Consider the following 72,089-nt stretch of genomic DNA (forward strand, 5'->3'; position numbering starts at 1 on the left):
TCGAACGTGACGTTTTTCAGGTAGAGAATACTGAAATTATTCTCGCCCGGATCACCGTCTATGCCATGTTTTAGGCCTATCGGAGCCCGAGACAACGCATCTGCTATCAGGTTTTTTTCTCCTGGAATGTATTTAATTGTGAAATCGAACTCCTGTAGATACAGCGCCCAGCGAGCTAACCTGCCGTGGGCCAACTTTGCCGCCATCAGAAATTGTAATGCCCGATGGTCGGTGAACACTTTAGTATTTCTCCCATACAGGAAGTACCGAAATTTGCTAAACGCAAAGACGACAGCGAGTCTCTCGAGTTCCGTCACCGAGTAATTTCTCTCTGCCCTCGACAGCACTCTACTCGCGAAAGATACGGGCTTCCATGTCAACATATCCTTCTCGTCTTCCCCTTGGAAGAGAACCGCGCTGAGGCCGTTTAACGAGCTATCCGTCATCAGATAAAATTCCCTACTTAAATCTGGATGCGTGAGAATCGGTGCATTCACCAATGCTTTCTTTAACCTCACGAACTCATTCTGTGCTTGCTCGTCCCAGTACCAGATCGTGTTCTTGCCAGTAAGTGCGCAAAGACCTGGCGTGGACAGCACACTTAGGTTTACAAATTTCTTAAAGAAATTCGCGACTCCTAAGAATCCTCTTAGTTGTCGCTTAGTCGTGGGTCTTGGGAACTCCGCAATTGCCTTGATTTTTTTCGGGTCCGTTTGTATCCCGTCCACCGAAACTATATGTCCCAGGAACTTTATCTTCTGGCGCCCGAACTGCGACTTTTACAGGTTTACGATTACTCCTGCTCTTTCGAAGGCGTCTAATAATCGATTTAATACTTCATTATGTTCCTCCCAGGAACTTTCCGAGATTAATACGTCGTCGACGTAGACCGTAATTCTTTCACGCAGGTCTTCCGGAAGGATGCTGTTCAAGCCTCGTATGAACGCCACCGCCGAAACATTCAACCCGAACGGAAGCCGTTTGAATTGGTAGCAGTTACCGTAGCATAAAAACGCGGTATACTGCCTACACTCTTGATGCAACACGATTTGCCAATAACTAGCTCGCAGGTCTATGGAGGATAACACTTTCACTCCATGAAACCGTTGCAATAATTGCTCCAGGCTTTCCGGTCTGTCTGTTTCTGCCTTTATTACCGTATTTATTTGCCGAGAATCCAGCACCAACCTCACCGATCCGTCCCTTTTCGGTACTACTAAGAGTGGTGAGTTGTATGTACTCACGGCGCGTTCTATAACGTCTTGTTCTAACATCTTCGCAATCTCCTTCTTGACCTTTTCTTTATGCGCTAGTGGAATCGGGTATGGCCTGACGAAGAACCTTTTATGTTCTCGTATTTGGAATTTGTACTCGAAGTTCCTTATCGCACCCGGTGCGTCTGAGAATATTTTCTCATGGTTCCTCAGAACTTCTAATAATCGTACACGGGCATCCTCTGGCATGTCTCCTACATTGCGCATGCTTTCCTCAATTATTCGCTCAAAGATCTCATCCTTTCCATGCGTGGAGGACGGTAAACCTACGCCATTTACACAGTTTATGAGGATCTCCGACTCATGGCGCAATTCCGGTTAAGTGAGAATTCGTAGGCAGCTTGTTTCCGCTCCGTCCCGTAGGACCCAATTATTGAACTTTAATTCTACGGGGTTTCCATCTCTGTTCAGAGACATGATGCCTCCACCCAGGTCTACAATTGCCTGGTGAGCGCTCATAAAATCCATCCCGAGAATCATTTCGGTGTTCATTAGGGGCACAATGAAGAAGTTCGCCTCGAACTCTTCGCCCTGGCATTGGAACGTAATCCTAGTCTGCCACTTGACTTCTACACTTTTCCCGTATATCGCTCCCTTCACCTTTGTACCTCGCAACGGCAAAGTCGGCAAAGTTCCCGTCTCCTCGCATTTCTGGAATGCGGCCTCACTAACGATCGAAACCGAGCTTCCCGTGTCTACTATGCAGTCCAGTGAAAGTCCTTTCACCGAGATTGCAATTACTAGGCTGACGGCCGAAATCCGGTTATCCGTCTGCTCATCCAGTAATGTTTCCCTAATGTCGTCCTGACCAATGTACCTTATCTCGCGGTTATTCGTTATCGGGGGTCGACTAAGGTTGTCTCCCTCGATTGGCACAGGTCATAATGTTTTATTTCCTCCTGGTTCTGGAGCATTCCTCCGTGGATCGACCGATCTGATTTCTACGTCGTCGGTGATATTTTCCCTTCTCTTTCTCCCTGTGGCCTGTTCGCTTCCTTCACCCCTATTTTGTGGTGAATTCGCACGATTCCCGTGGTTGTTCCTACCTTTATCCCGGTTATCGTGCCCGTCGTGTCGGCCATTGTGTCCCTAGGCTTTGTAGTAGTCAAGCTTGCTACCATTTTTCCAATTCGCCTTGTATGGCTGGAAACTGGTATTCGCATGCTCCGCTACATGTGAGCTTGTACGCTTCCGCGTTTTACTGCGGCCGCGACTCACTCTCCTATTTCTTCCTACGTCCTCTCCTCCTGCGGTCTGTACCCTTTCCGGTATACATTGTCCTATATCATACTCCAATTCTTGTAGGAGTAATTTAAACGACTCTAAATCATCCTTACAACGCCCGGCTAATATGATATGGCGAAGCTGCGCTGGAAGCTTCATTATACACAGCCTTATAAATTCGCCAGGACTGTAAGGGTTGTACAAGAATTGGTTATTCTGCAACATGTTTTCAAACAGTCTTGCAGGACTCGCAAAACCGGATTGACTAAGACTCGGCAGCATCATTATCTGACGTTTCACCCGATCTTGCGCAGCTTCGGACCAATATGCTGAGAGAAATTCACGCTGAAATTCCTTCACCGTTTTACAATTTCTCGCTATGGCTCTCATCCGTACTGCGGGTTCAGCCTCAAGATGCCCGCACATGAACTCGATTTTATACTCATCCGGCCAACTGGGCGGAAGACAGAATTGGTACTGTTCCAAGAAAGCCCGTGGGTGGATTCCGTTTACAGAATTTCTAAAGGCTTCGAACTTCCGTACGGAGAGAAAGTGCTTATAGTCGAAGCCTTCCACTTCCCTCCGGTATGGATCTGCGCACGGTTTTAGGTGTCGTTTCCGACACCTCCCTACATTTCTGCGTTCGCTAGCCTCCTCGTAATCATCCTCGTGTCCGGAATCGCGTCCCTCGCTTTCGCACGCGCCCTTGCGCACATGGTCCTCCCTCTCGTCACCGCGAGTGAGGAGATTTTCCACGTGGGCCACGCGTTCACATATGTCGTTGGTAACTATCCGTTGCCGCCTATTGACTTCGCATTGGCCTTCTTGAAATTTCCGCAATGCCTGTATCTCCTCGTTATCCCTCGAGTTCAGAATTGCAGCACTCTCGCTTCCCTCTGATATTGTTAAGTCCGCAACCTTCTCCGCGATTTTTACTAACTCCTCCTTTACTTTCTTTGTCTCCTCGCTATTTAATGTCTTAACCGTATCTATCTTTTCCTCAAGATCCACAATTGCCCTACTGTTTTCGTGAACCTTTTATTGCGTTGCTTCTACTGCTTTTACTCGCGCTATTACCTTTTTCTTTTCGGTAATGAATCGTTCCCTCAAAGTTTGGAGCCCCTTTTCTAATTTTTCTCCGCGGGTTTTCATTTCGATCCTAACTTTTTTTTGTTCCTTTTCGAGGGCGTTTAGTTTACTGCCAACCACTTCGAATTTCTTATTGACGTCCTTTCGAACCCCTTCGATATCGGACATCATGCCCTCGAATTTCGCTTCCTGCCTTTCATTATATTCTTCCTGCTTTTTATTATTTTCTTCTAATCTGGAATTTACTCCGCTTAAGATCGTTCTCGCGTTCTTTTCCATCATTTTGACCAATTCGGTCATCCACGTGTTACTATTTGTGTCTCCATTGGTCGGCGCATTTTGGCTACTCGTTGCATTCTCTAATTCATCTGCGCTCGCGCTCGGGTCCGAAGTCCCGCTATTTGGTGTGGAATTGGCCTGCTCATTTTCCAAGTTCAACATTGCCGTAGCGCCGCTGAAATCGTGGTAATTCCCGTTGCCTGCCTCGTCTCTCTCCGCGGCTACCTGATTGAGGATAACTTCCTCCTCACCCGGCCGGTCTTCCCTAGCACCGCCCCTCGAGCGAACACGTGTCTCCATTCTGGACACTAGGCTTACGTTTCGGGCTAAGTGCCCAAATAACGGCTTCGCTCGCGGAAAACAGACTTCCTACTTTCGCTGCACGAATCGCGACAAATTCTCGTAGCTTAACGTGAGTTAATTTCACACGCAACCTAGTACATTTATTTGGTCACACGCAACCTAACACATTTATTTAGCCGGCCGCGGTGGTCTAGCGGTTCTAGGCGCGCAGTCCGGAACCGCGCGACTGCTACGGTCGCAGGTTCGAATCCTGGATGTGTGTGATGTCCTTAGGTTAGTTAGGTTTAAGTAGTTCTAAGTTCTAGGGGACTGATGACCACAGATGTTAAGTCCCATAGTGCTCAGAGCCATTTGACCCATTTGAAAATATATTTAGTCACACGCAGCCTAACACGTTTGAAATTCCCCCAAAATACATGGATAAATACACACAAGAAAATTGTCCCCAAAATCACACAAATAAAATCAGAAGCAACGCAGTATATTCAACGCCGTAATCTCAACGCTGGTTCTATTCACAAATAGGAATTGTGAATCCTGCGGAAATTTAATTTTGTTAGCACATCCTAGCAATCTCCCAGCATCACAAAGGGTTCCTAAATTGAACGAGATCCTAGGCTAAAGGGTCGCCATTATGATACTTGCTTTCCGCACCCTCGGCAGGCCTTCTCAATTTTATAAATGGCACCTGTACTATAGAAGACGCCGGCGGCCACTTGCAGCAACAAGCATCAATACACAAACTAAAGTTTTATTCCGTGGTTTTGATCAAGTTAGAATTATAATATTATTATAATGAAGTTTTAATACCACCTTACAGAGTTTATTAAATGAAATATGCCCATGAGTGGGACATAGACAGGTGATTAACTGAAATACGCATACCAAATATTCTGTGAAATGATAAGGGAATATGGTGTGGCTGGGAGAGGTCACTGTAACATATTTATATAATAACACAATCACATTTATTCAATAAACATTACCATCTCAGATATTCCCTCTCACTTATCACGGAATGCTGGCGTGATACAAATAGTATCATATCTAAGTAAACTTAGTTAAACATCCGGCTAACATGTGCCGTGAATCGACAATGTCTACCGCCTGCACATTTCTATCATCATTTAGCCACACACACACACACACACACACACACACACACACACACACACACACACACACACACACACACAATAACATTCACTCTATTCATTTTATCTAACAGATAAAAGAGGAAGGTTCCCATACACCAAGTGGGACAACATTGGGAGAGAGCACATGGTTCCAACTGTAACTTTAATTCGGGCAAGTCCCGTCTTCACGTTTAACTAGCTCCCCGAGTTTTACTGGATGTTATGAAGGAACAATTAAATCACACGCGTGAATTTACGTAGAAGATCCAGCTAGATCACGAAATGTGATTACGTCGAGCTGAAGCTTATCACCAAGAAATGCACGGGGTCTGCGGACCACGTGTTACCAATCTCTCCACAATCAGGAGTCAATAAACACATTTAAATAAAATACACTTTGCATATATACTTCACACTCACACTGAAATGCAAATTGAGCAATTCTGTGTATTACTCGGCAATGAGCGCCTGTTCACTCCCAAGTGCAGTGAACACAATTCCCATGAAATTACTTGGCAAAAGAAATCATCTCCCTATCTCTCCTAACCGAGATGATTCTAGGAAATACCATAGTGGCTTTCCTCAGCAGGGAAGCTGCTTCCAAGTTCAAAGTGAACATGGAATTCTAAATCTTCGCTAACTATCGGAGCGATAGAGCAGAGCGTGCTTACTCACCCAGGTCTTCCCAGCAACAACCCCGATACGGTCTCCCTCGTCCAGGTCCACACATCGTGGCCGCAGGGACTCAGAGATACCGCACACGGTTATTTGCCAACCTAACGAGCGCTAATGACGCGCGTGGAGCTTATGCCTCTCTGGTCCAGTGCAGTCGCGCTCTACTAGATTCGAGGTTGGCTACACTTCCACTATGCCTATAGCACACTCACAGCCGACATCTCACGCATACCCCATCATACGTTCGCATTCACACCTTGCAGACAATTATCATATCTAATATTAAAATGATCGTCTATATTTAAATAACCCTATCTTACTAATCATCAACGGACTCTTCCCTGAGTGTTGGAAGGGCACTGAGGTGTCTTTAGTTGTGGGGTCGAGCCATGTAGCGGCTTACATGGAGCCGTTACACCTGGCAGCCAGTACTGTGCCACTGCCTCTACGGCACCTCCCGCCATCGAATCTGGCGTAGTAGTCTGCCAGCCATTCGCTGCTGCTCCCTAACCTTTGGTCCAGAGTAGGACTCTGGACAAGGCCGCGACCTGCTGGATGCGCTGTGCCGCAGCTTGGCTTAGTCCAGTGCTTGGCAGCTGCTGTAGTTTCAGCTCCAGGCGTGCCAGCAAGCAGCTACGCCAGCTGAGCGCGCTGCCTTCTCGGCAGTGAATGCGCACAACACACCGCACTGCCTCACGCGCCGTGCAGAGTGGGAATATTATAAACCAGAGTCAGACCACGGCAATAATAAGGGAGCACCTGAACGGCTGCCCAGTTTGAATTAATTAATAAGGAACTGTTTACGTTCACCTTTTGTTTCTCTACAGCTGCCCACAACTTCACTCTCGCCTTCCAACCACTAAAAGAACCCAAAACGCTCCAAGTGGGGGTCGAGTCCATCATGATACACAAGAAAACGGTTTTGACTACCAAGTGGCCCCAAGCCACTAAAGCAAGAAGAGGAAGATTAGAATTTAACGTATTGTCGTTGACAAGGTAATTAAAGACAAAGTAGAAACTTTGATTGGGAGTCGGACGAGGAAGGAACTCACAAGCAGAACATGCCACAAGCAGCTCTCTTACACGGTCGAAACCTGACATGGTGAAATAAAGGTGAAAATAAAGGGACACCTATTTTGACTTAGGTGCCAACACTCATAGTTTCGGACAAAATGGCGATCAAAGTTTCGAAGCCACTTTATCTGTCCGCTGGTGCAGCATGTAACCAAGGTGGTTAGGAGCACAGCTATGAATTTTTGCGCCCCGTGTTCAAGTCAGTCTTAAGTTCTTTTTCTCTCTTTTGATTGCGCGGAAGTATGTGGCATAAACATTTGTGTGACACTGTGAAATACAATGGAATTATTGTCAAAAGGAATCAGCATTTCATATCGTATTAAAAAAGACTTTATCAGACAAATAATTACATGCACTGATTGATGGTAGACATTGATTTAAATCAATAGGGAAAAATTGAAAATTTGTGCAAGCCCTTGATTCGAAACCAGATCTCCTGTTCAACTTATACCTGCACTACTAATGTAGTGCCCCTTGTACATTATCTTCATTGCACGCGGCATTTCGTTAATTCCCGTAAGAGCTAGAGCCAGGTGTGCCTCTGTACTGAAGAGATCACTGGGCGTCCTCCCCTTAATTTATATATATATATATATATATATATATATATATATATATATATATATATATATATATATATGAGGTGTCTGTTCTTCCCGAATTTCCGAAAGAACAGGCATTTCGTACATAAATTTTATCATAAAAAGTCTCATATAATGATAATAATTAGTCCCATACTCAACGAATGAGCATTAAGAGAGTAAATGCAAGAATATTGCACTGCCGCTCATGGTTAGGTCCTATTGGAGGTCGTTCACCGTTAGCTTCCTCCGGCCTGTTATGAAGTGTCAAGTGTGTATCTGTGTCGGGTGGATGACTGAAATGAGTTTTAGTACAGTGCAGTGTTGGGTTTGTGTTGCTGTGGATGAAAGGGCAAGAGAGGGTGAAACCGGTGCCGGCACATAACCCACTCCTCTCGAATAGCACCAACGGGGCCGCCGAGCTTGACGTCCCCATCCGACGAACGGATCAGCAACAGTGTCACATTCCGTCACTTCATGACAGACTGCGTAAAGGTAGGAATTGAAACCAGAATATTAGCGCAAAGACTGGTGACCAGAAACTTTCGCCATCACCTAGCCTCCTCTTGTCTACCAAATACTGGCAGTGGAAATTTTATCCACCAACAGGATTCGTATCGGCTTATCTCCGAGTCGAACGCTACCGCATGCGTACTTTAGCGGCATCGACTAGGGAGGTGGCTATAATCTTATATAATTAACAGTAATTGAAAATTAAAAACATATAGATTATACTATTTCACATGTCGTTTTGCCGGCCGATGTGGCCGAGCGGTTCTAGGCGCTTCAGTCTGGAACCAAGCGACCGCTACGTCGCAGGTTCGAATCCTACCTCGGGCATGGATGTACGTCATGTCCTTGGGTTAGTTAGGTTTAAGTAGTTCTAAGTTCTAGGGGACTGATGACCTCAGATGTTAAGTCCCATAGTGCTCAGAGCCAATTGAACCACCTGTCGTTTTCATTTTTACGTTTCTGCTTCAAGATAACAAGTGCGTTCGCCATAGTGATATCTGCCATGAAGACACTCAAAATATAAAAATTCGGAGCAGCACGAGCAACGTGTGAAGGCACGTATCTCACAGTCACATTTTTTCAGTGTGAATAACATAAGAAATAGTTCACGATCTGACGATAATTTCTCGTCAAACACCGCCCATCGGAACATTTTCTCTAAATCTGGAGTTTGCATTTGATTATTGATCAAGCCGAGTATCTTAACTGCATCTGATTGCATTTCTGTAAGTGACGGCTGTAATTCTTCACCCGTTAATAAAAATATACTTTGCAGGCTTAACAGCACACACTTCGGCGAAATTACTTTTAATGAACATCTCCGATCTCATCGGCAAACAGCCCATCATATAAGGAGTGACTGCTCTGCGCACACTACTAGTGAATAGCGTAGAGAAACTGATCCATTTTTACGTAAGATCACAAAACATTGTCGGAAAAATGATGAGGGATTTCTTTTCTGAACTCACGCGATTCTGTGGCTGTTGTGTACACATTCTGTTGGCGTTTAGTTAGTTAGCTTACGTTTTGCTAGAATCGAGGGCCAATTATGTCACTGGCTTGCCAGAGACAAATAGAAGCTGTTGGTGACAGTTTTATGGAAGGGATTAAGGTTAATCCACGTTACCTGTGACGGTAAAAACTGTTTTTAATAATATTTGAAAGGGTTACTTTTTTTGTCAACAATTCCATTGCATTTCACGATGTCACAAAATATACTAATGTCACATACTTCAGAGACAACAAAAGAGAGGACAAAAAGTATAATAATTCATTTGAACACAGGGTGCGAATTTCGCCACTGCGCTACCCGTTCAGTTAACTACAGGCTGCGCTAGCGGTCTAATGAAGTTGCGTCGAAACGTCGACCGTCATCTCCTTGGCAACTATTTAGTGCTGGCACCTAAGCCAATACAGGAGCCCCTTTCTCCCTTCTTTCACTTTGGGGAGTTTCGACTGTACCTCAGAGCGACCTATACCTGTTTCCCCTCGTCAGTTGTATCCTTTTCAAAGAACCATCTCAACACTAGCCTCAAGCGATGTAAGGAGACCATTTGAATCCTAAATCTGGGTATCAGTATCCCAGTACAAAATCTGACTACATTCAGTTCCCTACAAAACGCCCTATTCATTTTTCCGTAGGACTATTAGTTTGCGCAAAGCGAGCGAGAGAATATCAAAATTCGCACGGGGTTTTCGAAGGCCAGATGCAACATTGCGGGTCGTATAAAACGACTTCGGTGCAGGCATCTGAATCATCCTGTATATCCCTCATCGCAAACAGCACAACACAAAAGAAACTACAAACAGTAACAGAGGAGAGAAATAAGTACATTTCAGCAATATATGAATTATCACGTAGTAGCTGTGCAGCTCGAAATACATTGGGATGACTGCAAGAAATTTTAATAGGAGGTATAAAAGACATAAAAAGCCACTGAGGAGTGAATGTACCCACTCCAAATATGAAAAACATCTAATAAAAGGCCGGCCGGAGTGGCCGAGCGGTTCTAGGCGCTACAGTCTGGAACCGCGCGACCGCCACGGTCGCAGGTTCGAATCCTGCCCCGGGCATGGATGTGTGTGATGTCCTTAGGTTAGTTAGGTTAGTAGTTCTAAGTTCTAGGGGACGGATGACCTCAGAAGTTACGTCCCATAGTGTTGAGAGCCGTTTGAAGCCATCCAATAAAAGAAAATTACCACCACAGTGCGATAAAAACAGATATAAGGCCATAAAGGAAAATGAAAATATGCTTAATGGTCACAAGATCAGTGACAGAAGAACAATATTCAAGCTAACTCACAGTTTACTATAAAAAATTGAGACGAGACTTTTCCTACCTGTGCGATAAAGCAAAATTTGCGAAAATTAACAATCATTATCGTCTTTTTTCAGGGAAGTCATTGCTCTGTATGGGCTGTTTTTATTTTTGAAACAAACACCTCATTTCGTGATTTTACGCTGGTAGCTATTTTCGTCGCTTTGGGCATTTTCAAGCTACACAGTTGTGAATTCTGTCTGTAAAACGATCAGATGGAACTCTTATGTGGGTCTTTATCACTGCCACACTAAATCCGTCTGTTCACGTGAAATAAAGTATTTATTTCAATTATATAAACAGCCAACGCTGGACAATCACTTCCCGAAGAAATCTGCGGCGGCTGTGGACCCATATATACAAAAGAATATTAGTGTTTTTGCCTAATGAAGAGTTTTGAAATACCGCTAAAATGCATACTGTTCCATTTGAAAATAGCCATACATGTTCCGTATCTCAGTTGATGCAAGATTTAAGAGGATTAACATAGAACGAATTACGAGTACATCTGCGTGCTATCAGTTGTTGATATCTTGAACCGTTCATGAATATAAAAGGGTGTTACATTTTACGCCACTCACTGTGTGTATACGGAGCGTATTACAGTTTGTAGCGAAAACTGCGACGGGTGCAAGTATGCGATAGTATAATTAGAAGAGTTCCAATAAACATGGGCTCGCAAGCGAGTAGTTCACGAGATAACCGTGAATATGCGATTAGCAGCCGTCGCTGCCTTTGGTGTAAAATATTGTCCTAGTCAGTACAAAGGTGTTTGAAATGTAGACGTTTTGATTATGTCTTCCATATAATTAGCCTCAAATTTTAGCAGTGGCCTACTTCAACAAGAAATTCAGTAGTGCTTTACGTGCTACAATTTATTCCCTTGCACCTTTACAGGAGGTGTTCTACGTATCGTCATTGCATTAGGAGGCAATATTACACTCCCATGTGCCCATGAGCTATCACGGATGCACCACATTCTCCAACAACGGTCCATGGGTGGAGCTGGAGCCCATTTGCATGGGAACTTAAACGAAAGTTAACATTCAAACACATTTGCATAGCCTAAGATAAATTCGATAATGAAGACAGTGGCGGCTCTTAACATCGCAGTTCTTATGAGCAGGTTGTATTCACATAGAGCCAGATGTTATTGAAAATAAGACTTTACCTGCCTTACCTAACCCCTTGGTTGTTCTAATCAGCGAGTTTTCGAGCTAGCAGTGCAGCTTCCTGAACAGCGAATTTGCCTATGCTTTTAGCTTTAGCTTTGATACTAATGTACGCTGTAATGTTACGCTTAATGGCTCTGAACCCGGCATTATATTAGACAGAACAACAGATGTAGGCACGTGGCGGCTAAAGACGCCGCTTAGCCGTATTACCTTGAGCCTGCCCGTTTAATGAGCTGCAGACGTCGGATGGACGACGCATCGTAACTTATTCCCAAAATATCGCCTTTCTTGCCTTACGACCTTGTCTTATGTATCGAGAAGATAAATAGTGGCCACGAACGTCGCACCCGCCTTGCTCCTCTTCGGTCGTTAGAGCAATAATCAAAGAGGATCCTAAAGGAAGTAGCTGCTTAAACTGCCGGGTGAAACGATTCACCGGGAATATGCTGGACACGTTGTCTCAGAGTGTACCAGCTCGATTCAAAGCACGGTCTGGCTATTCTGATGAAAATATCTTCTTGTTTTTCCGAGTAATTTAGTTCACAGTTTCACCTCAGACAACAGGTTGGTGATTCTTAACCCCCACCGTTTTCTTTCCAGATCGTAACAAGTGAGGGTACTAAATTTATATGAAATCATTCCAGGGGGGGTAAGATGAATTAGCGGAGCGAAGTGCCGTAGTAGTTAGCACACTGGACTTATTCGTGAGGACGACGGTTCAAACCCATGTGCGGCCATCCTGATTAAGCTTTTCCGTGATTTCTCTAAATCGCTTCAGGCACGGCCGACTTCCTTTCCCATCCTTCCCTATTCAGATGGGACCGATGATCTTGCTGTTGGTCCCCTCCCCCAAATCAGATAACCAACCATCCTAAGATGAACTTTTGACGCACGGCTTTGCAAGAGTACGCACATATCATATTTATTTAACATATATTTAACAAACACCAACCTGTAAAAATATTTTACGCGTAAGCCTAACGAGTTTCACCCTGCAATTTCATTTTCACGCAGCTCAGTGTTTATGCTGTCACGTCTCCTAAACTATGTGTCGTACAATAACATAATTTTGCTAGTACATTTAGTGGTATGTAAGAATACTGTCTTCAAAATGTGTCACTAATACCGTTAGCAGTAAAGAAGTCATAAATTAGAACGTCATGCTCCATGCGGCAGTTTTACTGTATGAACTGCGAAAATGTAGAAAGCAATAATGTTTCTCCCTTTCATCATTTTGTGGAGGTCATCGGTGAGAAAAAGTTTCGTAAAGGTTTGAAATTGTGTGTAAGGTTTACTGCAAATCATTAAACGTTCTCATTCTCAAATATTGGATGAATAAAGTATAGCAACTCACCCCTTTTGAGCTACACTGTTATTTCACCCCTCCTTTCCCCCCTCCACCTCACTGATAGGTGGCTCTTAACCTCACAGCTATTCTTTCCACACATTAAGTGATATGTGTGCCAATTTTGGTTGAAATCGGTCGAGGGGTTTAGGGGATGAGGAACCGTACATACACACATAGGGCCTATTAAACGAGGGTTTGAGCTTAAATAGTTGCCACTATTTAGTCCCATAGAGCATGTCTGGGATGCGCTAGGGAGATGGGTTGCATCACGTCAGTATTCACCAACCACTCTCCAAGACTTGTGAGCAGCATTGCAGGAGGAATAGGCGTCATTGCCTCAACATGACGTTGATGACATCGTCCACAGCATGCCTCGTCGTTGTCAGGACTGTATTGGCTCTGAGCACTATTGGACTTAACATCTGAGTTCATCAGTCCACTAGACTTAGAATTACTTAATCCTAACTAACCTAAGGACATCACACACATCCATGCCCGACACAGGATTCGAACCTGGGGCCGTAGCAGCAGTGCGGTTCCGGACTGAAGAGCCTAGAACCGCTCGGCGACAGCGGCTGGCCACTGTATTGGCATCAAAGGTTGTCACACCCCATACTGAGCACATTAACCAGTTGTCAAAATGTGTGCGCAAATCCGTTAAATTGGATAAAAGTGGAGAACATTTTTGTCAACCCTATGCATATTGCAGCTGAATAAGTTCTGTATTCTTTACATCGTTTCTACTTTACTATCACCTGTTTATATTGTTTTGTGGCAAAATAAACCCAACCGTGCAAAATTTCCGTTTGTTACTTTGATTTTTGACAACAGTGTATGTTTACCGACCGGGTGCATGTCCCACTCACCTGAACTGTCCCGTCCTTGTTTACTTTTTCCTCCATAGCACTGCTCTGCAACGTGACTGGATTTCATAGATCTTATTAAAATGAATGTACGTATATACGTGGGTTGAAACTTAACTAATGGCAGCTATTTATCGACAACCAATACAAAAGAGATACATGTTTGCACCTGTTACTGACCTTCAAAGTATTCACCAGCGTTGTGTAGAACCCGTTGCCGGCAATGTGGAAGGCGTAGTATACTGTTAGCAGAGCCTGTTCTGTTGAGGGTGCAAATGGAGCGGTCTACTGCCTGTCAGATCTCTGGAACAGTTCGGAAGCGAATGCCATGAAGTGGTTCCTTCACCTTCCGAATCAAATCAAAGTCACAAGGACTTAAGTGCGGGGAGTATGGTGCGTGGTACAGTACATCCCAGTCCCATCGACCGAGCAGAGCAGCCACAGCTTGCGTTGTATAAAAAAATGGCTCTGAGCACTTTGGGACTTAACTTCTGAGGTCATCAGTCCCCTAGAACTTAGAAATACTTAAACCTAACTAACCTAAGGACATCACACACATCCATGCCCGAGGCAGGATTCAAACCTGCGACCATAGCGGACGCACGGTTCCAGACTGTAGCGCCTAGAACCGCTCATTGCGTTGTATACGCCCGCGCATTGTCGTGCGAAATGATGCGTGGGTCGCGCAGAAAGTGTTGCCACTTCTTTCGCAAAGCTGGTCGCAGGTGATGCTCCAAAAATGAACAGTAATACTGTGAACAGTAATACTGCGCACTGACGGTCTGCCGTGGAGGAACGCAATGCGTTAAGATAACACCATCACAGTCGTACATGAGAATCACCATAACTTTAGACCGCTCCACTCGCATCATCAACAGAACAGGCTCTGCTAACGTTATAATACGCCTTTCACATCGCTGGCAACGGATTCTACACAACGCTGGTGACTACTTTGAAGGACAGTAACAGATGCAAACATGTATCTCTTTTGTATTGGTTGTCGATAAATAGCTGCCATTATTTAAGTTTCAACCCTCGTATATAGGTACATTCATTTTAATAAGATCTATGAAATCCAGTCACGTTGCAGAGCAGTGCTATGGAGGAAAAAGTAAACAAGGACGGGATAGTTCAGGTGAGTGGGACATGCACCCGGTCGGTAAACATACACTGTTGTCAAAAATCAAAGTAACAAACGGAAATTTTGCACGGTTGGGTTTATTTTGCCACAAAACAATATAAACAGGTGATAGTAAAGTAGAAAGCTGCAGTCTGGAACCGCAAGACCGCTACGGTCGCAGGTTCGAATCCTGCCTCGGGCATGGATGTTTGTGATGTCCTTAGGTTAGTTAGGTTTAACTAGTTCTAAGTTCTAGGGGACTAATGACCTCAGCAGTTGAGTCCCATAGTGCTCAGAGCCATTTGAATTTTTTTTAGTAAAGTAGAAACGATGTAAAGAAAACAGAACTTATTCAACTGCAACATGCATAGGGTAGACAAAAATGTTCTCCACTTTTATCCAATTTAACGGATTTGCGCACACATTTTGACAACTGGTTAATGTGCTCAGTATGGGGTGTGACAACCTTTGATGCCAATACAGTGGCCAGCCGCTGTCGCCGAGCGGTTCTAGGCTCTTCAGTCCGGAACCGCACTGCTGCTACGGTCGCAGGTTCGAATCCTGTGTCGGGCATGTGTGATGTCCTTAGGTTAGTTAGGTTTAAGTAATTCTAAGTCTAGGGGACTGATGAACTCAGACGTTAAGTCCAATAGTGCTCAGAGCCAATACAGTCCTGACAACGACGAGACATGCTGTGGACGATGTCATCAACGTCATGTTGAGGCAATGACGCCTATTCCTCCTGCAATGCTGCTCACAAGTCTTGGAGAGTGGTTGGTGAATACTGACGTGATGCAACCCATCTCCCTAGCGCATCCCAGACATGCTCTATGGGATTCAAATTGGGAGAGCGGGGAGGCCACACCATGTGTGCAATATCTTCCGTTTCTGAAAAACATCAACCACAGTGCCCTATGAGGTCGAGCGTTACGTCCATCAGTACTAAGTCTGACCCATAGGGCCTTGCAACAGCCGCGAATGAGATCCGAAGGTCTCCTCACAGTACCTGACAGCAATTACGTCTTGCTGATTCACCCGTACAAATTCATGAAGAGGTGTTCGAGTGGTCAACATAATACCTATCCAAACCATTAGGGATCCTCCTCGATATCGGTCTCTTTCCACAATGTCTGGGTCTCGAAATCGTGTTACACGTGCCATCCAGACGCGAATCCGTTGCGAATCACTTTCCAGATCAAATCGAGATTCATCTGTGAAAAGAATATTAGCCCACCGTTCGACCGTCCTGGTGGAATGCTGGCGGCACCACTGTAGACGTTCCCATCTGTGAAGGCACGCCAGAGGTAAACAGATAGTGGGTTTCTAAACATAAATGCCGCTCTGCTGAAGCCATTTGTACATCGTTTGATTCGATAGAAAACGTCCAGGGGATGCTGCGAGGTTAGACGCCAGTTGTAGTCCAGTACTAAGGCGGTACCCTTACAGTCAAATAACGGTCCACTCTTTGTGATGTCACACGTGGTCGACCCTGTACTGGTCTCCATAATACAGTTTCGGTCTCTGTAAACTGTCACCACGTCCGAGAAACAACAGAACGATTCACATTAAGCCATCGGACCACATCAGTTTGCGATTGTCCTGCTTCCATTCTGCTTATGACCCTTCACAGCAGAGAATCTGTAGGCATCTTCTCTGTGCCATACTGCACCATCTGTGACCGTGTACACAACGACTGCGGATGTGGGACTACTCTGCAAACACTACCCCGTTTGATAGGTGCCCTGACGTCGCTGCTGGCGTGGTTGTCCGTTGATAGGAATGCCATCTTCTGTGCAGAACAGGATCGTAACGACATCTGTTGGCAGTTTGTGTGATTATATCGTGAATTAGACACAGGACGGGGAAATAGCAGTTTGTTGCTTTAGTTTTGGACGCCAATGTACGTATCCTCCCCTAACCCTACCACAAAAATATTAGTTCACTTACATGGTGATTGTGTTTTACGACCTGAAGTGGCAATCGCAGAGATTTAATGCTGCACTTAATTACTGCATTTGATATTCACGTGGCCGTTACGTCACGAGTGCTTTGTGTGCTGATATACAAAGACCTTGAGTGCACAGTGGTAGCGCTACAAACAATAGCAAGACAGTGCTATGCAAAGAAATTGAGGTGAAAGAGGTGGCATTAGGAGAGTACCAACATTTTCTCCATTGCAAATGAAGAAGTGACGATCGGAGCATTTGGCAATGATTCACAGCGGGGCGCCAGAGAAGAAATGACATCAAGACAGACTTGGTACGAATATCATTTACTGTCTGGATACAATCGCTGTGGGCTAAAAAACACGTACATGTCAAAGAGGTGAGGACGAGGGTGCAAAAGTTGTGTGGGTCACGACGCTCGTTTCTCATACTTTTTTCATCCAATACTTGCGTATAGGGAGCCGTATCATCTTCCTATCACCTACGGAAGTCGGAGACAGACACCTGAAGACAGTAGCAGTTCAACTACAGAGCACCCCGTGGCGCAACAGCAGAGCTGTTATCGAGACATCAGAGCGCCGCGAACCGAATCTCTCCACACCCAATCCTCAAGGCACGAAGCTTCAGCAGAGCTGCCAACACGCACCTGGTTCGCAATGGATTAGAAGCCGTAAGTTACGCGATACTTTCACAACAATATAACAGTAGGGCACCCAATAACAGCAGTGAGAGTGAGAAGACAATTAAAAATTACGTTGTATCATCTCACATGACGAAGCTTAAAAGCTTCCAGCTAGCGCATACTGTTATACATAAGTGATCTGAAGGTGTGCTGAGTTTTGGCGCTATCAATATGAATTTCTGTAGAATTGTATTGTTGTGCAAACGTCAAGGACAGGCTCCGCGAATGAAATTAGTGTAACGTTCGATAAATGTGTAGAGCGTAGCAAGGTGATTTAACTGCGAAACTGAAGAGGTAACATTGGGGAGAGAACGGTCAGAAATGGTTGATGGTGACATGTCAAGTGATTCTGACACAGTGATATGGTTTAAATATGAAGCTGAGGAGTTAGAACTCAGAGAGATAAATACGGAAGTAGTAGACGATGAGATACTAAACGATTTCGCTTTTCCAAAATTGTTCAGTTATGAGACTGAGGTGGCTGACCATGGGTTGTCGTATGGCGACAGCGTGGGAGACGCTACTGTGATAGGTGAGGTGAATAATTTGAATGTGAACTTGTTTGCAGACTATAACACTGCCACAACAAAGAAACAGGTTCAGAAAGTAGGCTTGTACATTTTGATTAACAAGGTTTCGAGATCGAATGGACAAACACAGAAAAAAATGAAGACGGTCAGAAAAAATCAGCAAAGAAAACATGACAAAAGTATCTAACAAAATAACAAATGTGAGAAAATTCTTACAAAAGGGGCCCAGAAAGTTCGTGAAGATCTCACAGCAGAACTTCAGAAGCTAGGTGGTTGGCTTCAGAAACGAGATCGGAAGATGCGTCAACTCGCGAAGGAGCTCAAAGGAGAGATCCAGAAGATAGATGAAGCACGCAAGAAGGATACAAATACTGTTCCAGTATATGTTAATCAGTACAGGGAAAACTGTAACCGGCTATGTAAGGAGATCGCAAAAGTCTTAAATACTTGAAGGACAGACGTGAGTGGGCAGACTGCTCCTAATACAAAACTAATAAAGAAGCTAGGCGAAGATATCTTGCGTCTTGACTCAGAACAGAAACCATGCATGGAGCGTGTGTGTTATGTATGTGCTGATGTGGGGACAGTGAAACAAGATGTAGGACAACACATCGAAAGGAGGGTCAAGTATCTGTTGTGGTCTGGTGCCTTAGCCTCGAACAATGTCGTGGGAATACTGAGTTAAGAATTTTTTGTCAGCCTGCAAATTTCTGAAAGTTTAGTTCGAATGGGAAACGGCATCCAATTGACGACCTGAATCAGTTTAAGGAGGCATTACTACTGCTGTGAGAAGACCACAGAAAGATTAAATTTGTAACAACACGTATAGAAGAGGAAGGCACCAGGGGGATGAGGATTGACCAGAAATGTGAAAAATGCAGAATTCTAAAAAGAATTCGTAAGTCAGTACTGGCCCCGAAGAACCAGAAAAGGGTTCGGAACATTCCGTGTCAAAACAGGAAATACAGCTATGAAAGTGACAGACGTCTGAAGAAGTTTTTTCAAGAATTATATGGAAAGAATCAGTATTTGGATGAATCAGCAAGAACAGACACCAACGGTCTTGCCCCAGAGGTAACACCGATTCCCGTCCGATCACCGAAGTTAAGCGCTGTCGGGTTGAGTTAGCACTTGGATGGGTGACTATCCGGCCTGCCGAGCGCTGTTGGTAAGCGGGGTGCACTCAGCCCTTCTGAGGAAAACTGAGGAGATCTTGATTGAGAACTAGAGGCCCCGGTCCCGTAAACTGACATACAACCGGGAGAGCGGTGTGTTGACCACATACCCCTCCATATCCGCATTCAGTGACGCCTGTGGACTGAGGATGACACGGCGGCCGGTCGGTACCATTGCGCCTTCATGGCCTGTTCGGGCGGAGTTTCAGTAAGCACAGAAGTAATGATATCATTGATTATATGTAAGCTGCTAGTGGCATTACACAAGAAACTACTCGTCATACCAAAAGACGATTTAGAGGCTGTCAAATGAGCATTGGGGCAGCTGGACACTCTAGAAGAAAGTCGACACGATGCACAGCGCAGTGAAGAAATTTTGGAAGGATTATCGATGAGAGATTAAATGAAGACAGAAGATACGACAGTCAAAGGTGGAGCAGTAATAACAAAGAACTGCGTGGCCTTGGGAACAGAACAAGTTATAGTGACTACAGAGGTAGTGGCGGTGGTGTCACATGCTATGATGAAGAGCGGGAGACTCCAGGGTTCCGCCGGAGCCAAATGTAAACAATGATTATCGCTTGCCACAAGGTGAGAGACGTGAGGAAAACTGACATCGATTCCTGATGAGGTCTGATTAGGAATTCAGGTAACTTGACTAGAGATACTGACAATTTGGAAAACAGAACAGAGAGATAAATTTGCAGATGATGAGGCAGATAACGTAGTGCGTAATGAAGCCAGATACAAGCAAACAACATTCATAATAATGAATAGCAAGAAGTTCACCAAAAAATAAAGACAATGGTCTAATTGATAATGAATTATACGACATGGGTTCGTGGATGACACAACTCGGTCAGTTATACGACGAGTTTGACGAAAGTAGATTTTTGTTCTTTCAAACAACAGTATAATCTTCTTCAAAGTACACTACTGGCCATTAAAATTGCTACACCAAGAAGAAATGCAGATGATAAACGGGTATTCATTCGACAAATATATTATACTAGAACTGACATGTGATTACATTTTCACGCAATCTGGGTGCATAGATCCTGAGAAATCAGAACCCAGAAAAACCATGTCTGGCCGTAATAACGGCCTTGATACGCCTGGAGAGCTTGGATGGCATGTACAGGTACAGCTGCCCATGCAACTTCAACACGATACCACAGTTCATCAAGAGTAGTGACTGGCGTAGTGTGTCGAGCCAGTTGCTCGGCCACCATTAACAAGACGTTTTCAATATGTGAGAGATCTGGAGCATGTGCTGGCCAGGGCAGCAGTCGAACATTTCCTGTATCCAGAAAGGCCCGTACAGGACCTGCAACATGCGGTCGTGCATTATCCTGCTGAAATGCAGGGTTTCGCAGGGATCGAATGAAGGGTAGAGACACGGGTCGTAACACATCTGAAATGTAACGTCCACTGTTCAAAGTGCCGTCAATGCGAACAAGAGGTGACCGAGACGTGTAACCAATGGCACCCCATACCATCATGCCGGGTGATACGCCAATATGACGTTGACGAATACACGCTTCCAATGTGCGTTCACCGCGATGTCGCCAAACACGGATGCGACAATCATGATGCTGTAAACAGAACCTGGATTCATCCGAAGAAATGACGTTTTGCCATTCGTGTACCCAAGTTCGTCGGTGAGTACACCATCGCAGGCGCTCCTGTCTGTGATGTGGCGTCAAGGGTAACCGCAACCATGGTCTCCGAGATGATAGTCCATGCTGCTGCAAACGTCGTCGAACTGTTGGTGCAAATGGTTGTTGTCTTACAAACGTCCCCATCTGTTGACTCAGGGAGCGAGACGTGGCTGCACGATCCGTTACAGCCATGCGGATAAGATGCCTGTATCTCGACTGCTAGTGATTCGAGGCCGTTGGGATCCAGCACGGCGTTCCGTATTACCCTCCGGAACCCACCGATTCCATATTCTGCTAACAGTCATTGGATCTCGACCAACGCGAGCAGCAATGTCGCGATACGATAAACCGCAGTCGCGATAGGCTACAATCCGACCTTTATCAAAGTCGGAAACGTGATGGTACGCATTTCTCCTCCTTACACGAGGCATCACAACAACGTTTCACCAGGCAACGCCGGTCAACTGGTGTTTGTGTATGAGAAATCGGTTGGAAACTTTCCTCATGTCAGCAAGTTGTAGGTGTCGCCACCGGCACCAACCTTGTGTGAATGATCTGTGAAGTTAATCATTTGCATATCACAGCATCGTCTTCCTGTCGGTTAAATTTCATGTCTGTAGCACGTCATCTTCGTGTGTAATGGCCAGTAGTGTAGTTCCCTTCCGCAGCCATACACCGGCAGAGTCGTTGTTCTCAGTCCTGGTACCGCGCTGAAAGGCGTCAACCGGTACGGCCTTCAACATGTCAAGACTAATTGTTTAAGCAGAATGGAAATCAAATCTAACCACCAAATGATTAATGAGCAAAGCCTACTTAATGTGACACGCCCCTGAACGGGCTGGATTTTTAGCATTATTTCACCCTCATAGTGCAACTGTTCTATAAATGAGAGATAGCTCAAAATTATTACACACAATTAGGGTCATTAGTCAAAGCATTTCCCAAAAAATCATTAAGATATTTATTTTATTTTGGTACTCACAACAATATTTATAATAGTATAAGAAAGGAACACCATTTCACTGTGGTACCATTTCCTTTGTAAACACTGACTTCACAGCTTGGAAAAAAATTCAGAATACAGGCAACATTCACATAAGTGTTTTATGCCTCCAATTTCCTTCCCTGATGCTGATCTGTGAGAAAGACAAGTAATTTATTTTACTACAACAAAAATATTTAAAAATGTAGCTCAAATATCACCGACATCATCATGTTACAAATTTTTCAGGAAATAGTGGGCAAGGTATGTAGAGGAGGTCATTCTAAATATCTGTACCAATTTTTGTGAGTTCAACTTCAGTCATTTAGGAGAAAAGTGTACCTGACTGATGAAAATTCAAGTTTCCGGTAAATCGCAAATAAAGATTAACAGATTTATTAACTTACCACTGTGCTCGTTTGGAACAGTCCAGCTGCATACTCCAGTTGTCCTCCTGTTTCCTTATCCTCCATACTCTTTCTCTTCATTCTTTTCTCTATCCTTGACTCCTTGGTAGCAGCTTCTGCAGCAGTCTCTGCTTCGGTTACCCGCCGCTTATTAATAGCAGTGTCCGTCCCGATAACTGAATGGTCAGCGTGACTGCCGTCCTAAGGGGCCCGGGTTCGTTTCCCAGCTGGGTTGGGGATTTTTTCCGCTTAGGGACTTGGTGTTGTGTTGTCTTCATCATTATTTCATCCCCATCCGGCGCGCTGGTCGCCCAAGGTGGCGTCGAATGTAATAAGACCTGCACCAAGGCAGCCGGACCTGCCCCGTAAGTGGCCTCATGGTCAATGACGCCAAACGATCATTTCCATCAATTTTGATATGACTCATGATACTGTGCATTGTAAAAATGTATACATTCATAGAATAAGGCAATAGGAAAATAATTGTACAGATAGGGATGCCAATTTTACGGATCGAAATGAAATTTGTGCTGTATTAGGCATTCTTCAATTGATTGGCCTCAAATGTGGAAACCACGCCAATATATTGAAATTTTGGTCAATGCCCGAACAGGAATGTTTACTTTGAGATCCGACATTATTTACAAGTGGCTTTTATTGCTTCTGAGGTGTATTAAATTTGAGCATAAGGGAACTAGGGATACGAGACATAAAACAGATAGGGTAGCAGCTATTAGGAGTTTTCTGAATGGCATTTGTGTAAAACTGAATAAATAGATACAATATTGGAGAATTTTTTACTACTGATGAGAAGTCAGTAGCATTCAGAGGTCTTTGCAGCTTCATGTAGCACATTCCCAACAAACCAGCTAGATATGGTATCAAAATATTTGCTCTGTGCCATTCTAAATCATTCCAACAGCCAGAAGGACCATTTTGTGTTTGTAATTAGCTATTTGATAGTGTGTGTAGACTAACCGAGCTGATTAAAGGCACAATAGAAATGTGACGATAGATAACTGGTATACTAACTACCTGCTGGCACGCTCCGTGTAGCAAAATTTTAGTAGGAACCCTAAGAAATGATGAAAAAATCTCATCTGAGATTTCACCCATTCGCCCAACAAAAAAGGGGAAGTAGTTTCTACAGTTTTTGGATACCAGACAGATATTACTATGGTACACTCTGCATCTAATGGTAGCAAATCTACTGTACTTCGATCCACAACTCACAATGAAGGAACAGTAGATGAGTCTACTCAGAAACCTCACATTATACTAGATTATAAGCCATAGTGTAGGGTTGATAGATTGCGCCCAAAATAACGTGTCCTGTTGTTTGGGATTCAGCAAACGAAAAGAACATCCACGTCGAGTTTTTCTAAAATATCTTTCTTTTCAACTCAAGGAACCACATCTTATCGAAAAATCTGCGATGACAAGTTTACCAGCTGATTTGAGCATGTACCTGCGTCGTTACAGAATTCAACAGACGCATATACAAATGCAACCCACGAAGGAGAAACGTTGGTGTGGTATTTGTGGAAGGGCAAAGAATAGATCCAAAACAATAACATATAGCTCTTATAACGATTTGGTTTCATAAAAATCATTCTTAAACAACGATTCTCTGCTGAAAATGCAGAGTGCGTTCACCCAAGGTCCAAGAAAATTAATTTGCAAGGAAATTATTTCAGTGTAACACATTAGCATTTATAATATGTATGAAACTATTTTTAAGCATAGGCTCAAATGTTATTTGTAGTCACCGTATGATTTATGTAAATTAATGCAATGAATTATAGGGCAAGTCCGCAGCTCGTGGTCGTGCGGTAGTGTTCTCGCTTCCCACGCCCGGGTTCGATTCCCGGCGGGGTCAGGGATTTTCTCTGCCTCGTGATGACTGGGTGTTGTGTGATGTCCTTAGGTTAGTTAGGTTTAATTAGTTCTAAGTTCTAGGGCACTGATGACCATAGATGTTAAGTCCCATAGTGCTCAGAGCCATGTGAACCAATTATAGGGCAATAGCAATATATAGCACTTATTACCAATGTGTTCGTAATATTAAGCGGGTCTGGTCCTGTAACATTAAATAGTGTGACCTGTCTAGGGTTAAATGAAACAAACTTTATTACCGTTCTACATCTTTATTCTTCCCTTATGCATATTTATTTCTCAATATAGTCACCCTGACAATGAACACATTTTTCCCAACGAGAGCCCAGTTTGTTGATACCGTCACTGTAATATTTTCGACTTTGTTGACGGTTCCATAACCTTACCTCTGCTTGCTCTGCTACATCACTATCAGGTATTCTGTAATTTTTGGAAACAGATGAAAATCGGACTGGGTGAAGTTGGGGCTGTATGGAAGCTGATCGATAATAGTGAACCCAAGTCGTCGGATTGTTGCAGATGTCGCACTGCTCGTGTGTGGTCTACCATTTTCATTCTGAACGACAGGGTGCCCCATGTGTGGACGAACTCTTTCTGTGGTTAGAAACTCGATTACAACATCCTGTTTCTCAGCACCGACATAGTTGTGTCACACGCCGTTAAATTACTCACTACAATTGTGAGCCATCAAGTGACAGAGGGCTACAACTTGCGTAAGCGGGAAAATCTACCGAGTAATATGCATGACATGCAATACCTCAACCGATACTGAGAACAGAAGGGAACACTCGGAGGCTTTACTTTTCAGCACGAATTCGTATGTACCTATTGCGTCTTTGCTAAACAAACTGCATCTGGTGACACTGTGGTATCTGAGAGTATCATGTGTTTTATTTTGATTTTGATAAACAGACTGAAAGTTCTGTGTCCTTTATTAGATAAATAATGTTATATATATGATCTGCGTCTGGTAGTACTGTACATTCAGACTTAATTGTTCTAAATGCTGTCTGCAGTAGACTGCATTTGATTGTGTTGAGATATCTTTTCATTGTAATTTTATTAAAGTGTTTCTCTTACGCTACTCTGCTCTAATTCTCTCCAACAGTTTCATGTCTGTTTTGGGTTTTGTAATTCTTATTGCATTTTTTTGTAATTCTATGTGTATTTTGGCTGCACTGTAGAGTCCAGTCTAATTACGGAAGTTTCACTGTATAATCACTGTAGATTATTGCTCTGCTAAAAACCAGTCAGGAAATTCAAGCGAATTATTGCTAGCTAAAAGTAGTACAGTACACCAAATGATGTTCGCAGAATTTATTTTTCGTGCCTATCACTATGCACAAATGTTCCTTGTTTTATCTTTCGTGTGGAACCACTCTTGCTTAATTTCAGTCAGAACTTGGAAGCAATTTTTCGTTTGGGAGTCTAAGCATGTAACCTGCTATCACCACTGAGACCGACAGTTACATCAGCGCATCGTGTTTCGCTTTTATTTGGCGCTCATTTGGGTAATTTACAAGAAGCCTTGGGTGTCGAAGTCGCGGCTTTGTAACTGAAGCCGCGCCTTCACTAGAAGCGATATAAATCGAACGCTCCAGTGTTGGGACGTTGACAACATAGACGACATAAGAGATCGTATTTCATACTGAATCTAATTAAAAATCAAAGGATCTCATTACTCATTTCACTTACGGAAGAGTAATCAAGAAAATTTTCACTTACTTTACTGGTCAGTGACATCCTCAGCGTAGACAGTGCCGTGTACAGCATAGGCCACCGGCAGCATTCCCTTTCTTCCGTACCCTGGATAAACTTGTAAAATATGTCTCAGAAATACAGGGAAAGTGCTACGCGGATGAGATTTCCCTGATAAATGGAAATACAAGCATTGGGATATGTAGTTCATCTCTCTCCCCTGGTCGGCCCTCCCACTTAGCCGGCCGGAGTGGCAAGCGGTTCTAGGCGCTTCAGTCTGGAACCGCGCGACTGCTACGGTCGCAGGTTCGAATCCTGCCTCGGGCATGGATGTGTGTGATGTCCTTAGGTTAGCTAGGTTTAAATAGTTCTGAGTTCTAGGGGACTGATGACCTCAGCTGTTAAGTCCCATAGTGCTCAAAGCCATTTTTTAGCCTCCCACTTAAGTGACGATTTCAATGATTTCCACAACCGCCCAACGTTTTGAGAGTGCACCGATGTATCATCGGAAGATACAAACTCTACAGAGTTGTTTACAAATTCGCGATCGGTACCCTCTTCTTAAAAATTTCGATACGCTTTCCAGCCGTATGTTATCACTTTGATATCAGGTACAACGAAATGCTTTATTAAGGGCACTATAGTTCTATCCCATGGAGTGCATTCAGAGTATGAATCACTTACCCGATTCCCAATCGAGCTCTAACATGCTCTACTTCGTTCTTAAGGAGACGTCATCTGCAGCACGAACGAATGGCGACGTGCGTCTCCTCAATTTCTACAATCTTGTTGTCACAACCGATATGGACACTTCCTTTGGTCACAATGGCATAGCCGACAAAACTCATAATAGTCTCACAAGATATTCCGTGAAACTTCACTTTCTGACGGTTCAGTCGCTTGTAATGAGTAATCTTTTACGCAGCACGAAACGATAACTTTCAGTGCTCAGTTTCGCATTATCAAACACTTTATTTACATCCTTTTCTTGCATTTTGTACGATTAAGCTCCACGGTGAAGTGTAGATCAACGGTCATTTTGTACAGTTTTACACAAGTTTTACTGTGACAGTATACGCAACTCTTCTGATCCTGATTTGGCAACAAGCCATATTACCTATACAACTGTATGCATTTCTCAATGCTACATAATCGAGAAATAAACATATGCCACATAAGAGTGTTCGAATTGGATATTTCAACAGATTTACTTATGACTGTTAACAACGTTGTACCACATTCCCTTGACAACGCACAAAACCATATCCAAATTCGTCGCCTCGACAGTAGGGCAAACGATAGATATCGCTTGTAGTGACTGCGCGTCATCGATACCTAAGGGTTCTTGGAATTTACCCACATTTTCTAATGGTTGTTTCTTAGATTGTGGGGGTTGTTTTTGGGGAAGGAGACCAGACAGCGAGGTCATCGGTCTCATCGGATTAGGGAAGGAAGTCGGCCGTGCCCTTTCAGAGGAACCATCCCGGCATTTGCCTGGAGTGATTTAGGGAAGTCACGGAAAACCTAAATCAGGATGGCCGGACGCGGGATTGAACCGTCGTCCTCCCGAATGCGAGTCCAGTGTCTAACCACTGCGCCACCTCGCTCGGTAGGTTGTTTCTTAGAAGAAGAGTGTGTAGTTAGTAGTTGGATGACACATGTGATAGAACTGCGGGAGAATAGAGTCGCAACAAGATGTTACAATTGGGATAAAAATCTACTCAGTGATCTGTATTCGCACGAAAAAATCACATAAGAGTAGCGGAGGTTCTCGAAATGTATTAAGTTGAATAGAATCGCGAGAAATACGAGTTAGTGCCTTGTGCGTCTTCCACGCCGCGTGGATTAATTAAACTGCCACGAGCGTTGAAGATCTAGTACACTAGTGTTACGTGAATCGGCAGTGTAGCACCTCCTCAACCCACTTCGGAGTTATTTGTTTATTATAGCAACTTTTCACCAACGTTACAGTACAGCGCTGCAGCGAAAGAAGTGAACAAGAACTGAGTAGTGGGACAAGGTTCATTTCAGAGCATTTTGTAAGTGGGCATTGTCACATTCAAGGGCAACTATACATTCAGGGGCAAACCTATTGTTCTCTTTTGTTTGACAGGTCCCTAAACTATTGTTCTGTTAAGTGGATTATGACCCTCTGGAGACAATCAGTCCTTCTGAGATACATCCCCCCACCCATACCCTCACCCTCCTCCTCCCAACCCCTCAGCAAACTTTCAGCACTCCACCCTGCCCTCACTAATACAGGTACACATTCAAGCCTGAGTTATTCGAATAGCCCCCTCCCACTCTGTCAATTTGATTGACTACTTAATTAAACTTATCAATTAATTATGCCAAAAAAAGTCGTTTTACACGACTGGCTGGGGGACCCCGAAAGGCATGTTCAGCCGTCTACGTGGAAAGGTCTCTCTTATACTTTTCCCATCCTTCGTGTCCACAAGCAGCTATCCTTCGTGAGGTCGAGAGCCGTGTACCTAAGGGCATCTGTTAAGTGTAGGTGACTGTAATGGGTGTGAGTGTAGTGTAGTGTTATTTTTATGTTGGAGATGATGAGAGAGGGAAGAGGGTGAAACCCAGTGAAGGCACATCTGCATCTTCATCTACATAGATACAACGCAAGCCATCATACAGTGCATGGCAGAGAGTACCCTGTACCACCACGTGTGAATTCCTTTCCTGTTCCACTCACAAATGGAGCGAGGGAAAAACGACTGTCTATATGCCTCCTTATGTATCCTAATTTATCGTATCTTATCTTTGCGGCCCTTGCCCGCAATGTACACTGTGTTATCAAAAGTATCGGGACATTTCCCAAAAGCATACGTTTTTCATATTAGGTGCACCGTGCTGCCACCCAATGCGAGGTACTCCATATCAGCAACCTCAGTAGTCATTAGACATCGCGAGAGAGCAGAATGGGGCGCTCCGCGGTACTCACGGACTTCTAACGTGATCAGGTAAATGGGTGTCACTTGTGTCATACGTCTGTACGTGAGATTTTCCACATTCCTAAACATCCCTAGGTCCACTGTTTCGAATGTGATAGTGAAGTGAAAACGTGAAGGGACACGTACAGCACAGAAGCGAATAGGCCGACCTCGTCTGTTGACTGGCAGAGACCGCCGCCGGTTAAAGAGGGTTGTAATGTGTAATAAGCAGACATCTATCCAGGTCATCATACAGGAATTCCAAACTGCATCAGGATCCACTGCAAGTATTATGACAGCTAGGCGGTAGGTGAGAAAAGATGGATTTCATGGTAGAGCGGCTGCTCAATGCCACACTTCACGCCGGTAAATGCCAAACGATACCTCGCTTGGTGTAAGGAGCATACACATTGGACGACTGAACAGTGGAAAAACCTTGTGTGGAGGGACGAATCACGCTACACAATGTGGCGATCCGATGTCAGAGTGTGGGTATGGCAAGTGCCCAGTGAATATCATCTGCCAACGTGTGTAGTGCCAACAGTAAAATCCGGAGGGGGTGGTGTTATGGTGTGGTAGTGTTATACATGGAGGAGGCTTGCGCCCCTTGTTGTTTTGCGTCCACTATCACAGCACTGGCCTACATTGATGTTTTAAGCACCTTACTGCTTCCCACTGTTGAAGAGCAACTCGGGGATGGCGACTGCATCTTTCAATACGATCGAGCACATGTTCATAATGCACGGCCTGTGGCGGAGTGGTTACACGACAATAACATACCTGAAATGGACTGACCTGCACAGAGTCCTGACCTGAATCCTATAGAAGACTTTTGGGGTGTTTTGGAACGCCGACTTCGTGCCAGGCCTCACCGACCGACATCGATACCTCTCCTTAGTGCATCACTCCGTAAAGAATGGGCTGCCACTCCCCAAGAAACCTTCCAGCGCCTGATTGAACGTATGCCCGAGAGAGTGACAGCTGTCATCAAGGCTAATGGTGGACCAATACGATACTGAATTTGTGCATTACCGATGGAAGGCGTCACAAACCCGTAAGTCATTTTCAGCCAGGTGTACGCATACTTTTGATCACTTAGTGTCTATTAGTGGTAGTAGAACCGTTCAGCAGTCAGGTTCAAATGCCTGTTCTCTAAATTGTCTCAACAGAGTTTCTCGAAAAGAATGTAGCCTTCTTTCCAAGGATTCCCATTTGAGTTCCCGAAGCATCTCCGTAATTCTTACGTGTTGTTCGAACCAACTGGTAACAAATCTAGCAGCCCGTCTATGAATTTCTTCGATGTCTTCCTTCAATCCGACCTGATACAGCTACCATGCACTCGAGCAGTACTCAAGAACAGGTCGACCCAGCGCCATATAAGAGGTCTCCTTTACAAGTGAACCACTCTCTCCTAAAATCCTCCAAATAAAATGAAGTCGACCATTCGCCTTCTCTACCACAGTTCTCACATCCTCGTTCCACGTCATATCGCTTTGCAACGTTATGCCCTCATATTTAAACGCTTCACTATGTCAAGAAGGCAGTAGTAATACTGTATCCGAACATTACAGGTCTGTTCTTCCCACTCATCTGCATTAACTTATATTTTCCACATTTATGGGTAGCTGCCATCTATGACGCCAACTGGAAAATTTGTCTTAGTCGTCTTGTATCTTCCTACAGCCACTCAATTTCTACACCTTACCGTACACCACGGCATCATCAGCAAACAATATCATATTGCTGCGCACCCTGTAGGCCAAATCATTTACATACATAGAGAACAACAGCTGTCCTATCACACTTCCCTGGGGAACTTCTGACGATACCTTTGTCTCTGATGAACACTCGCCGTCGAGGACAACAGACTGGGTTCTATTATTTAAAAAGTCTTCGAGCCACTCACATATCTGTGAACTTATTCCATATACTCGTACCTTCATTAACAGCTTGCAATGGGGCTCCACGTCAAGTGATTTTCGAAAATTTAGAAATATGGAATCTGCCTGTTGCCCTTTATCCGTTGCCCGTAGTATATCATATGAGAAAAGGGTAATCTGAGATTCGCACGAGTGATGCTTCCTAAAACCATGCTGAAACGTGGACGTAAGCTTTTCAGTCTCAAGAAAATTTATTACATTCGAACTGAGAATATGTTCATGAATTCTGCAGAAACCAGAAGTAAGGGAAATTGGTCTGTAATTTTCCGGGTCCGCTCTTTTGTCCTTCTTATACAGGGTGTTACAAAAAGGTACGGCCAAACTTTCAGGAAACATTCCTCACACACAAATAAAGAAAAGATGTTATGTGGACATGTGTCCGAAAACGTGATGCCATTTCACTCACTAAGTGAGATGTTAATAACTGCTTATCTGCTCTGTCTATCAGGAACACTCTCCTAGCCTTCTTGCGTTATTTATTAACTTTCGTAGTCATAGTTGCTATAATGACGTCTATACTGACAATGTCGGTATGATCCGGACTATTTGTAGCTACAAGGTCTAAGGTATTTCCATTGCGTGTGGGCTGCAAATCTAGGAGCTCAAGAGAATTTTCAGGAAATGTGTTCAAAAGTATTTCGCATGACTATCTGTCTGTACCCCTCAGCAATGAATCCATAGACATTTCAGTCTATACTCAGCAGGTTAAAGTCGCCCCCACTTAGTATTGCATGATCTGCGTATTTGCGCACTATTAACCGTAGACTTCATTTGAATGATTGTACAACTGTCACTGCAGAATCAGGTCGCCAGTAAAAACATCCAACAATTACCTTGGATTCATCAACACCTGTTATACGCGACCAGACAACTTCACTGTCACACTCAACTTCGACCTCAATAGAGACAATATTTTTGTCAACTGAAATGCACACTCCTCCTTCTATGACCTCTAATCTGTCTTTCCGATATACGTTCCACCACTCGCGAAATATCTCAGAGCTTTCGACTTCGGCTTTATGCCAGCTCTCGACCCCAAGAATAATTTGAGCGTGAGAACTTTCCTGCAGGGCAGTAAATTCGGGAACTTTATTACGGATGGTCCGCAGCTCGTGGTCGTGCGGTAGCGTTCTCGCTTCCCACGCCCGGGTTCCCGGGTTCGATTCCCGGCGGGGTCAGAGATTTTCTCTGCCTCGTGATGACTGGGTGTTGTGTGCTGTCCTTAGGTTAGTTAGGTTTAAGTAGTTCTAAGTTCTAGGGGACTGATGACCATAGATGTTAAGTCCCATAGTGCTCAGAGACATTTGAACCATTTTATTACGGATGCTTGGACGGTTTACAGATCTCTCCTCTCGAACAGCACCAAGGAAGCTGCTGAGCATAGCCACCCATCCGACGGACAGATCACCATTAACAGTGTAGATACTGTCAATTCATGTAACACTGCAGGAAGGATTAAACTGAATCCAGGATGCTCGCATACAAACAGGTGACCAGGGACTTAACGCCACCATCTCTCCTGTCCTTTCTTCTGGAAAGGCGAAGGGAAAATTAACAGCGCACAGTTTACCTGATCGGTCAACCATGCAAGTGATAGCTGCGTCCGACGGTTGTTCTTAACTTCAGTGATATGATGGGAACCGTTCTACGCAGCTCGGTAAAGCCTTTGAGATTGTAGTAGTGAGCTAAACGACAGGGAAAGGCGGCTAGCGTCGAGCCTAGTGAACGGCAATCGGTTTCACCCCCAACTGGACGTACTGCTGTTAGTGAATGCACCTCCGTCGCAACCAGTTTCTGAGATAACATTACGGAAGAAATTGCAGTATGCTCATCTACATCTACAACTACATCATACTCTGCAAGCCACCTAATGGTGTGTGGCGGAGGGTACTTTCGGCACCACTATCTGATCCCTCCAACCCTGTTCCATTCGGGAATAGTGCGTGGGAAGAATGATTGTCGGTAAGCTTCTGTGTAGGCTCTAATTTCTTGAATTTTCTCCTCGTGGTCAATACGCGAGATGTATGTGGCGGGAAGTAATATGTTGTCCGACTCATCCTGAAAAGTGCTGTCCTGAAATTTCAATAGTAAATCTTCACTGATGCGCAACGCCTCTCTTGTAACGTCTGCCAATGGAGTTTGTTTAGCATCTCCGTAACGCTCTCTCGCCAGCTAAGCGATCCCGTGATGAAACGCGCAGCTCTTCGTTGAATCTTCTTTATCTCCTCTATCAGCCGTACTTGATAGGAATCCCAGACAGATGAACAATACTCAAGAATCGGGAGAACAAGAGCCTTATAAGCCACTTCTTTCGTGGATGAGCTACATTTCCTTAATATTCTTCCGGTAAATCTGAGTCTGGTGTCTGCTTTTCCCACTATCTGTTTTATATGGTCGTTCCACTGAAGGTCGCTCTGGATAGTTACGCCTAGATATATACGGCAGACGCTGTCTCCAGCTGTTTGTTATCAATAGTGTAGCTGTACAATAGTGGATTTCATTTCCTATGTGTGCACAATATGTTACTTTTATTTACGTTCAGGGTCAACTGCCAGTGTCTGTACCATTCATTAATTCTCTGCAGGTCGTTCTGCAAATTCTTACTCTATTCTGGAGTTGCTTCTTTGGTATAAACAACTTCAACATCTTCGAATAGCCTTAAATAGCATCCGACACTTTGTACTAGATCATTTATATATATTATAAACAGCAACGGTCCTATCACGCTTCCCTGTAGTACTCCGAATATTACCTTTACATCTGTCGATTTAGCTCCTTTAAGAGGGACGTGTTGAGTTCTGTATGCAAGAATGTCTTGAATCCATTCGCAGGTCTGCTTCGATACTCGATAACGTCGTATTTTTTTCAGTAAACGACAACGCAGGACGGTGTCAAATGCCTTACTGAAATCAAGGAACACGGCATCAACATGAGCGCCGTTGTCCACTGCGCTGTGGATCTCATGGAGGAACAGAGCGAGTTAAGTATCGCAGAATCTGTGTTTGGGTAATTCATGTTGATTCTTGTAGAGCAGACGTTCATTTTTCAAGAACGTCATAATTCTTGAGCGTAAGACATTTTCCATAATTCTACAACAGACTGACGTCAAAGATATAGGTCTGTGATTCTGTGGATCTGTCTTACGGCCTTTCCTAAAAACGGGAATGACCTGCGCTATTTTCCAGTCGTTAGGTATCTTTCGTCGCTCAAGCGATCTACGATAAATTATTGCTAGAAGGGGAGCAAGTTCTTTCTCATAATCTTTGTAGCATCTTATAGGTATCTCATTTTTTCCTGAAGCCTCTCCAATACTAAGCGAATGTAGCTACTTTTCAATTCCGCGATCGGTTATCTCAAAATCTGCCATTTCGACCTCCGCATGACGATTGAAAGGAGGGACAGTGTTACGATCTTCCGCGGTAAAACAACTCCGGAAGACCGAATTCAGTATTTCGGCCTTCTCTCTGTTATCTTACGTTTCGGTGCCGGTGTGATCAATCCCGGGTCCGGTCATCCTGATTTAGGTTTTCCGTGATTTCCCTAAACCGCTCCAGGCAAATGCCAGGATGGTTCCTTTGAAGGGCACGACCGACTTCCTTCCCCATCCTTCCCTAATCCGACGAGACCGATGAGCTCATTGTCTGGTCTCCTCCCCCCAAACAACCAAACCCGGTGTCGTCGCTGAGAGAATGAATACATGTCTTTGACCCACTTACTGATTTTACATACGACCAAAATCTCTTAGGGTTTTTACTCAGATCAGTTGACAAAGTCTTCCTTTCAAAACCACTGAACGCATCTTTCATTGCTCTCCATGCGCTCATTTTCCCTTCATTCAGCTTTTGTTTGTCATCTAGGTTTGTACTTCTCTTGAATATGGAATGAAGTTCTCTTTGTTTACGTAGCGCTTTTCTAACACGGCTATTAAACCATGGTGGATATTTCCCATCCCTTATAATCTTACTCGGAACATACTTGTCTAGGGCATAATTTTTTCTGTTTGTTCTCCACATCTTCGTCCTCATCACCCAATATTTGATGCTGACTGCTGAGATATTCTGAAATTTGTATCCTGTCACCCTTGCTGAGCAAATACTTCTTCCTACCTTTCTCAACATTCCTTGTAGGACCCGTCGTCATAGATGCTGTTACAGCCTTATGATCACTGATACCATCCTCTACGTTAACTGATTCGATAAGTTCAGATCTCTTTGTTGCCAGTATGTGTAAGACGTTACCCTCACGAGTTGGCTGTCTAACTATCTGCTCAAGGTAATTTTCGGACAAGACATCCAGAACAATGCCACACTATTCCCTGTCTCTGGCACCAGTTTTGATAGCATAACACTCCCAATCTATACATGGCAAGTTGAGGTAACCCCCTATTATAACGGCCAGATCAGGGAAATTAATAATGGTATTCTGCAAGTTCTGTCCGAAGCGCTCTACAACTACAGATCCTGCCCCAGGTGGTCTATAAAAGCATCCGATTACCATTTTTGACCTTTCTTTGATACTCAATTTCACTCAGATTATATTCACATTTGGAATCCGTGATAACCTCACAAGGTTTTATCGAATTTTTTACTGCAATAAACACGCCACCATCATTGGCGACTAGCCTATCCTTACGTAAAACATTCCAATCTGAACTTAGGATTTCGTTGTCATTGACGTCTGGCTTCAACCAGCTTTCTGTTCCCAATACTATCTGTGCATTATAACTTTCAGTCAGCGATAATAATTCTGGGACCTTTACCTGGATGCTCCTGCAGTTTACTAAAATCATATTAATCTTTTCTATCTCTGATCTGCGAGGACCAAAATTCTATTAGGGCTTTGTGGCTGATTTGACAAGGAATTCGTGTTTGCTCCCAAGGGACGGTTCCTGTAACCCAAAAAAGCCCCATGTGCACGCCACACGTACTCCGCTACCCTAGTAGCCACATTCTGCATGTAATGCACGCCTTAGCTTTTAAGGGGAACCCTAAAATTCTGCACCTGATAGCTGAGGTCAAGAAATTCGCATCTGATACCGTCGCAGAGCCGTCTGAGCCTCTGGTTTAGACCTTCCACTCTGCTCCAAACCAATGGACCGCGATCAACACTGGGTACTATGCTACAAATAGACAACTCAGCCTGCTCCCCACGTGCGTTGCTAGTTGCCTTCACCAAATCAGCCAGGCGCCGAAAGGAGCCGAGGATGGCCTCAGAACCCAAGCGGCAGGCGTCATTCGTGCCGACATGTGCCACTACATGCAGCCGGTGGCACCCAGTGCGCTCGATAGCCGCCGGCAGCGCCCCTTCAACATCACGGATGAGACCTCACGGCAGACATACCGAATACACACTGGAATTCTTTCCTACCTTGCCTGCTATCTGCCTGAGGGGCTCCTTCACCCGCCTAACATTGGAGCTCCCAATGACTAGCATACCCACCATCTGTACTTGCCCAGACTGGGCAGGAAAATCGGCCGCTGGTCCAAAAGATGAGGCATCCCGTGCTGGCTCAGAGTTATCATCAACACTGGAAAGCACCTCGTACCTGTTGCTAAGACGTGGGGAGCCAGCCGCAAGGCCTGCCCACTCATTCGCCTTCCGCCTAGTGACACGCGAACCCACCACTGTCTGTCACTCGGAGTGAGGACTGACCGCCAGATGTTGCGTTTAGCCGCAGGGACGCCCGGGTCACCAGGGGATTCCAGTGCCACCAAAAATGTCGCAGGTCTCGCCACTGACGCACCGACGTCACCAAAACTTTGAGCATTAGCTAGAAGCTTGTCGGCGGTAGCCAACGCAGCTTCCAGCTGTTTACGGGCAGCAGCCAACTCTCCTTGCGTCCACTAACAACTAGCACAGTACCTAGTCATATCGCACTGTGTATAAAATAGATATACGGTCTGAAATGGCTCTACTGAGTTTGAAAATATACCAAAGGAGAATAAAGTAACCATAAAAATTGGTGTACAGATATCTCACTGCACTCTGATACCGCAAGCTATTAAACAGAAATAAATTTTTCCACACGGAAAATTTACACTAGGTAGCCGCCCTACACAAGGATATTCACAAGATTTATGCAATAACAAAAACTGCGATTAATTTTCTCGCTACTAGTCTGCACAGTAAAATACACACGTACATTTCACTTATTGTCAGAAGCACGTGAACAAAAAACAAAGACTAATTTAATTTACATTATATCACACAAGTGTTGCTGCTGCTCTGCTGCGTGTTCTCTCGGGTAGGCGGCTGCATTTTTGGGAGGGGGGGGGGGGGGGGGGGGGAGATACCTCGCAAAAGCTCTTCACTCACAGTAGAATGTCTTCAACGGGCCAAACGAAACAAACTGGGCAGTAGCTGACTTTAGATATTTAGTGGAGTCAGACAAGTCGTAATTTTGCCTGTTTAAAATGAGGAAACACGTAGAGTGCACCGTGGGCAGATGAGATGAGACGCTTAAGCCTCAGTGTGTGGAGGGTGTTCCCTACATCAAAATAAACAGTGAGAAGACCAAGCGTAAATGCGAAATCATGTGCCAACAAGCATAAAAACTCGTACCAGTGACAACAGTGTTGAAAATTAATCGTGAAACGAGACGTTTCCCCCAAAATGTCGACATGAATCCCTTTACTATCAAATATTGTAATTTACTCCTACTTATGATCATGAAATCGTTATATGCTTCAGATTTAACTGTCGTAACATACAATAAAAAGGGCAGTGTCGACAATATCGGAGGAATGTACAGAAATCTGACAAACATGAAAGCACTTTTGAGGCTCACAGTTTCATGTTTTGGCTTTCTCATTGCTCACACTGACATATTTACTGCCCATAAATATAGAATTGTCTTCCCAGTTGTAACACGACAGGCTATTACGAAGGGGAGAGAGACTTTATTCAGTCACAAACACGTTACCACGGACACACATGCGGCGGCTAATATCGGGTCATATTTGTGTTGACACCTAAGAGCAGGTTGGCAGGAGAACGTGGAGTTTCACAATATGCTCCCACCGGCAGTTATGGTGACCACGTGGCCAGGAAAACCCGTCCGTTGGACAGCACAATGCCAGTTCACGCCTCATGGCTGCTTTTCGCGTCCTGTGCGAAATTAACCCTTTCTGTCATGGCGTCCTCGTATAAGGACATACTAAATAAATGCTTAGTATATTAAAATTCGTTAATTTTTACCATTTGTGATTGTTGTCTTCATATTGTTACAACCAGAGAGTTTATTTGAGAAGAGTGTCGACATCTCTTGTCAAACTGTGGTACCACAAAACAAAATTGAATGTGCACAGTAACACGGACGCTTCCCAGAAATCTTTGTATTTCCCATCAGCCAGTTAATATCTTTTGTGTTTAGGTAAAAAAAATTATTTCTACGTAGAAAGGGGCATTCTTGAAGGTGAAAACTAGAAGGTGTCTTTCGGAACGAAAGTTAAGTGACTTATATATAACTTTATACATTTCTGTAAATGAGGACATTGTGATTGAAATGTTGTAATATCATAGAAATTTAGGACATTATTTTATTGTCTTTTTAGTCATCTTATGGTGATTTCCCAATGCCCCGATTCCAAGATAGACGAAGGACACTTACAGAAGAAGAAGTTATAGAGCTCCTTCCTTCATCTGAAATTGACTATCTATCCGATGATCCTTGTGATAATTTTGAACAAAAGGACAATGATGGAGATAATGTTGCACGTTTCATATCATTCGGTATATTGTAAGTGGAGTAACCTAGACGCAAAGCTCACTAATTGCATGATATGTGACATTGAGATAATCACGAAACATTCGTCCCATCCAAACGACAATGCATTGGCAGCGAGAATGTTATCCTTAGGTACGAATTTGTTACAGCGCAGCCAACCTAAAGCTGAATAAGAAAAATATCCATTCTAATGGTAACAGACTGAAAGGTACCTCTGAATGTCCAGAATGGTAAGTCTGATATCCGTTCACGTGCTTTGCATCCGGACAAGGCAGGACAACAGCCACGCCTGTTGGACATTTAGCGGGCTTTGCACCCGAAGACAACATGCTGTTAGTTGCTTTTGAAACCGAACACGATTTTCGACAGCCATTTTCGGCGGTTCATAGCCGGTTTTGCAACCTGAAACATATTCCATCATGTAGGCGCTAAAAATAATCTATACGGCCGTGTGCCCACCACAAAACAGACATAAAATTAATTTAGCGACATTTTCATCTGGGCTATTATGATGTACGTTTCTTATGCGTTTTTCTTTTTGTTACAGCATTTTTACTATCGATTGTGCAGATCCCCTTACCATCAGAATTAGGTATCTTAAAAATAGTACCCTTGAATTGCTTCACTTTAGGGCAAGTGTGGCCAAAGTACTGACAAAAATAGACAAGCCAGCTGCCAGGAAAAGGGGGCGTCCCACTAGTGAGAGTCCAATGCCATCTCCAAGTACTTCAAAACGAACCAATGCCGAAGTTTGTCCAGAAGCTGATGTTTGTTTGGACAACGCTGGGCATCTTCCAGTGGTCAGCGACAAAAAATCATTTGACAGGTGCAAGAAACCAGGTTGCAAAGCAAAACTGAATTTTATTGTGTAAAATGTAATATGGTTCAAATGGCTCGGAGCACTATGGGACTTAACATCTTTGGTCATCAGTCCCCTAGAACTTAAACCTAACTAACCTAAGGACATCACACACATCCATGCCCGAGGCAGGATTCGAACCTGCGACCGTAGCGGTCACGCGGTTCCCGACTGAAGCGCCTAGAACCGCACGGCCACACCTGCCGGCAAATGTAATAAATAGAAAAAAAAATGTTTCTCTGATTATCATTCTTCTCAAGTGTAAAACCATAATTTATGTTTGTAATCACTGAGTAAACTTTGCGTAATTTATGTATTTTGGTGAAATAAAATCAAATAAAATACTTCTACTTTTCGACTTGTGAAATAAAATCAAATAAAATACTTCGACTTTTCGACTTATACTGCACCCACTTGAACACAATGTCCTCATTTGGGGACGCGTTGTATCCCATCTTGGGGGGCACCTCGGAATTTTTTATACATCTGAAAAATCATAATTTAAGTCGAAGAACTGGACAGCAAAGCCATGATTTTTTTTTCAAGAAAAAGATAATTCGTGACCGAAAGGGTTAAAGCTTATCCCAGAATTAATAGATATTGAAGATACGTGTCACTGAAGAACTAGAAGGCTCATCTGAAACGGAAAAGATGGGCGATTACGTTAACGTGCGTTAAGACGCGCCTTCGATTGCCGCATTAGTTTATAAATTATTGTAAGTTAAAAGTTATAAAGAATTCTTGAACTGTAAAAGGGGATATCTCGGCAACGTTATATGCAGTTCCAATAGACTACGTGTCTACAAATACATCTTGTTGAACTATGCCGGACTGTGATAGTAGATTTACTGAAACTATTCACGTATTTAAATGAGAGGCAGAAAAATGGACATCGTGCAATTAAAAACAGCCGAAATAAATAGCGAAGCATAAAAAGTAACGGCAGTACTTTAGATATAGAGGAAATTATTTAAAGTGTAATTTAAATTGTTTGTTAATATTTGCACTTACAAATCTGAAAAAGACGAGAAACCATTGAAAATAATTTCCTATTGCAGATAAAAGAAAACTAGTAACAGCACAATGTTTCACAGAAAATTTCCATGTGATTTGATGTATCATACATACATAAAAAGTTAAAATTAAGAGTTTCAGTAATTTTCATATTCAGTGGTTTAAGTGACTTCAGTGGTGCTTGAACGGGGTTTCCCGTGTGAACAGCGATATTTTGGTGGGGGTCTATGTTGGGATGCCATTGCAGGCGGTCAGGCTGTGTTAGTCTGTGTTCCGAGAAAGTTTTATTTGAATGCAGCACGAAATAGCTGCTAGTTTGTGTGTGTGAATTATTCAAAGTTTCTGCTTTCGGACATAGAAATTTTTCAGCATCTTATTGACTAGTTAATTCTCGGGTTGCATGTCACACAAGACGAATTTAGATGGTATCAGTGTGTAGGCATTGTGGAATTTATAGTTTGAGATACTGTGGAACTTTAACGGTTTTCTAAAGGTAACTCACGCAAATAATCGTGGTTTATTCAACTGCCTCCAAGATTTTAAGATACTTGATCGGGCTCTGAAATTAATTTATTGTGAACTGTGACTTCCTGTTTCTCTATGTTCTTACTAAAAATAAAATCGAATTTGTGAAACTTTATAAAATATCTGAGTGTGATTTGATTTTTGCATAGCAAATCCTTCCTGTATTTATATTAAATACTCTTGTGGAACATTGAGTACATAGCGATGAATGTGGTTTGGCGCCCCATAGACGGAACATAGCGAAACTTGTTAAGTCCAGCCACATTTACGGTGGCCCATTGAAGTGTTTGTGCTGTGTAATTTGTGGGTAAATCTTTTTGTGCAGCAGCACAACGGCGTTCTGGGCTGATATAGAGCTTGGTGAACAGTTTAGATCTCTGATTTTCGGTGAGATGATGAGAGAGATTATATTTTGTCATCCACACCACATGCATATTCCCAAACAACCCACACAGTTGCACAGGGCACTGGCAACTCGTTTAGGCCTGTGGTGTGCAGATCCTGTCAGCAGAAGTGGGCATCACGACCAATCGGTGCCCCCGAGTGCCATAGCCAGTGCAGTCCGCACTAGACGATGATGGACAGAAGCTCTGTGAGCTGATTTCCAAAGGTCTCTCATTCACGTCGAAGATGTGCACCCAGGGACTCTTCTCCAGCCCAGTCTGAAGATCTTGTTGCCATGCAGAGTTCGACCCACGGCCTCCAGTTAGGAGAGAGAGGTCAACAACATCAATATCAGCTTTAGAAATGAGACGAGCAGCGACAGTGGTTCTCCCTCATGATGGCGGATGGTAAACAACTTCTTGGCCCCACTGGTTAAGCCTCCAGTAGGCCATCAAGTTGATGTCGGTCTGTGCACACTACCAGTGTTGACCTGGATGTTGGCACTGCAAAGTGAGTTGCAGAGTGTCTCCAGCGAGACTCCCAGCTCGGTAGACGATCGTAGACGATTAGCCATGCGGTGGGTCAACTGGCATAGCCTGCCTCCTCCACAGGACAGCTACAACTGAGGTCATTTATTAAGAAAGGCACAGTATTTACCCTGGCGCTTTCTGTGCGCTCTGCTGCGATTGGAGTCACAGTGACACCATGTGTCCTAGTTCCTCGTTTGGTCAGCTCTCCTGGTGGCTTAACACTATCGTAACTTCGTCTTACTGCCGCTCTTTTCTGCTACGCCAGTGGATGAATACTTACTGTTACGTTTTTTCTGGACTGTCTTGCGACACTCTACTCTGTCACCAGTATGAAACATCTTTTGTTGCCATGGTTTCACTGTCCTTCATTTGCGGACCTGTGTGCTTGGCCAGTCCTGCATGTAACAATCAGTTTCGCATTCACCTCGACCTGCTCAGCATTTCCCCCTAGACATCAGTCTGCCGGTCGTTGACTCAGGTGAGCTGGCTTCTGGCATCGCCAGCAAAGAACTTTAACAAATTTTTAGTGTCCAACTGCGTGCTGTTCTAGGGCGAAATAGAATGACTTTTTATTGATGTACATATCCAGTATCATTTCCTTCGCAAAATGCGGCCAGGTTTTGTGGGGCGACGCTCGTAGGTTGAGTTACAGATGGTTTCTCGGTTTTCCCAACAGCGCCGGAGCTCTTCATTCGTTTTCTTGCACGAAGGGTGAATATTAAGTAAGAGGACAAACTTCAGATGGTGTGCCCTAACAGTAATAGGAACAACAGCTCATGCAAAGTACTTTTGGAATACAGAGAATGCAGTAATGATATTACCACTGGTACATTATATAAGACAGTTCACCATATTAATTAATTATTTAATAAATACATAACACTAGTCTCTGTGTTAATACTCACATTATATGAATATAGCTACGTTGACACACACTCACTCCGTAATCAAGTATGTGGACATAGTCGAGAGGCCGCGTGGACCTACGACACTACTAACCATTTATAGGCAGCACCATACAGCTCAAAATATCCTTACTTCCATTTTTAGGCAGTTGTATTAGCAATGGTCGTTTCACAGAGATGAGCAACCTTGGTGCATATTGGACGCTCATACACAACATCTGGAGCAACAGATTTTACACGGTACTGAAAGTAACCCACTTGTTATAGCTTGTAGGGGCGTCAAAGAATTGTTGCCTGAGCTAGTCTTGGAAAACCCTTTAACAGTGTGTCTCTGTACCCTGTAATTATATTTGGATACTACCTGGGACATTAGAAAAAGTAAGGTAGTCCATGATCTGATTTGAAAATGCTTGCGTGTAATCCCATGGTGACTAGTTTGAACACTTTTTGTGACTTGAAGAAATTGATACCTTGTAATGAACAGTTTGATGTCCCTGTACTAACTGCTTTAGTCCAACTCACCATTCATTTCCAGATATATGATAATTTAAATGTTTTTGGTCCTAATCTTCCAGTGTTTGTCTTTACTTAACATACGTAATGCTTAATACATATGCTTAAAAATAACAAGAAGATGATATCTTCAAAGTCTTGACGACGATGATTGGAAATCACCAGAGGCTCAGGGTCGACAAACGAATTAACGCCAGGAATTTTACCCACCACGTCTGCCCTGAAAAGCTACTAAGTTAGTAGCAGGTGGCGAAGATGACCAATCAGTGTAAGTGAGAAGAGAGCCAAAGTTTTCTCTCATCGGCACTCGAAGTGCAACATACATAGTAGCCTACTGTGCGGCAAAAAACATGTACTTGCGTAAATGTACATTGTTCATAAAGTTAAGAAATTTCCTTAACGAGTGCGCAATCAATGTGAATTTATACTTATATATAATGTCAACTAGGTACCTACATATATTTTCATTCAGAATCAGCCCATGCTTTGGTTGACCTGACATTAACTTATTAATAAAGGCAATAATTTCTTAACAGATTCAGTGATCATTCAATTAAGGAAAATATATTATGCAAACAAGATTATACTACTCGAGGAATCACACTATGTACGGCAGATAAAAGAAACATACAACGAATTGAAATAATCTTATTCACTGTATCGAGCTTTCGTGGATGTTCTGACCTTGTGTGTTGATAAAAGACACAATTGGCAGTTGCTCCTTATTTATGCATCAACGTCCATACACAGTGTGTAGTGTTACCGACATGTTGTCTGCTACTGTGATGGACACCGCGCTTTGATTGTGCACGACTCATTTGTTTATATGACATTTTTATGGTAACATGCAGTTGAACCAAACTTAGCGACCTACCATATTTTTTCTGAACGTACTGTGTTTCAGTCTCACATGTCTGAACACCTAATTTTTTCTCCTTTCGCTCTGTTCACAGAAAAAGCGGAACCTCACGTATATGGGAGGAAGGCGCTTCAAATCTACGTCCACCTTTTCACATTTAGGTTGTCCGAAACATTTTAAGACAAATATTGGTACAGCCCTTTTGGCAACAACACTCCAGTTTCCTTCCCTATCCCTCTCCCACCCCAAACTGTGTTCCGTCGCTAATGACCTCATAGTCGACGGAAATTTAAAACCTAATTTTCCCTTTTTGTGTAGCATTACACTGGAGCTTCATAAGTAATGTTTTCATTTTTAAATAACACAGTGGATAACGCTGTACCCATAAAACTCACAAGGGATGTGGCATAGTTTTAAGACTTCTACAACAACAACAAAAATGGTTCAAATGGCTCTGAGCACTATGGGACTCAACATCTTAGGTCATAAGTCCCCTAGAACTTAGAACTACTTAAACCTAACTAACCTAACGACATCACACACACCCATGCCCGATGCAGGATTCGAACCTGCGACCGTAGCAGTCCCGCGGTTCCGGACTGCAGCGCCAGAACCGCACGGCCACCGCGGCCGGCCTTCTACAACACTTCTTAATACTTGCTTTTCTTATGTTCTACATTCCTTATTTTCTCGTGACTACTTTGTCTTGGAAACCTATCCAGTTCTCAATTTTGTATCTCTATTTAATTCTGTCTTAATTTTCTCGATTATTTATGCCAAATGTTCCAAAATAATCATGCGTTTTCTTAAGTGAAATGAGGTCGCCATTTCAAAACATTGGTAAATATTTCTTGTCAGCGTGCTAGGACTCAATGTTCGCATGTTTCCTCGGTAAAACGGTCTTCTTTTCTTAATTTGATGTGGAATATTTTCCTACACTTAATTTTACTTTTTATTTTATAATGTATTGCTCATAACCTTGCTTTTCCTGTACTCTGTATCCCTTCATTTTCTTTCGTGGTTCCTAAAAGTAGTGTTTCTGATGCTCTTTCTGATAAAACTGACGATGCATTCACTATTAAGAGCAAAATTCTGTACATCAACTGAAATGCATATACAAAACGTTACGATTATCTTGGCTGTGATATTGCCAAACACAAAATCATTTGATTCAAATATAGCAAAATCTCGGAAAATATGGATGGCAACTATTTCCGAAGGCAAATACGACGATAGCAGGCAGCATTAAATGAACCATTGACAATAGTAATGATAACTGTAGGCCGAGGTGTCAGCGGGGACGCAGGTCGAGGTTAATATGAGAACAGATACGCTGAGGAATCTCCTGCAAGGAGCGGCGACAGAAGCACCTCAAGGCGTTCTTCTGTTGTGACTGCTGAAAACAATTCCTTGTCTAATGGTCTCGCAGTCGACGAGATGTTAAACTCTATCCTTTCTTTCTTTGTGGAACACATACCGCCCGGCACGTAGCGCAGCTGGAGGAATTCCAGCGCTGCTACGTTCATGTCTTAATCTCCGCAGTGCCATTATTTAACAAAAGAAGCAAGTTTATATCCGGCGTACACTGTTACATATTTATCCCAAACCTATGTTAGGGAAAGCTATTATCGGGACTGCAAGCTACCGGCCTAAAAAGCTATGGATTACACTCAAATATCGTTGGTTTTCACCTATTTTTATACGTCAACTCCTTCACGTAAACATCCCACCGAAATTATTCTAGAAGTGTGTTCCAATTTATTTTTTTCTCTTTGGGATAGGAAGCCACATGCACAGAAAGTGTTTGCTTCAGATATGTCCTGGTTTTCCAGAGTTACGATTACATGAGCCTATAAGCTTATTACAGCTTCTGCGAATACAGGTAGTTGTAAAGGTGTTATAAAGATACATTAATTGTCTCCAGGTACTAAGTTGATGCCAGCGTTCTACAATTATGCTGGATCAGAAACAAATACACTCCTGGAAATGGAAAAAAGAACACATTGACACCGGTGTGTCAGACCCACCATACTTCCTCCGGACACTGCGAGAGGGCTGTACAAGCAATGATCACACGCACGGCACAGCGGACACACCAGGAACCGCGGTGTTAATGGCGCTAGCTGCGCAGCATTTGTGCACCGCCGCCGTCAGTGTCAGCCAGTTTGCCGTGGCATACGGAGCTCCATCGCAGTCTTTAACACTGGTAGCATGCCGCGACAGCGTGGACGTGAACCGTATCTGCAGTTGACGGACTTTGAGCGAGGGCGTACAGTGGGCATGCGGGAGGCCGGGTGGACGTACCGCCGAATTGCTCAACACGTGGGGCGTGAGGTCTCCATAGTACATCGATGTTGTCGCCAGTGGTCGGCGGAAGGTGCACGTGCCCGTCGACCTGGGACCGGACCGCAGCGACGCACGGATGCACGCCAAGACCGTAGGATCCTACGCAGTGCCGTAGGGGACCGCACCGCCACCTCCCAGCAAATTAGGGACACTGTTGCTCCTAGGGTATCGGCGAGGACCATTCGCAACCGTCTCCATGAAGCTGGGCTACGGTCCCGCACACCGTTAGGCCGTCTTCCGCTCACGCCCCAACATCGTGCAGCCCGCCTCCAGTGGTGTCGCGACAGGCGTGAATGGAGGGACGAATGGAGACATGTCGTCTTCAGCGATGAGAGTCGCTTCTGCCTTGGTGCCAATGATGGTCGTATGCGTGTTTGGCGCCGTGCAGGTGAGCGCCACAATCAGGACTGCATACGACCGAGGCATACAGGGCGAACACCCGGCATCATGGTGTGGGGAGCGATCTCCTACACTGGCCGTACACCACTGGTGATCGTCGAGGGGACACTGAATAGTGCACGGTACATCCAAACCGTCATCGAACCCATCGTTCTACCATTCCTAGACCGGCAAGGGAACTTGCTGTTCCAACAGGACAATGCACGTCCGCATGTATCCCGTGCCACCCAACGTGCTCTAGAAGGTGTAAGTCAACTACCCTGGCCAGCAAGATCTCCGGATCTGTCCCCCATTGAGCATGTTTGGGACTGGATGAAGCGTCGTCCCACGCGGTCAGCACGTCCAGCACGAACGCTGGTCCAACTGAGGCGCCAGGTGGAAATGGCATGGCAAGCCGTTCCACAGGACTACATCCAGCATCTCTACGGTCGTCTCCATGGGAGAATAGCAGCCTGCATTGCTGCGAAAGGTGGATATACACTGTACTAGTGCCGACATTGTGCATGCTCTGTTGCCTGTGTCTATGTGCCTGTGGTTCTGTCAGTGTGATCATGTGATGTATCTGACCCCAGGAATGTGTCAATAAAGTTTCCCCTTCCTGGGACAATGAATTCACGATGTTCTTATTTCAATTTCCAGGAGTGTATTTGCTGAGATGTGGGCCATCTATCCTATGATATCCATCTCTCTAGCGACACGGGAGGAGGTGTTCATTCTTGCACATTCTTCAGCCCTCCTCCTCAGAGATTCACGGCTTTGTGCGAATACACCGGCTGACCTGGGATTCAGTCACACGGATGAGCCACATGCTCCTGTAACGTTTGCATGTTGCCGATGGGTGTGGAATACACCTCTCTTTCCCAGTGTATCTCCTGTAGCGCGAGATCAGTTACTGATGATTTATTTGCCCAATTACTTGAAACTGGACAGACTGTTGACAGTATTGAAATCGAGCTGCACATACTTCTTGTACATAACATCCTTGAACATTAAAATATTCGGAAGCACAAAATTAGATAATCATATAATACACTAAAAGAAGTCAGCAAATATATGAGAATTCCTTTCATACACTCCTGGAAATTGAAATAAGAACACCGTGAATTCATTGTCCCAGGAAGGGGAAACTTTATTGACACATTCCTGGGGTCAGATACATCACATGATCACATTGACTGAACCACAGGCACATAGACACAGGCAACAGAGCATGCGCAATGTCGGCACTAGTACAGTGTATATTCACCTTTCGCAGCAATGCAGGCTGCTATTCTCCCATGGAGACGATCGTAGAGATGCTGGATGTAGTCCTGTGGAACGGCTTGCCATGCCATTTCCACCTGGCGCCTCAGTTGGACCAGCGTTCGTGCTGGACGTGCAGACCGCGTGACACGACGCTTCATCCAGTCCCAAACATGCTCAATGGGGGACAGATCCGGAGATCTTGCTGGCCAGGGTAGCTGACTTACACCTTCTAGAGCACGTTGGGTGGCACGGGATACATGCGGACGTGCATTGTCCTGTTGGAACAGCAAGTTCCCTTGTCGGTCTAGGAATGGTAGAACGATGGGTTCGATGACGGTTTGGATGTACTGTGCACTATTCAGTGTCCCCTCGACGATCACCAGTGGTGTACGGCCAGTGTAGGAGATCGCTCCCCACACCATGATGCCGGGTGTTGGCCCTGTGTGGCTCGGTCGTATGCAGTCCTGATTGTGGCACTCACCTGCACGGCGCCAAACACGCATACGACCATCATTGGCACCAAGGCAGAAGCGACTCTCATCGCTGAAGACGACACGTCTCCATTCGTCCTTCCATTCACGCCTGTCGCGACACCACTGGAGGCGGGCTGCACGATGTTGGGGCGTGAGCGGAAGACGGCCTAACGGTGTGCGGGACCGTAGCCCAGCTTCATGGAGACGGTTGCGAATGGTCCTCGCCGATACCCCAGGAGCAACAGTGTCCCTTATTTGCTGGGAAATGGCGGTGCGGTCCCCTACGGCACTGCGTAGGATCCTACGGTCTTGGCGTGCATCCGTGCGTCGCTGCGGTCCGGTCCCAGGTCGACGGGCACGTGCACCTTCCGCCGACCACTGGCGACAACATCGATGTACTGTGGAGACCTCACGCCCCACGTGTTGAGCAATTCGGCGGTACGTCCACCCGGCCTCCCGCATGCCCACTATACGCCCTCGCTCAAAGTCCGTCAACTGCACATACGGTTCACGTCCACGCTGTCGCGGCATGCTACCAGTGTTAAAGACTGCGATGGAGCTCCGTATGCCACGGCAAACTGGCTGACACTGACGGCGGGGGTGCACAAATGTTGCGCAGCTAGCGCCATTCGACGGCCAACACCGCGGATCCTGGTGTGTCCGCTGTGCCGTGCGTGTGATCATTGCTTGTACAGCCCTCTCGCAGTGTCCGGCGCAAGTACGGTGGGTCTGACACACCGGTGGCAATGTGTTCTTTTTTCCATTTCCAGGAGTGTATTATCTTCGTCTATCCTTTCAAAATCAGCTCGTCACAAAGGTTAACTATAAAAACACTCCGTATCACTCTTCATTATTGTTTACTTACTTTTTAATGGTACTTGCTTTGGCAGCATCTTATGTATGCTGTTTATCATATCTATGGAACATAACAACTTCCAGCTAGTATCTCTGCTCACACAGAATGTTCATTCTAACAGTTTTCGTTCATTTTTTGACAACGATATATTTGTTGAGTGAAAACCAAAAATATTTCTGTTAGTGAAATCTCAGCATTGACCATCAGAGAAGCAGATTTTCACTATAAGCAGGTATTTAATAGCGCTTTAGTTTTTTGTTCTTTCTTTGTACTAGCGCTCATTTTTTAATTTATGGAAAATAACCTCTCTCATGTTTATCTGCTACACCAGGTCATGCTGAAATTCAGTGACTGAACCTACGAAATCCTGGGGAAGAACTTTCGCTCTGAAATACGCATCAGAAAGATAAACCCAAAAAATGTGTTGTGATAAACTAAAGGTTCTCCTTGGTCCACTTGTCACCCACTAGCTTGACTGCGGGTCCACTCACCTCCACTGAATTTTCGTTACAGTCACAACACTGCCTTTCGTTCCAATCAGATCTCTGATTCATTTCCTTTGGTTTCTCATAATATCTTTCAGCAAGATTATGTTTACTGCTCGATTAGCAGCTCCTTGTTATTCAAAAATTTTCGCATTAAAAGTCCATGTGTCACTTCTAGAAACCAAAACTGATAATATACACTGACTGTAACATTTTCTTTTCAGACATACCGAAAGGTTTTATTTGAAAACTGTATTCAGTTTATTAAAAGTACAACAGGCCATTTTTCCGCTTCAGTTAATTACTTTCCTTGCTCATCTCGTTAGTATCTTCAACTATCCTAAATAAAGGAAGACCTTGTACGTTGACAATATGAGACCCTTGTTAATTCTTACTACTGTATCAAAATTTTCTCTGTTACTTCCTTGCATTAATTGCTGAAGTTAACACACACTGAAAAGTTGTCGGTAAATGAGAATGGTTTAGAAAAAAATGTCATTAAGACGTATCCCCACTTTTTTTCCAATCAAAAATCTTAAAACTTCATCTAAATCTGTTCAGATTAGTTTTAAAGATACGGAACTTCCACGTATGTGCTCTCTTTCAAATCTGAATTTCACATTGTGTTACGCGTCTCTCTCCGGGTTCGATTTCTAGCACTGACAGGGATTTTTGCTAAGAGAGATTGCTGGAATGGGTGCACTCAGACTTGAGACGCCAATAGAAGAGCCGGCCGCAGTGGCCATGCCGTTCTACGCGCTTCAGTATCGAACCCCGCGACCGCTACCGTCGAGGTTCGAATCCTGCCTCGCGCATGGATGTGTGTAATGTCCGTAGGTTAGTTAGGTTTAATTAGTTCTAAGTTCTAGGGGACTGACGACCTCCGATGTTAAGTCCCATAGTGCTCAGAGCCATTTTGAGCCAATAGAAGAGCTGAGAGATTCGGAAGGAGAGGCATTAAGGGGAAGAAAGCCGACAACGACCAGAAGAAGGAAGTGCTGCCCCATGCCCCTCCATAAAGCATGCACACGACGCCATTGCCAGAGAATGACACGCCGGTCGGTCGGGACCGACTAGGAAATCTGGATCAGAACGCGGAGCTTTCCTTTGCTTTCACATTAAGTTCAATGTAACGGGCAACGTTATCGCGTATATTCTTCAGTATTCTATCATAAGTTGAATCAATACCTTATTTCTCAGAATCGTAGGAAAAGTAAACTACTGGCCATTAAAATTGCTACACCAAGAAGAAATGCATATGATAAACGGGTATTCATTGGACAAATATATTATACTAGAACTGACATGTGATAACATTTTCGAGCAATTTGCGTGCACAGATCCTGAGAAATCAGTACCCAGAGCAACCACCTCTGGCCGTAGTAACGGCCTTGATACGCCTGGGCATCGAGTCAAACAGAGCTTGGATGGCGTATACAGGTACAGCTGCCCATGCAACTTCAACATGATATGACAGTTCATCAAGAGTAGTGACTGGCGTATTGCGACGAGCCAGTTGCTCGGCCACCATTGACCAGACGTTTTCAGTTGGTGAGAGATCTGGAGAATGTTCTGGCCAGGGCAGCAGTCGAACATTTCCTGTATCCAGAAAGGCCCGTACAGGACCTGCAACATGCGGTCGTGCATTATCCTGCTGAAATGTAGGTTTTCGCAGGGATAGAATGAAGGATAGAGCCACGGGTCGTAACACATCTGAAATGTAACATCCACTGCTAAAAGTGCTGCCAAGCGAACAAGAGGTGACCGAGATGTGTAACCAATGGCACCCCATACCATCACGCCGGGTAATACGCCAGTAAAGCGATGACGAATACACGCTTCCAATGTGCGTTCACCGCGATGTCACCAAACACGGATCCGACCATCATGATGCTGTAAACAGAACCTGGATTCATCCGAAAAAATGACATTTTGCCATTCGTACACCCAGGTTCGTCGTTGAGTACACCATCGCAGGCGTTCCTGTCTGTGATGCCGCGTCATGGTTAACCGCAGCCATGATCCTCGAACTGATAGTCCATGCTGCTGCAAACATCGTCGAACTGTTTGTGCAGATGGTTGTTGTCTTGCAAACATCCCCATCTGTTGACTCAAGGATCGAGACGTGGCTGCACGATCCGTTATAGTCATGCGGATAAGATGCTTGCCATCTCGACTGCTAGTGATACGAGGCCGTTAGGATCCAGGATGGTGTTCCGTATTACCCTCCTGCACCCACCGATTCCATAGTCTGCTAACAGTCATTGTATCTCGACCAACGCGAGCAGCAATGTCGCGATAAGATAAATCGCAGTCGCAATAGTCTACAATCCGACCTTTATCAAAGTCGGAAACGTGATGGTACGCATTTCTGCTCCTTACACGAGGCATCACAACAACGTTTCACCAGGCAACGCCGGTCAACTGGTGTTCGTGTATGAGAAATCGGTTGGAAACTTTCCTCACGTCAGCACGTTGTAGGTGTCGCCACTGGCGCCAACCTTGGGTGAATGCTGTGAAAAGCTAATCATTTGCATATAACAGCAACTTCTTCCTATCGGTTAAATTTCGCGTCTGTCGCACGTCATCTTCGTGGTGTAGCAATTTTAATGGCCAGTAGTGTACTAATTCTTACTCAGTTTTCGAATAAAATACAATGATTTTTCTAAGCGTTTGACGATGAGTACGCCTATGCGATAAAAGATATGGGTACCTCCTAGTAACATGTCGGACCTCCTTTTGCCTGACTGGTGCAACAGCTCGACGTGCTATGGTCTCAACAAGTCGTTGGAAATCCCCTGCAAGAATACTGAGTGAGCCATGCTGCTTCTGTAGCAATCCCTAACTGTGAAACTGTTCAAAATGGCTCTGAGCACTATGGGACCTAACTTCTGATGTCATCAGTCCCCTAGAACTTAGAACTACCTAAACCTAACTATCCTAAGGACATCACACACATCCATGCCTGAGGCAAGATTCGAACCTGCGACTGTAGCAGTCGCGCGGTTCCAGACTGTAGCGCCTAGAACCACTCGGCTACCCCGGCCGGCTGTGAAAATGTTGCTGGCGCGGAATTATGTGCACTAACTAACCTCTCGATTATATCGCATAAATTTTCGATGGGATTCATTTCAGGCGATCTGGATGCCCATATCATTAACCCGAATTGTTCAGAATGTTCTTTAAACCAATTGTGAATAGTTAGCGCCCGGTGACATGTCGCATTGTCGTTGATAAAAATTCCATAGTTGTTGCGGACATGAAGTCCATGAATGGCTGCAAATGGTATCCAAGTAGCCGAACATAACCATTTAGAGTCAATTATCGCTTCAGTTGGACCTGAGGATCCAGTACATTCCATGTAAACACAGCCCACACCGTTGTGGATCCATCACCAGCTTGCACAGTGCTTGTTGAGAACTTCGATTCATGGCTTATTTGGGTCTGCGCCACACTCGAGCCCTGCCATCAGCTCTTACATCTCAAATCGGGGCTCGTGTGACGAGGCTACAATTCTCCGGTCTACGGTTAAATCTGTGTGGTCACGAGCCCAGGAGAGGCGCTGCAGGTGATGTGCTATTAATAAACGCGCTCACGTCGGTCGTCTGCTGCCATAGCGCATTAACGCCAAATTTTGCGCACTGTCCTAATGGATATGTTAGTCTTATGTCCGGCATTGATTTTTGCGGTTATTTCACGCGGTGTTGTTTGTCTGTTAGCAGTGACAACTCTACTCAAACGCCGCTGCTCTCGGTCGTTAAGAGAAAGCTGTCTGCCACTGCGTTGTTCGTGGTGAGGGATAATGCGTGAAATCTGGTATTCTCGGCAATCCCTTGCTACTGAGGATGTCGGAAAATTGAATTCCGTAAGGCTTTCCGAAGTGGAATGTCCCACACATCTCGCTGCAACTACCATTCCACGTTCAGAGTCTGTTAATCCTCGTCGTGCGGCGATATTCAAGTCGGAAACCTTTTCACATGAATCATCTGAGTGCAAATGACAGCCTCGCAAACGCACTGCCGTTTGTTACATTGTGTACTCGTTACTATCGCCATCTGTACATGAACATTTTCACTATGCGATGTCTTTTGTCACCTCAATGTATATCGAACCCTGCAAATCGGAAGTACGACATTTTTGTATTATGCCCTTATTTTTGGGTTGTTGTTGTTCTTCTTCTGGAACATGATTCAGTAGTGTTTTTTAATTTTAATTATATGGCCAATGAAATGTTGCTTGCTTGTACCCTGAATGTACTCGCAACACAATAATGTATACTCTTATAATTATCATACTGATGGACGCTGTTGTTTGAACTATGCAATTTAAATAGGCATCGAATTATTGGGAGCTGAATTTATGATGCCGATTCTGCAGTTACCTGAGTTACTATGGGACTCGCAAATTAACTGTTTATTAACCATTAATTAAATAAACACTAGAAATTTTGTGCGGCAACTTCAATTAAATATACAAACACGGTAAAGTTAACCAGCTACGAGAACAGAGGACAGAATATGTTATGAATTTTTGAGTTTAGGCGGCGTCTAAATTTTATTATGGCAGTTCTTCTGTGTAAACCACAATTCTAGATACGGTAATTATCCACTCTCATAGTAACTTAGAGTTAAAACAAACATGCTCACCATACCAGTTACTTTATCAAATTCGCCTCTCCTATGTTTTAAGTATTTAAGGCATTGACAAGAACTCGAAATACTGGTAGGCAATATTAAAATTTTTATGTTATTGCACTGTATTGTGCAGCTACAAGTGGGACACAGCGCCGTGTCGCACCAGTGTTAGGGGCGCCTGATAGCTATCTCATCAGCGCTCAGGAGCTAAGTCCCAAGCAGAGCTTAAGTCAGATGTGTCTAATCTTAAGCCTAATCCAGAAGACGCAGCGGTAGATGAGTCTCTCCCAGTCTTGTCGTAGCTTTAGGAAGCGTTACGCAACATTTGTCTTGTATTGGATTGCCGAACTTGTGTTCTAAGTTCCATCATTCAAGTTGTTTGTTTAAACAGCCGTCGCATTATGTGACTCCTTCTGTTCATTGTGTACTTTTCTCCGTTAAAAGCAGCACACAATAATACCCATTTCATTAAAGTCTTTCATCAAGATGGACGCACATTGAAATGGGAATACGATGAAAAATTTTAAAGCATCGGGGATTGCCGAAGATAAGTGAACAGGCTCCATGTCAATATTAAATTTACTGTGAGAGCAGAAAAGGACCAACAGCTACCATTTATACATATGCTGTTTACACGGAATGGTGAGAACCTGCGCTACAGTGTGTATCGAAAACCAAAACACATGGACCGATACCTGCACAGACTTCCATATCATCACCCGTGCCAGCAAAGGGGTATGATTAATATGTTCGTAGCGCGCCCTAGACTAATATGTGAGCCGCAGCACCTCGGACATGAAATGCAACACATGGAATGCGTTCTGAAGAGCAGTGGTTACTACAGCAGTTGCATAAGAATCGTCACGAAACCAAACAAAAAACGAAGTGACGCGTAAGCAGAAGAAATATCGGGTACAGCGTTTCAGGCTTACTTCCTGAAAATGATGGACAGAATCTGCTAATCAAACACGGCATACAGACTATTTACAAACCGACCAAGAAGATCAATGTGTGCCTCAAATAGGGAAAGGACGAAAGGGACCCACTCTCGATGTTGGGAGTGTACCACACACCATGTACATACGGAAACGTCTATGTGAGAATGACTGGACGACACATCAACACGAGTATCATTGAAAATATGGCATTGCAGAGTAGTACAGCTGAAGAAACGGATCGTGGTGCGAAGTGCGCTTTGTGAGACCGACCACAAACTCGTCATAAATGCCGGCACGCAATTTCTCTCTGTGGAGAAGCTCTATCAAGCCTCTTTGCTCAGCGAAGCCATAGTAATTGAGAAACATGGTACTAGTTTTAACAATAAAGAATAATGCGTGAAGGTAAACGGATCCCGGATTTCCATGTTGGAGCGGACGACCGCTGCAGGTAACAGGGAGAACACCACAGTGGTAATGACGAGGGAAAAAGCCCTCAGACTTTGGCACAACAGAGCTATATAATCTCCGTCCCCGAGCTCCACTCCAGTCCGTCGCCATTAATGGAGGATAAACCTTTGACGATGTCAGCCACTCGTTCTGGCGAAACGTCGTAAAAATCGTTAAGCAAACGCCAGCCGAAGGCCCCAAAACAAAAATTAACAGGAAAGTCACACTAGAAGCTCTAATGCCTCCTATAGTCTTGCTGTGCTCTTAATAAAACCGACAAATTGCAGGGACGGATTTCTGACTGGAAGTGGAGTAAAAAAGCTCCAATGAACATGTGTCCGGAAATGGACGGTGTGTGTGCAACGACAAGAGATCGTCCCGGAACACAGCACAGAATTCCATCCCATTCACTTCACGACAGATGTTGAAAGTGGCCTCCATGGAATGTAATACACGCGTTCATGGATTATCGCACTCTTTCGCACGTTCCAGCCTGTCTCCAAATAGCGTCACTGACGTCGTGAACACGCTGTTGAAGAGTCTGCGCATACATCAGGAACCGGTTCATCATACACAACACATTTCAGTTGCCCCCAGAGGTAGAAATCCTAGGTGTTTCAGCCCGGTGATCTAGCAAACTATGCTACGGGGCCTCTGCGTCCTATTCATCATACGGGAAGATGTTGTTAACGTGTCGGCGAACTGTGATGTGGAAGTGGGTTGGTGCAATGTCATGTAGAAACCACATAATCTGTCGTATTACCAAAGGTACAGACAGTCAGAGTACTCAGCAGGATGTCCGCGTAATTTCTTCTTTCGAGGCGTTGCTGAATAATAACGGCTCCAATCATGTGTTCGCCGCGCGTTCATGAATTACCGTACTCTTTCGTACGCTCCAGCCTGCCTCCGTATACCGGCACAGACGTCGTGAACACGCTGGTGTAACCACAGGCCGCCGCCTCCCCGCACGTTCGTCTGTCTGAAAGATCCCACGCCCTCACAATGATGCTGAACCGATGCTCATGAGACGCCTCAACATTCCCCCGAGAGCTGTCTGTAGCCCACAGATGACTATTATGCAGATTGATGATGCCAGTTCTGGTAAATATTGCTTCGTCGGTATAGAAGACTAGTGACAGATACCCCATAATTTTGGTGGTCTGGTGCCAAAACCATCAACAGAATCGTTGCTGTAGAGAGAAAGCCGCTGCTGATAATCCTTGCACTAGTTGCAGGTGATAGGGAGAGTAGCAGCTGTCATGCAGGATACACATAACCATACTTAAGCTTAAAACATGTTGGCGGGCCACTTGCCTGGTGCTTATACTAGGGTTCGTCTCAGGCTCCTGTAGAACCCTGACCTCCAAATCTGGTGTAATCACAGGCCGCCGCCTCCCTGAACGTTCGTCTGTCTGAAAGATCCCACTCACACACAAATGCCCGAAAAGGGCTTGAAATGTTGTATGATGTGGTGGGTGTCTGTGAGGGTACTTGTTTTGGTATAGCTGCGCTGCCTCTCGACCGTTTCCATCTGGATAGCCGAACACAAATACCATCTCGATTAGCTTCCGACATGAATACGGACTCACCTACTGCTTACAGTACGCTCCGTCAATCACACAGCCTGCAACACCCAAGGAACACATGGCACGAGATCAAAGGAACTTTCATTCTTCAGCGCCATCTACCGTAGGAACCATGTATTACCGAACACATGTTCATATTTACTTCTTTTCATCCATATCAAGTAAGTAATCTGCACCTGTAGTTTTTCGGTTTTATTAATGTTCGCTCCTCTTATATACCCTACACTGATCAGCCAGAACATTATGCCCACCCACCTACTATAGATATGAACCAGTCAAGGCGATAGCATCGTCACTACCGAGGAATGACTGCTAATCAAACACACGCACGATTCATGTAGTACCAGTGAGCGTGCTGTCTGTTTATAATAGGGAACGCGCGCGATCTGAGTATGACCGGGGGCGGATTGTGGTGACCCAGAAGATCGGCACAAGCATTTCGGAAACTGCACGGCTTGTCGGGTGTTCGACGAGTGCTGTGGTGAGTACCTTATACACGTGGCGAAGCCAATGTGAAACCACGTCAAGACGCCGTCGGGTCGGGCGGCCACTCCTCCTTACAGATATCGGACGTCTTAGGATGGGCAGACTGGCTAAATAGGCACACAGTGAATTGTGGTGGAACTAACATCAGACTTTAATGCTGGGCAGAGTACAAGTGTGTGTGAACCCACAACGTAATACTTCTAACGATGGGCCTCGGTAGCGGACGACCCATGTATGTGTCAATGTCAACATCACGATGTCGGCAACTACGACTGAAATGGGCACTTGACTATCGGAACCGGATGTGGGGGCAGTGGTTGTGGATTGCATAGTTTGTTGAATTCCGATGCCTTCTTCATCATGCCGATGGGAGAGTGCTAATCCGTCGTCTTCCAGGGGAGCAGTTCTTTGAAACCTGTAATGGGGACGGAGACAAGCTGACGGCGGCTACATTATGCCCAGGGGAACGCTCATGTGAGCATCCATGGGTCCTGTGGAGCTCGTGCAGTTTACATTGGAATCCAAGGAGTATCGTACACAGATTCTTGAAAATCGTGTTTCCTGATGGGAGGCATTTTTCATAAAGATAATGTGTCACGTCACAAGGCCAGGAGTGTGCTGGAGTGGTTCGAGGAACACTGTGACGAGTCCCAATTGATGTGCTGGCCACCCAACTCGCCAGATCTGAACCTGATCGAATACATCTGGGATTTGATTGAACGTGTCGTCAGGGCTCATCTAAGGGTTTTCCTGGAGGAGTGTCGAAATTCTGGGTATCATACAGAGAGGACAGCAAAAAATATACCAATGTGATGACAAAATCATTTGGGCGTAGACAGATCAGATAATGTATCAGTCCACTCTACGGCTGCTTTTAGGCTCAATGATTGCACTTTGTTAAGCCGTCTTTATTAGTCAGAAGAGTCTAGCTGGCCGGTGTGGCCAAGCGGTTCTAGGCGCTACAGTCTGGAACCGCGCGACCGCTACGGTCGCATGTTCGAATCCTGCTTTGGGCATGGATGTGTGTGATGTCCTTAGGTTAGTTAGGTTTAAGTAGTTCTAAGTTCTAGGAGACTGATGACCTCAGAAGATAAGTCTCATAGTGCTCAGAGCCATTTGAACAACTTTTAGAAGATTCCAACGAGGAGTGCGGCTACAATTCATGGGCGCCTACTACACTACCTCGAACGATGTATTGTTAGTAATTCTAATAATATGCCCACCGGGTGCGGAAATCAGGATTAATGAAGCATTTTATTGATTGAAGAAACGCAATAAAATAGAATTACGAAGGATACTTGGACCTGAGACCAACACGGAAAAGTTAATACAAAAGCGCATGTTACAACTCTGGCAAATGAATCTGGCTCTCAGGCTCACGCAAGAGAACATATGCATTTTTCCCTAATGTCAGGGAGAGACTGAAAATAAAATTTCTTCAGTCTGCAGCCATAGAGTGGGCTGATACACTATCCGACCTGTTTTCGCCCATATGCTTCTTACCAGTGAGATATAATGGTAGTTGCGCCTGCTGCAGTGTGGCCACACAAGAGCACATATTCTTGGACTGCGTGCTCTATGAAGACGGTGCGGGTAATGGTCGTAAGGCATTAAGGACGCTATAGACCAAAGCAGCACTAAGAAACGAGTCAACATGCCACATATTGGACAATATTGCAACCGTAGTATCCAGGAAGACCAAGGAAGGCTTCACGAGCCATTCAACCATATGATAGCATGCTGCTGTCCTGGCCAGACGAGATACCTTACGAACGGAGAGAATGCATCTGAGGTCGGCAACAATTGAATGAAGTAGTTCCTTACGAATTTACATTGTGTTAATGCAAGTTATAACAGAACCGTAAACTGTAGGTTCTAAGACGTTACAGTGAATCGTGGAGTCGGTTGCTACAGTGAGAATGATGATGACGTGCTGAACTATGCTCAAGGAATCCAGCAGTCAGTGGCTGTTGCTCTGCGTGGTATTAGTGGGGCTCCAGCAGCGGAAAAAAGTATTAAAAGTTTAGATGCATCCTAATAAATGAACATAAATAGAAGATAATCTGTAGCACTAACAGCAGTATTAGTACGAGGGCGTGCTGAAAAGTATCACCTACGAAATTTTTTATTCTCTTCTCAATAACGACTGAGGATTTACATGTCATGCATATTACTCGGCCAACTTTTCCACTTTGCTGACGCAAGTTGCAACCCTCTGCCGCTAGAGGGCTCCGAATTGTATGTAGCGTGTAACATGACGGTTTGTATCCTAACTATGTCGGTGCGTAAAAAATAGCCTCCTGTAATCATGTTTCTAGAGCAGGAAAGGTGCCACCATTTGAAATCCGTAGAAGAGCGAAAGTTGTGTACTGTGATGAGTGAATCGACATCGAAGTTGGCCTGTTCGTCTTCGTAATGAAGGAAACGTCTGTGCTAACCTCAACGTGTGTGACAGAGCTACGCGTGGACGACCGAGTGCGGCAACCGAAGAGACTCGTTGGAATCGGTTTGATGAACTCGTCAGAGAAAATAATCGGATAACACAGATACAGCTCTCAGGTAAGTGTGGCATTTCAGAGAGCGTGCACAGGATATCATAGCAGAACAGCAATACAGAAAACTGTGCCTCGAATGCTCACACCTGACATGAAACGGATGAGAATGGGCATCTGTCAACAATTTATTTTGCGTTTCGAACGTGAGGATGATAAGTTTCTTAACGAAATAGCGATAGGTGATGGAAGTTGTGTTCAATATTTTGAAACCTAAAACAGTAGATCATGAGTTAAGTTCCACCAAAAAGGATCACTGGCACCAAAAAATATCAAGACTATGCCATCAGCAGGCAAACTCATGTTCTCAGTGTTCTGGGATGTTTAAGGTGTGATGCATTTGCAATTAGTGTCTAAATGTACCACCATAAACTCTGCAACCTACTTCGAGACCCTCACAAAACTGAAAGCACGAATTCTAAGGGTTCGTCTACACATCGAGCACTCTCTGCTTCATCGTGATAATGCCGGACCACACACGAGCGCTACGCCATCTGCAAGAATCTGACGATTTGATGTCACTATCATCGATCAACGTCCATACAAACCCTGCTTGGCCCCATCCGTATGTCATCTGTCTCCAGAACTTAAAGAACCCCTTCGAGGACTTCACTATGATAGTGACGGAGCGGTTCAAGCAAGGTAAGGTTGTGGCTCCATCAACCACTTCAAACATACTGCAATGACGGTATCAGAAAACTGGTCTGTCGTTAGGAGAAACGTGTTCGTCGTCAGGGTAAATATGTTGAGAAGTAAATACGTAGACGTGAAGAATACATACGAGGGTTGACTGAAAAGTAACGCCTCCACCTTTGTAACTCTTCAACAGTTGGCAGCCTTGGTATGCGGCAGGTACTGGCTTGTTCCGTAGCCTCTTCCCCCCAGCTCCAGTTGGCGGGAAGCCTTAGTATCGAACGGTTGTGTTGTTACAGTGTAACTTATGGAACCCTGCGCAGACGGTCCGTCAGTGCGATTTAAGCAACGTGCAGTCACTGAATTCTTGACAGCAGAAGGTTGTACCCCAAAGGAGATTCATCAAAGAATGAAAGCATTTTATGGTGATTGTGTTGATGTTAGTACTGTGCGTCGTTGGGCGAGTAAGTTTAAAGATGTTGAGGCGGGAACATGTGACCTGCGTGACAAACAGAGAGTTGGACGTCCTGTGACAGCAAACACCGAGTTTCACGAACAAAATGTTGACAGATTGATTCAGTACGATCGTCGTATCACTTAGAGACATTGCAAGCACAATCGTCACTTCACGAGAACGTATGGGTCACATTATTGCTTTGGTTGGCTATCGGAAGATCTGTGCACTGTGGGTACCCCAGATACTGACTTCTAAAATGAAACCGCACAGACTTGAAATTTGCCAGGAACTCCTCTGGCGTTACGAGAATGAAGACGCACAGTACTCACATCAACACAATCACCATAAATTGCTTTCATTCTCTGATGAATCTCCTTTGGGGTGACACCTTCTGCTGTCAAGAATTCCATGACTGCACGTTGCTTAAATCGCATTGATCGACCGTCTGCACAGGATTCCAGACTTTACACTGTAACAACACAACCATTCAATGCTAAGGCTTCGCGCCAAATGGAGCTGTAGGGAATAGGCTACGGAATAAGCCCGTACCTGTCGCATACCAATGATGCCAACTGTTGAAGAGCTACGTAGGTGGAGGCATTACATTTCAGTCAACTCTCGTAGGTAGAATGTTAATAAAGTTTGTTTTATTTAAAAAGCTTTAAAAGATTTCGCATAAAAAATTCGAAATAACTATTTTTCAGCGCGTCCTCATCATTCGGTAATTGGTTAACGGGTTTTTGTTGTAGTTTTGTAATGGTAGAAAGTAATGTATTTGAATTTTTGTGAAACTGGTTATTCTCGAATGTTTATAAATGTCACTAATAAGTAATTAATGCACACATGTATTAATTCCCTCAAAAATGTGCCTGTATTACCTATGTTAATTTCCTAGAGAAGAGGCTGTAATTATGGAGTTTGGTGACTATTTAATGCCCTTGTGCGTACTAATTAACCGTGTGATTAAACGTACATGTCTTGTTTGGTGTTCATTCTCTTCTCTATTAATCCAAATTGGTAATGGCTAGAAGCTGATGAAGTATACTCAAGAATTATTCGAAAGAGGGTTTTATGAGCTATGTGAGGAGTTATGTTTCCTTAACATTGTTTTCAATGCATTTCATTCTGGCTTCGTCTCCTCCTCAATTACTTTTATATGTTCGTTCTACTTTTGTCTGTTCGTGACGGATTCTGTTGGATGTTTTCCTGTTGTTATCCTTTCCATCAACTTAACGACAGTAGTTTGTCGAACAACAGTGAGCCCTTTCACCTATATATGCACATTACGATAAATTTGTTTTGGTTGGGTGCTAACTACCAATACCTGTAACAAGCACTTTCTGATCTAAGTAGCAACAACGAATTCTATTTGCTGAAGCAGTACGATAACAGTGAATGTAAGGAAAACGTTTGTTCATTGTAATACGAATTACGAAGTATAGAAATATGACACACTTTGCTCATGCTCTGAAACCAGCAGGAGAAATTTACGGAAACATTACCTATCCTGATATTATTGTCCTGTATTACTAGGCAGCGGCAGAGTATTCAATTAAACATGAAAATATGAATTATAGACACACTGTAACAGCATGTAAGCTATTTTTAATTATAATTAGTAATTATTTAAAAAATTTGAATTTGAGGCGGAAAATCCATGTCACCGTTTTTAACTTCGGTAGTCACCTGTCCATTTGTCATTTCATTTTTGTTCACTATATTTTTGCTTTTCTTAAATCACTACATTACCTAAACCATGCTTTGAATGTTCCTGCTATACTCAGCTTCGATAAGTCATAATAGACTCAGTGAGCAATCTCTTTGTGTGTTCACTGAGGCATTTCGCATCTTTGTAGATCGGTTTTGGTCGTTAGCTAATGAGAAGCCTTGGCGGTTTTTGGATCACGAAGTACCCTTGTCTGAATGTGTATTCGCCACTGTAGCGATGTTTTACATCGAGTGAGTTCCGTTTAATTTGGGAGGTAGACTAGTTTTGTCTGGTGTCGGGAAGAACTGTTTCGGAATTTTTAGAGGGTTGAAGAAATCGGAAACAATACATTGATAGCATTTCTTTTCATTACTCATTCGAACAATCTTATTTTGTAACTACCTCATTAGAATACATGTGGGCTTTCTAAGTCAATTATTTGTGAGCATATACTTAAATATTTATAACGTCTTCTTTTAATTATTTACTTCCATCGTAGCCACTTGAATTGTTGCGTTTACTTAAAGCAACTGCATGCTGGCTCGCCACCATTTTGAGCACATTCGATGAAGAAAGGTCCTACGTCTAAATGTTCGAAGATCTGCAGTTGCAAAATTCTAGGTACAAATATTATTTCTTTGCACGAAACTAGATTTCAGATGGAGAAAGGTAGGTCGTCATCTGCTGTTATAACAATCGATGTTTGGCAAATGTACTGCAAAGTGACCTTAAAATGCACTATGTTATATTGTATAAGACATGATAGCACAGTGCTTTCTAATTATAATATAAATTGAAAATTACATTCTTAATTTGTGTTCTGATGTTAATGGTCAGGGCACTATTGATTTAATACTTTTTTCAAATACAGAGTCAACGATTACAAATCTGAGGGAACATTTTCATCTGCTCTGCTTGCAGATACAAACCGAATTTTCGGACAAGTTTTTGACGAATCGTTACTTTTTACTTAATGTTTGAACAGCATCAATGATTCTGTGAACATTGCGGTAGATGTTTGGGGTCAGGTAGCGCTTCCAGTTGTTTTCTGGGGCCTAAAGGTTCTTACTATACTGCGTAGCTCAACAGTTCAAGGTTTTAGGCCTAACTAACTACTCACGGTGCTAGTTAAGATTTTCCACATACCCACACCCACCCACCCACCCACCCACACACACACACACACACACACACACATACACACACACACACACACACACATACATACATACATACGCCCATAGGTAACATCTATGCACTTAAAGACGTAGCATGTAAAATATTTTCACAGAATAACTGTGTTACTTGGTCAGTGCTGGCCTGTTTAGAAAATGTGAAGTATAACCGTAATATAGAATGATAAATTCCTCAGATATTAACTGTATTGTATTTATTTTAACCTAAATGATGCCCATCCTAAACAATTAATACTTCATATAATTTGTTACCGATATGTTGCCAGCATTTCTGTGGGGGCTTCATATCTGTTTTTATGCTTCTCGGTGCACTTATTTTTCTTAATAGTACTAACAGTTTCAATTTAATTCACTGACAGATTTTGCACATCCATGCGTTAATAAAGTTAGAATTCATAGTTATTTACATTTATCTATATCAATGAGGTGGTTTAATATCAGAAATCGTAAGTGTACTTACCAGAATCTTATCAGTAAAATGAAAACGAGAGTTGTTCAAGATATACGATCTAGAATTTTTATGATCACAAATCTTGTCTCAGTCATAGAATGTTGAACATAAAAGATTTTAAAAATATAGGGTATTTGACTATTAAAGCTACGACGGCTGCAGTAAAGTCCAATCGGTTGCGAAGTGGAAACCACACGAAAATCAAAAACGTTTTGCTTGAAACAGTTAGCTACAGCCTCCAGCTACTTCTTTCACTTCATAGTCACAACTCCGACTTAGACATTTGTCATAACCGTGTACCAGCTTTCCAATACCCTCGTTATAGAAGGCAGCAGCCTGTGCTTTCGCCAATTCCCTACGCTGGTGTACAGCTCGTGCGAAGTGGAAACTACACGAAAATCAAAAACGTTTTGCTTGCAACAGTTAGCTACAGCCTCCAGCTACTTCTTTCACTTCATAGTCACAACTCCGACTTAGACATTTGTCATAACCGTGTACCAGCTTTCCAATACCCTCGTCATAGAAGGCAGCAGCCTGTGCTTTCGCCAATTCCCTACGCTGGTGTACATCTCGTGCTCAGTGCCAAAAATATCATCTTCATAGCTAGCGGTTCGTGAGAGCAGAGATGAAACGTAGGGAGACCCATGTTCGGGCTGTATGATGGGTGATCAAACAGAATCCATCGAAAATGGTGCAGGGGCGTCCTCATTGTTCCTGCACTGAGCGGCTGAGGGTCGTCATGAAGGAGGAAATGCATGGCAGTTGTGTTATGTGGGCTGCATCAAATCAGGCGAAATCTCTCCTCAGGCAATCATACTTGCCGGAGACAGTATTTTCTCGGCGTCTTTACGTGGTCATAGTGTGCTCAGAACTGAAAAGAGCGAAGTGACGCTGTCGAGAGGCATATTAGAGACACTGTCCAACACAGCTGTTGGAAACTTCATCGTATTTTCCCTGAGAATTCAAATTTGCTAGCGATTGGACCTCAATAAACGAATACGACGGCTATTTTTATTATTTTCAACGTATGGTCTGTCGTGAAATTAAAATCACAGTGAAAATCCGGCGAAGCTTTGCGTAGCTGTGTTGCACAGTGTCTCTAGTATGCCCATCTGTCGCTCTGTGTCACACGTTTTAAATTCTGAGCGAACAATGAGCACCTAAAGGTGCCTAGAAAATAGTGTCTCACGCCAAATGTGGAGTGCTGTGTTGACAGGTATCACTTAATTTAATGCTGCCCACATAACGTAACTGCCATGCATTTCCTTCTTCATGACAATTCTCAGCTTCACACTCCAGGTACAACTAAACAGCTCCCTCAGCGTTTTCGACAGGATGTGTTTCATCACCCACCACGCAGCCTGGACTTGGTACCCTCTCATTTTCATATCTTCGTTCACATGAACCGCTTGCTATGGGAACAGCGTTTTAACAGACAACTGGCTTCAGACGAGCATGGAAAATTGAAGGAAATCATAGGCGGCTGCCTTCTACGGCGAAGTTACTGAAAAGTTGATACCATGGATTGGCAAATGTCTACGTCACAGCGGCGACGGCGTAGAGAAGTAGCTGGAAGGTGCTGCTAAATGTTTCAAAAAAAGAAAAAAAATGTAACTTTCACTGTGGTCTTCATTTTACGACCGATTCGAAGCTGAAAAATTAATATAGCCCTCGTAAATGAAAGGGGCGTGTAGAGGATAGTGAAACAAGCAAGTACTACTAATTAACATGGTTCGGAAACAAGTGGTCTCCCCGATACGATGTGTCACGGCTGAGAATATGAAAACCTTATAACAGACACCTGAGAATCCAAACTGTAGTTATGCCCTTGAAGACAAACACGTTACAACAAAATGTTCCACATGGCCATTGTTGATGCGAATACAGGCTAAATATCGTCTTCTCATTGAAACCTATACACGTATAAAATTTTTACTTATCTACGTATTCAGGAATCACAATCATGTTCCAAATGCATTAACCTACAAAATGCGCACGCGGGGTTCAGTGCCACTATCAGCAGGGTTGGAATATACCAAAATTTTAAATATCCTCTAACAAAAAAGTACAATGATATCGAGTCGGCGAACCTGGCAGCTCATGGTTTTATGAGCATTGATGAGGCAAATGATTGATTCATACAATCGATTGCCCAGTCAATTATTTCTTCATTCAATCGAATCGAAAAACCGAATGAAATTAGTCTCTGCGGCCACTTGTGCTGTATGAATGTTTTTCATTCAGTCTTTAGGATTGACGTTTACATCTGTTATTCGATGTCTTCAGCCAGTCTATGTGTTTGTGTAATTTCAATTACTTACTGGCTGGCTCTGAGCACTATGCGACTTAACTCCTCAGGTCATCAGTCGCCTAGAACTTAGAACTAATTAAACCTAACTAACCTAAGGACATCACACACATCCATGCCCGAGGCAGGATTCGAACCTGCGACCGTAGCGGTCGCTCGGCTCCAGACTGTAGCGCCTAGAACCGCACGGCCACCCCGGCCGGCCAAATACTTACTGTTTCACTCTTTTCGGTTATATATGAACCACGTAGACTAGTAAAGGCAACAAAAGCGTTTCTGAAGAAGAGAAATTTGTTAACATCTATTATAGATTTATGTGTTAGGAAGTCTTTCCTGAAAGTATTTGTATGGAGTGTAGCCATGTATGGCGGTGAAACATGGACGATAAACAGCTTAGACAAGATGAGAATAGAAACTCTTGATATGTGGTGCTACAGAAGAACGCTGAAGACTAGACAGGAAGATCACGTAACTAATGAGGAGGTACTGAATAGTATTGGGGAGAAAAGAAACTTGTGGCACAACCTGACTAGAAGAAGGGTTCGATTGGTAAGACACATTCCGAGACATCAAGGGATCAGCAGTTTAGCGCTGGGGGAAGCGTGTGGCGGTGGGGGGGGGGGGGGGGGGGAGAAGTCGTAGAGGGAGACCGAGAGGTGAATACAGGAAGCAGATTCAGAAGGATGTAGCTTGCTGTAGTTACTAGGAGATGAAGAGGCTAGAGTAGCCAGGAGAACTGCATAAATCAGTCTTCGGAATGAACACCACAACAATAATGAAGCATGACTAGGATTGCCAACGTTTTTAGAGACAAATGGAGTGTCTTATTTGGAGGACAGGTGAATAAAAAGGATATTTCTAAAATAACCATCATTTTACGTGTTTCACATTCGCAAAGTTTCAGCAGATCATTATTGGATATTGTATGAGCTGTGAACGACAACAAATGTACTGAGAGCTGCTTCATGTGAGCGGAAGGTTGCTACTTACGTTAACTCCACTCTCCTTTCCTCACTGCTCCTTCAACTGAATTTTCGTGCCTGCCTCGCAGAAAGGAGCGCACGCCGCACTACTGTGCTAGGAGGGCATGGAAACGGAGGAAATGGTAAGCGCATCCTAAAAACCGACGTCTGCAGCCAGCGGACAATACGCGCCACCTCTCCGGTGCTCCTACTGCCCTTGGAAGACCGCGCGCGCATTGATGTAACACGTATCACCCAGCGGTCCAGACGAGTGCGAACAACGATGGTATCACACTGTTTATCGTGAGGGCCAGAGATAGGCTTAAATGTGAAACTGAAGTATCAATATATGAAAGTAGTTAGTACTTCTCCATGCACGTGGTATACTATACCTACTGTTTATCAAAGACTGTAAAATGTAAACAGGTTTGTCTCTATGAGTATGATTTATTTGTACGTCTGTAGCCAGTATCGTAATTTTCTGCATAATATATTTGTCATCCACACGAATAAATAGCTGAATAAGCATTTAAGTGCGGGATTCAAATGTTTTTCAAATGTACTTTATCTCACCTTTTTATATAAACAGTCGCTAAAATTTGGCAGTGTTCCTTTTTCCCTAAGAAAACTTCTATGTTCCACTTTGTAACACCAACAATACATCAGCTTCATTACACTATGTGTTAATTGCATCTGGAACAACTTAATCCACACAATTACACTAGTAATTTTTAAACGAGGAAAAGCAGAACTGGTCTATTCAGTAGATAATTAAATGAATACATGTAATGCTTATTTTAAGTTTGGCACACTCCCCGTAGTCGTCTTCGCTTACCTCAACGGGTAGGGCTACTTTCTGGCAGTATGTGTATCTGAGTTCTATGCCACTGCTTTACTAGTTCAGCCAATGAGACTGATACAGACTGGTTTCACTCAGAGGAATGAATTGATAGCTCAGTCAAGTAAAATACTAAAAATTGGTTTCATGTGAAAGAACGAACGCGTTGTTCAACCGACAGAACAACTGCAGACTGCTTTCACATCAAAAGAAAGAATGAATAATTCCGTCATCATGCAAAACTACGACGAATTGCATTGACTTCTTTCATTCGGTTGCTCTCAAAAACTGGTTTCACTTGAAATAAATGTATGAATGAATGATGCAAACGGTATGTAAAGCTACAATTGAATGGAGTTATTATTGAAAAACAATGGCTCATACATGTTGACAGGGTGCAGTGTTATTCTGACACAATCAATCCGAACTGTTTCTCTACAGTACGCAGTACACAATGCTATGAATTCTGGTCATATCCTTCCGTATTTAGCATTTCCTTGAGTGCAGTTAGGGTACCACATACTAATACGAAAAACACCCATCTACCGTAACACCATCTCCTCTGTACTCCACTGTTGACACGGCACATGATGGCAGGTAATGTTCTCCAGGCACTCGCCAAAGCCAAGTCCTTCTATCAGATTGCCATACGGTAGAGCATGTTCAACACTCAGTTCCAGTAATCCACCGGCACTCCAAGGCAGTTTATTTTGTTTCTAGTGATAAATACCATATCAAAAAAAGCATACTGATTATTTAGGTGTTGGAAGTGCTGCCTACAGGTAGGAAAAATATCTGGTCTGGAGACCCGTTTCAGCACATGGTTTCTATCTGGAAGGAATTTTCAGAGATATTTTTATTTGCGGGAAATCTCTGATACGGCTTCTGAGGGAATTTTTAGTAACTGATAACGGGAAGAAGTCTATGCAAATGCGCGATGCAAACAAGTTTGCTATAAAAGTAGTGCAGTGCTTTGGAATCTGGTTGTCCAAAGTAAGAGCCATGAGACAAAGGAGACCTCTCAGCGAAATACGCCTGAACTTCAGCAATAAAAGCGACCTGTCGCGCAGCATGTTGTTCCAAACTCAACAATGTGTTACTTCGATTTGTATATTTATACTGCAGCAGATGAGCCAACGAGAAGATCTGACTTACAGATTCCCTTTGATATTTTCTTCGTCCTTTATTTCACCTGGAGGCGATCACTGGTTTTATTTTTGCGTGTCTTCAAGTCAGCGATGCAGCATAAGAAGTCTTATAGTGTAACAGGACGTTGTGGTTATGACCTGTTCCGCTACATGAAGACTTGTCGCAACAGCTAAAGGTATTCACAAGGTTTAAGTAAAGTTGAGAGGTCAAATATCGACAGACCTACTGTGGGTACCGTGTTTGTTCCTACAGACAGGGCGTGCGAGGGAGGATGTAGCCGCAGTGTGCGGAAGCAAGGAGAATGCTGACTACTTTCTGGCCTTCTGGTATGCTGTCCATGGACCCAGAAGACGCGCACAGGGTAAATGGGATTACGGCGTTATTATGGAATCTGTTACGAGAAAAACAAATGATAGTTTTTAATGTGTTCAAATCAAATGACTGTGAGCACTATGGGACTTAACATCTGAGGTCATCAGTCCCCTATAACTTAGAACTACTTCAACCTAACTAACCTAAGGACATCACACGCATCCATGCCCTAGGCAGGACTCGAACATGCGACCGTAGCTGTCGCGCGGTTCCAGACTGAAGCGCCTAGAAGCGCTCGGCCACACCGGCCGGCTCTAATGTATTGTAGAAAGGCTTATGTATTACTGTTAGATCGTGAGTGCTCTTGTCTGAGTTCTCATAGAAAAGGGACGTATTAGCGTCATGTTAATGGACTGAAGTGTAAAAGCAGTTATGAAATTAACTTCTGGAAACGGATGGTTAAAAGCGAAAATACACTCCTGGAAATGGAAAAAAGAACACATTGACACCGGTGTGTCAGACCCACCATACTTGCTCCGGACACTGCGAGAGGGCTGTACAAGCAATGATCACAAGCACGGCACAGCGGACACACCAGGAACCGCGGTGTTGGCCGTCGAATGGCGCTAGCTGCGCAGCATTTGTGCACCGCCGCCGTCAGTGTCAGCCAGTTTGCCGTGGCATACGGAGCTCCATCGCAGTCTTTAACACTGGTAGCATGCCGCGACAGCGTGGACGTGAACCGTATGTGCAGTTGACGGACTTTGAGCGAGGCGTATAGTGGGCATGCGGGAGGCCGGGTGGACGTACCGCCGAATTGCTCAACACGTGGGGCGTGAGGTCTCCACAGTACATCGATGTTGTCGCCAGTGGTCGGCGGAAGGTGCACGTGCCCGTCGACCTGGGACCGGACCGCAGCGTCGCACGGATGCACGCCAAGACCGTAGGATCCTACGCAGTGCCGTAGGGGACCGCACCGCCACTTCCCAGCAAATTAGGGACACTGTTGCTCCTGGGGTATCGGCGAGGACCATTCGCAACCGTCTCCATGAAGCTGGGCTACGGTCCCGCACACCGTTAGGCCGTCTTCCGCTCACGCCCCAACATCGTGCAGCCCGCCTCCAGTGGTGTCGCGACAGGCGTGAATGGAGGGACGAATGGAGACGTGTCGTCTTCAGCGATGAGAGTCGCTTCTGCCTTGGTGCCAATGATGGTCGTATGCGTGTTTGGCGCCGTGCAGGTGAGCGCCACAATCAGGACTGCATACGACCGAGGCACACAGGGCCAACACCCGGCATCATGGTGTGGGGAGCGATCTCCTACACTGGCCGTACACCACTGGTGATCGTCGAGGGGACACTGAATAGTGCACGGTACATCCAAACCGTCATCGAACCCATCGTTCTACCATTCCTAGACCGGCAAGGGAACTTGCTGTTCCAACAGGACAATGCACGTCCGCATGTATCCCGTGCCACC

The sequence above is a fragment of the Schistocerca serialis genome, chromosome 3 (genome assembly GCF_023864345.2).
Source record: "Schistocerca serialis cubense isolate TAMUIC-IGC-003099 chromosome 3, iqSchSeri2.2, whole genome shotgun sequence".
In the NCBI taxonomy this organism is placed as follows: Eukaryota; Metazoa; Arthropoda; class Insecta; order Orthoptera; family Acrididae; genus Schistocerca; species Schistocerca serialis.